At 45.1% G+C, this 68,340-nt stretch overlaps 7 protein-coding genes, 1 long non-coding RNA gene and 1 pseudogene across 14 annotated transcripts; 4 read left to right on the forward strand and 5 right to left on the reverse strand.

Moving 5' to 3' along the window:
• Positions 1–3,898: 3,898 nt before the first annotated feature.
• On the reverse strand, positions 3,899–5,057 carry LOC101770505 (LOB domain-containing protein 1). Its single transcript, XM_004960283.2, has 2 exons — positions 4,786–5,057; positions 3,899–4,690 (listed from the first exon to the last, which is right to left on the reverse strand). Exons 1-2 carry the CDS (start codon positions 5,029–5,031, stop codon positions 4,304–4,306), a joined length of 633 nt encoding a protein of 210 aa, XP_004960340.1. The 5' UTR covers positions 5,032–5,057; the 3' UTR covers positions 3,899–4,303.
• An 11,350-nt stretch (positions 5,058–16,407) lies between these two features.
• On the forward strand, positions 16,408–22,844 carry LOC101770114 (probable glucuronosyltransferase Os05g0123100). Its single transcript, XM_004960282.4, has 3 exons — positions 16,408–17,574; positions 20,564–20,849; positions 22,253–22,844. Exons 1-3 carry the CDS (start codon positions 16,868–16,870, stop codon positions 22,367–22,369), a joined length of 1,110 nt encoding a protein of 369 aa, XP_004960339.1. The 5' UTR covers positions 16,408–16,867; the 3' UTR covers positions 22,370–22,844.
• A 5,653-nt stretch (positions 22,845–28,497) lies between these two features.
• Positions 28,498–32,529, forward strand: LOC101771702 (protein IQ-DOMAIN 1). 2 transcript variants are annotated; one of them, XM_004960286.4, is made up of 6 exons: positions 28,498–28,692; positions 29,133–29,239; positions 29,631–29,909; positions 30,798–31,013; positions 31,307–31,426; positions 31,538–32,529. In XM_004960286.4, the coding sequence occupies exons 2-6, from the start codon at positions 29,165–29,167 to the stop codon at positions 32,261–32,263; spliced, it is 1,416 nt and encodes a 471-aa protein (XP_004960343.1). In that variant the 5' UTR covers positions 28,498–28,692; positions 29,133–29,164; the 3' UTR covers positions 32,264–32,529. The 2 variants fall into 2 exon arrangements, with proteins under 2 accessions (XP_004960343.1, XP_004960344.1); XM_004960287.4 differs by lacking the exon at positions 28,498–28,692 and adding an exon at positions 28,701–29,041 and having other exon boundaries at positions 31,538–32,263.
• Positions 32,530–32,700: 171 nt separating this feature from the next.
• On the reverse strand, positions 32,701–36,713 carry LOC101772791 (exonuclease V, chloroplastic). Of its 2 annotated transcripts, none has more exons than XM_004960289.3 (7): positions 35,720–36,032; positions 35,499–35,603; positions 35,180–35,301; positions 34,866–35,015; positions 33,605–33,758; positions 33,276–33,358; positions 32,701–33,133 (listed from the first exon to the last, which is right to left on the reverse strand). In XM_004960289.3, the coding sequence occupies exons 1-7, from the start codon at positions 35,936–35,938 to the stop codon at positions 32,926–32,928; spliced, it is 1,041 nt and encodes a 346-aa protein (XP_004960346.1). In that variant the 5' UTR covers positions 35,939–36,032; the 3' UTR covers positions 32,701–32,925. The 2 variants fall into 2 exon arrangements, 1 of the variants encoding a protein (XP_004960346.1); XR_002676864.1 differs by having other exon boundaries at positions 33,041–33,133; positions 33,213–33,358; positions 35,720–36,713.
• A 378-nt stretch (positions 36,714–37,091) lies between these two features.
• On the reverse strand, positions 37,092–39,640 carry LOC105913920. The gene is made up of 2 exons (XR_002676639.1): positions 37,686–39,640; positions 37,092–37,535 (listed from the first exon to the last, which is right to left on the reverse strand). It is a non-coding gene; the product is annotated as an uncharacterized LOC105913920 (long non-coding RNA).
• Positions 39,641–40,278: 638 nt separating this feature from the next.
• On the reverse strand, positions 40,279–43,087 carry LOC101772383 (exonuclease V, chloroplastic). The gene is made up of 7 exons (XM_004960288.3): positions 42,544–43,087; positions 42,318–42,422; positions 41,990–42,111; positions 41,647–41,796; positions 41,227–41,380; positions 40,913–40,989; positions 40,279–40,761 (listed from the first exon to the last, which is right to left on the reverse strand). Exons 1-7 carry the CDS (start codon positions 42,823–42,825, stop codon positions 40,554–40,556), a joined length of 1,098 nt encoding a protein of 365 aa, XP_004960345.1. The 5' UTR covers positions 42,826–43,087; the 3' UTR covers positions 40,279–40,553.
• A 2,705-nt stretch (positions 43,088–45,792) lies between these two features.
• LOC101773204 (E3 SUMO-protein ligase SIZ1) lies at positions 45,793–57,769 on the forward strand. 5 transcript variants are annotated; one of them, XM_004960295.2, is made up of 18 exons: positions 45,793–46,131; positions 46,744–46,824; positions 47,098–47,140; positions 47,417–47,495; positions 47,608–47,773; positions 47,905–48,038; positions 48,862–48,930; positions 49,648–49,735; positions 50,061–50,136; positions 50,304–50,377; positions 51,965–52,075; positions 52,432–52,593; positions 52,968–53,072; positions 54,013–54,093; positions 54,174–55,371; positions 55,468–55,522; positions 56,097–56,446; positions 57,459–57,769. In XM_004960295.2, the coding sequence occupies exons 1-17, from the start codon at positions 46,105–46,107 to the stop codon at positions 56,122–56,124; spliced, it is 2,577 nt and encodes an 858-aa protein (XP_004960352.1). In that variant the 5' UTR covers positions 45,793–46,104; the 3' UTR covers positions 56,125–56,446; positions 57,459–57,769. The 5 variants fall into 5 exon arrangements, with proteins under 5 accessions (XP_004960352.1, XP_004960349.1, XP_012700269.1 ...); XM_004960292.3 differs by having other exon boundaries at positions 45,794–46,131; positions 55,468–55,509; XM_012844815.3 differs by having other exon boundaries at positions 45,794–46,131; positions 47,611–47,773; positions 55,468–55,509.
• Positions 57,770–61,352: 3,583 nt separating this feature from the next.
• Positions 61,353–61,745, forward strand: LOC101771069 (TPD1 protein homolog 1B). The gene is made up of 2 exons (XM_004963368.1): positions 61,353–61,503; positions 61,588–61,745. Exons 1-2 carry the CDS (start codon positions 61,353–61,355, stop codon positions 61,743–61,745), a joined length of 309 nt encoding a protein of 102 aa, XP_004963425.1.
• A 3,165-nt stretch (positions 61,746–64,910) lies between these two features.
• On the reverse strand, positions 64,911–66,649 carry LOC101774954 (annotated as a pseudogene).
• Positions 66,650–68,340: the final 1,691 nt, after the last annotated feature.

The raw sequence follows: 68,340 nt of genomic DNA on the forward strand, positions 1-68,340 counted from the left end.
GCATGTCCCTAGTCCCTACCCCCGGTAAACCAACTATTGCCATGTAGAAAATCATGCCCCAGAATGCCAAAACAAAACCCATTCAGACCGCATGAGCTACATTTGATTCCAGGTAAAGATATGAGGAGAGGATCAAAGAAAGGGACTGACCCCATGTGAATGTGCAAGAAAACTAAAGTGGTGTGCACTTGACATGGGTCACAACACCAAGCAGGCTAGCTAGCAATTTTGACATGTTGGTCAGACAGAGACAGGTGTCTCAGTGTCTGGTTTCTCCGGTTCAAACGCGTCAGTTTGATCCCATGCAGAAAAACCCGGCACCCTCATGACCCGCGCTGCTGGCTCAAAACACGTATGAATACTCTGTTTTCATCCAATTTTGCTGCCGATGCTGCTGTTTGGCTTTGGCTGTGTGGTTGGCTGCTGCAGCTGCAGCTGCAGCACAGCCGTGGAAATCTGAACCGAACATAGCCGGGAGTCAAAGGCTCGGAGAAGAAAGCCCCACCGTGAAACGGACGCGGACGCCGGCTGACATTTTTCGCTGACGATGTTCATGTCCGGGTGTCCCCTGATGGAGAGCAGATCTCCTACAATTTTGGGGGAATATCTGAACTGAATGCCATGGTTGCGGCGCGCGCACGCGGTTCTTCTCATCATGCGGCTCATGTGGATCGGCCGGGAGTTTGGCACTGGATTTGGAGGCATTTGCATGCATGAATGTGTTCTCTCTCCAGCTGGTTAAGGTATCACAGTACTGTGTGTCAATCTGGTTAGGTTGTTTGTTCTTTGCTTTTTCCCTTACCACATGCCCACATACGAACCAGCTACAATGATTAGAATGACTGAATAGTGCAGCTTCTGAGTAGCTATAGGCAATCTGTTTTCAGTAAACGAGCTATGGCTACGTTTAAAATTACCCACTTCTATTATTATTAAAAAGCTAACAGCAACTGCTTTTGAAATACCTATGCTTACGATTTATGGAAGAGTAAACTAAGAAAAAAAGCTCAAATACCAGAAGCGCCACTATCTTGCATCACTGAATATTTATATATGTTTCACCTAAAAATTTATTTGAATTTTAAATTTTTCAGTGGGAAAATGTTTGTGTACGTCACTGGCTGTCTCAATTACGTGTTGAGTTTATTGCTCTAACCGGTTTACCACGAGAAGCTTGGAAATGTGCATGATAGGAAAAAAAAAACAAGAGAATGACTCTATGCTATGCTCTGATTTAATAGATGAATGTAAAAAAAGGAAACATGATCAATGTAATAATATCACCACCTCTGCATCCTAAAGCATAGGCATCTCACGAAGTTCTATTATCCATGTATTCAGTATTTGCCTACAAATGAATTTAGGTCCCGTAGTTTTGAACTTACCGGTTGTGCTTGGACACATCTAGCTAGGGTGAACCTAGGTTAGGTCAATGTACAACGCATCTCTGCTAGGTGCTAAGTTAGCTCATGCTGTCATGCATGTGGTTGATTACATAGGTCAGTGCTAGTATTAATCTATCATCCCAGTTGCCTTTTTTCCCCTGTTTTTCTAAGATACGGTCTAAACAACTGTTTTATGCCTGCACACTGCAGTTTCATCAGCAGCAGCACTCTATTGGGCACGCTCTGATCCCATTTCAACAGGCCGTATGACCATAGCTAAGCAAGTCAATCAACTAGGGAATTATTCTGATACCGTTGTGAATTATACATTGTTGCTGGGACCCGGAAATCTCCTGATTTTCAAAGATCCTGTCATTTCGATCTAGTAGGTACGTTCTGCTTCTGCCAATCCTGAACAGGTTTCAAGTATGTGAACTGGGTTCTTCGTTTCTACGTGAGCTTCACATTCCGACTGCATCTGCATGGCAACGTCCATTAAGCAGATGATTCATCCTTCTGTTCAGAGTACCAACTCTTTGAACACTAGCTTGGATGTATAACAAAGCAAAAAATATCATCTCATTCTTGTCAACGTCACTTTGATGTTTGATCTTATGCTGAAACCTGAGTGACCTGCACAGTACATGAGGATCGGAGCACTTCTTTGTTCGGCCGCAGCATGACCTCGCAGGTCAGAGCCTCGGCGAAGTTCCTATGAACGGGCAAATGCTTTGTTTGACGCTGAGCAGCTGCCAAATTAAAATGTTCAGATACCTGTATATGTCCCCTGGTAGACGACAAACCGATCCCCACAAACTTTTTGTAGATATGTGAACCGAAAATCACGAAACGGCGGCACGCATGGCCATGCAGATCTGCTTCTCCTCGGCTTCCATGCCGACACTCGCATGTCGACCATGGACGTAGCTTGGCAGGTGCAGATGGAGCCAAGCCAGGTTTCAAGTGTCAGCTTGGGCATGCAGAGAGAAGAGAAGATAGCTCCTCCTGCGCAGCAGGCTCAAGCACTGAAACTGACATTTCGTCGCATGAACGCATCCAATTTGCTGCTACATACGTCCAGCTGCAGTCATAACTCATAGGCCATGACAAGGACTCGATCAGATGGCCAGGCCAAGCAATCCTAGTCTCTCTCATCCCAGCCAATGCACAGGCCACTGGAGTACACATCTGCCAGCCTCAGCACATGAACTTGCTGCAATACAGTACAGCACAGTACATTTCCAATTGGACCAACTTTAGGTACAACTCTACAAGTTGACCAACTAGGATTTATCTTTATCTTGGCATATGTTTTTGTGTACACCACTGAGATGAGCATCATTTAACACTGGATCATCTGCATGCATGTGGAATCATCTGCATGTGGTCAGGATAAGGCCGTTAGTTAGGTTAACTTGTTTTGTAATTTACCCTTTTTCCCTCTTGACTATCCATTGTCATACTATTATGATTAGACGTAACTGAGAGAGGTTAAGAACTGTAAATTGGACTTGCCTGTAATAACCTAGTAGCTAATAAGCAGCTAGCGGACCTACTTTTCAGCAGGGACAAAAGACAAGTCTCTCTGTACTTTAGCTTTCCCTGTTGTGCTTGAAGAGTTATAAAAAATTCTGACAGTTAAACCTTTTTTTTAAAGTTGTTTATAGTCTAAAATCTTAATCAAGTAAGTTAGGTCAGTGTACAACGCATCTGTGCTGCTATCTACTAGGAGCTAGTATTAAGATACTACATTGCTACCAAGTTCATTCATGTTTACTACTAATGTGGTAAACTGTTCCTATAGCTACGTAGCTTTCTAACCATTCATGTAGCACCAAATAGGCTAATTATAGTAGTGGTACACTTTGTTTTGACCAATTAATGCATGATGTAAACTGCATTATTGTTCCTTCTGCTTGAGACCGATGCGCATGTTGAGTTGTTGAAAATACAGTATTGATGTATTATCCATCATGGACGGGACAAAACAGCAATAACTAATGCAAGGCCAAGTAGGTGTCTGAAAAAAAACACGCGTTTTCACTGAAAGTATAATTGATCTGTACATGTAGTTGTATATGTGGCATGCTAGCTCGTATACGTTTCAGCACATCCGTATGTGCAGTTGAGCGCAGCTAGCTGAGCAAGTCAATCAACTGGGGGGTTAATTTGATTACATTTTAAATTACTGGCCGCAATCTCTCACATTTTTCAAATGCTAATCGTTTAGTACGTCGGGCCAATGATGAGCAGGTTTAAAATATTTGTGTATAGTCTTCTTTAGGTAGTCCTTCAATTTGGATATAGGCATATAACAATTGTTTGGATTTTGGAATCATTCCGTAGTCTTGCGTAGATCATAGAGACAGAAATGTTAAACAAGCTCCAGCACCTGTCCTAATGATTGGCAAATCGAACTTTTGCAAGTTCAGCAGACGTCTGAACAAGTTTGTTTTCAAAATCAAGTGTGCTTGCTGTAGCTAGTAATAAACAAAACAAACATTTATGCACAATTGGCAACCAAACCTTAATCTGGTGTTGATTATTATGATCAGAGCTAATATACAAACAAGTAGGAATCATATATGGCATAGCTTTCCATAGACAGTAATTAATGTTAAAGAGTAGTAGTGTAGTGTCATGGTACACACGTTACAGAAAGAGTTTCAGATGAAAGGAAAGGAAAGCTCATTCAGGGGTTCTCAAATTGCTTCAAACCCCAACGGCCCAACCGCGTTAACCCTTTGGTTAACTTGGAATTATGAAATCGAGTAAAACATACACCCGTACGTACACATATTGACTGTTTATGTAACTGTATACGTCTGCATATACGGATCAGCTAGATTAACTATACGTGGACAGTGGACACCGATCCAACACCATGATCGAACTCGCGCACGGGCTTGACGACGACCTCATGTCCAGAGCGGCTCGTCGGCCCAGCTGACGGGGCTGGCCTGCAGCTGCAGGCCGCTGCCGCCGTCGACGACGTACAGCGCGTCGGCATGCGCCGCGGGGGTGGCGGCGGCCGCGAGCTGCGAGGAGGTGTAGTCGACGGCGCCGCAGTAGGCCGGGGACGCGGCGGCGACCTCGACGCAGAGCAGCGCGAGGAGGTGCGCGTGCTGCGCGCGGGCGCCGGCGAGCTCCGCGTGCGCGCGCGCCAGCTGCGCCTTGAGGTCGTTCACCTGCCTCTGCAGCTGGCAGATGGCGCCGGCGCAGCCGTACACGGGGTCCCGGATCCGCGCGCTCGCCTCGTACACCATGCTGCTCACCGCGTCGGCCCGGTGCTCCTCCGGCAGGTCCTGCTCGATCGACCATTCCGTCGGTCAGTCTCGTGCTAACTTGAACCGCGGGCAGCAATGGCGGCGATGGGGGAGATCGAGATGACTGAACTGACCTGCAGGAGCTTGATGATGTTGCTGGCGCCGAAGACGCGGTGGGCGGTAGCGAACTTGTGGGGCTCGGTGGGCGGGAAGTATGGCGCCAGGACGCAGCGGTCGACGCAGCGGCGGCGGAGGATCTTGCACGCCGCGCAGGGGCTCAGCACCACGGCCGCCGCCGGCGGCGACGTGGGGGCCGTCGAGGCCCCGCCGCCGTGCGGCAGAGCGGCGGTGGCAGTAGTGTCGCTCGAGGAGGAGTCCATTTGGTTTGTGTGAGCGACACAGAGAGGTAGAGGTAGGGAGATGCCTTTGAAGTTTGGCGGTAACCTGTGTATATATAGACAGAGTTGACAGTTGAGGTGCAGCTACGAGCTGAGCAGGAGACTGATGAGTGAGTGTGAGTGATGACTCATCGGCCTGCCAGCTAGGCACCAAGGAATCAAGGATTATTCGGCCCAGTCGGGCTACCGACTACTGCAGTCTTGCAGAGTCCAACCAGTCTTTAAAGGCTCTAGTCCATATATCGTTGAAACTTGGAGTTAATGCAGTGAAATATTCACTACTTACTAAGTCAGAAATAATTTAGGTTGGCATTTTGACGAGGGACATAACCACCCGTCAACACAAATGGATGCCGCGCCTGCCAGCACAAATGCATTTCAATTTATATTCATGGGAGGGTTAAAAGTTTCTAACTAGCCAAAAAATTTAATCGTACATATCCCAATATATTTTAAACATGTATTAGACTATATACATGCAATTGTGTAGAAGTTTCCAAATTTTTAGAAGTGACTTGCAATTTTCTAAGATTTAAACGATTATAACCATGTTTATTGAAATTAATTGATATTTGAACTAATTTTTTCACAAATAAGATTAAAAAATTGTAAAAAAATGACAATAAGAAAATATGTTCCATTTTAGCTCAAATAATGAAAGTACATGTGAAATTTCACAAGTTCGTTAATGTATTTATCACTTCTATGACAACTTTTGGTGGAAAAAAATTCTAATAATATGAAAATATGGTCTGAAAATTATATAAATTGGTAGGGAGTCATTTTGTGAGTCTACAGCCTTAATATAAAAATTTCAATATGTTTTACAAAAATTAGACTCTACGTTATTCACAAATGTATACTTCACTAACAATGTTTCATATAACTCAAGTCAACTTGCCAACTAACTTAGAAAAAGCAAATATCATATATATCCTAATATAATTTTTACATGTATAATACTATATATCTAATCTGCTGTAGAAGATTCAATAACTTTTAAACTAATTTAATTGTCTAAAAAATTAAAAGAAAAAAAGAAAAATATAGATAGATTTGTATTCGCGGGTGATGATGTCACCCGCTAGCACATATAAACCGCCCACCAGCACAAAGATCAACAGGGAGTTGCCCCTCCTTTATCTTCTCCTACTCTCTCTACCCCTCCCTTATCTCTTTTACTTTTACTGGTCCCATCTCACTTGTGCTCTCCCATCTGCGGAGGGAGCGGCGGGAGCGACGGGCGGGCGGTGGGTGCAGGAGCGGTGGGCGGTCGGCGCGCGGGCTGGAGTGACGGATGGTGCGTGGTTACTTTTTTTATTTTCCTAAAACTATCTTTGCTGGCGGGTGGCATAAGCACCCGCCAGCACAAAAACCATCTGTGTTGGCGGGTGACTTAAGAGGCCCGCTAGCGCAAATAGCCATTTCTGCTGGCTCAAGGTTGCTGGTGGGTGCGGTACCCGTCAGTACAAATCTCTTCTACCGCTGGTACAAAGTTTTTCTGATGTGGTGATCTAGACTTCCATGATAATTCTTTGGTCAGTGTTTAATCACAATGTTGTGACCCAAGTCACCTAATCATGCCTTGATATAGGATGAAGAGAACTTAACATTATATCAAGGTCAAAGCCAAATTGGATGCCTGTCGGTGTAAGCACACAAGAAGGCTTGGCTTAAGGTCTAAACAAGTGGTGGTGAGCCGCATTTTGATGCGGTACACGAGGTAATATAATGATTGGCGTGGAATGGCAAGACAATTGATTCATGATACCGTATTGTTGTGTGCTTAATTCTCTTATAATTCAACACTCCTCACGTGCAGAGTATATCAAGCCTTAAACGTGAAAAATAAAAAGTTTGGTATAATTATTTTATTTAACCGTGTCATTCGGAATCAGAGGTGCGCAATTAACTTATAATTCAACGCAATTCTTTCTAAATCCCCTCAAACCATAAATCAACATCAAACCAAAAAGAACCCAAATGGAGCACGTGGGTATTTGGACTTGGATTTACCCCTTGATTTGCTAGCTGATGGACAGTCTAACCCTTCGTTATTGCTTATTTGCTGACACTCAATGCAATTATCAGTACCAATCGCTTCGGTAGTTCGGTTCACTTCGGACACGACGCGAGTCATGCATGGACAAATGAGTGCATGACGTCAGGATGACGTGCGCACATGTCGCGTTGCATGCCGTGTTGCCGCCCGGCCGCTTCGGTTCGTGACATCTAGCTTCTCCATCCATGCGTGACCTTTAATTTCGATCGGCCCGTTGCTCAACGGTTCTTCTAGAACCCATGTAGTAGACCATCACGAAAGTAAAGTAATATCTAGTGTTATTATTTTTAAAATATGTTGTAGCGTTTAGAGCAAGTTAAAAAAGTTTGTAATAAATACCTTATATTTAAAAACGGGAGTATACCTACTTGTAAATTGTATTGCTCAAATAGTGTTTTTTCCGAAACATAGTGCAGACATAAACGTTCACATACACGCACGCACACTTAACTCTATTAATACATGCACGCAACACTACCTTTATGAGCGAGAGATTGAGTCATACTCATTTGCGTTAGCACTGCAAAAGTTTGCCAAATGCAAATGATAGCAGTGGCACGACGCGTGTACTTGCTTGTTGGCCCATACACTACCCGGCATTGCACTAGCTACACTGTTATGTGGCGGGGATGGTCGTTGCGGATGGAGCCCACCACGTAGGAGCGGGAAAAACGAGTCAAGGATTAACGAATTCCTCCTTGACATGCATGCACACTTACTGACAGCAACGTGCAGCATATCCAGTACTACAAAAATAGTTGTATATAGCAATATAAAACGAATAACAACCCTCATATAATAATACTAAATCTGTCTATGTTAAAAAAAATAAAAATTAAGTTAGGTGTCATAAACTATAGTTAACGAAACAAAACAAATGCAAATGATAAATCAAATTGATCATCACTAAGAAAAAGAGAGAACTTTCGAGAAAAAAAGAAAAAAACAGAGAGGTGATGAAATGGAAAAGAAAAATCAGTGGAGATATTTCAGGATGCATGCAATGCAAGGTATACGGTAGGTGCAGTGGAAGTGGAATTCCGTTGCCTGCGCCGGCAGTATAGCAAGGCAACAGCACCCACTACGTACGCCCTCCATATTCCACGCCACATAACTGCTGTATTTGTCCGATTATACAGAGAAAAGAAATCCGAGTATTTGTTTCGGCGACTCCCCATTTCTAAAGCTCGCATAATTGTATTCGCATTCCGTGTGGACTTCACGGCCGGCACCAGCTGCTACTTCAATAATATATAATGCGCTTTTAGACTACTCACTCATCACTGATTGATTGCCACCTGAAATTCTTAGAAAGAAAGAAGAGTGTATATGATCAACTCAGACCTGAATTAACCAAACAAAGCATTACTCTTTTTACTACCTTGGCAGTCAAAACCAAATCACCAAAAGGGGGTTGTAATGGCAATCGTGCCGACATGCCAAGCATATTGCGACGACCAGGCACAGTTTCCTCGATGGCACTTCCACACTGACCGGATATGGCTCCTGCATCCTAGCCTCCTACCAAGTAAATTACCTGTGAGCTAGGCGCTGCGACTGAACACATCTGCGAGATTTACTGAAAAAATTCAGAGAGATATCGGCAAGCAACATTCAGAAGCAATAGAATCGGGGATGGCTGGAGCGCACTTTGTGGCGCCCCGGTTGATCCCAACCTGGAAGGCTTAAGCTGCTCGCGACGACAGTTAGGTATGGTGATCAGGCCACAGCACAATGCAACACTGACAAGACTTGCATTGCCCGACACATGGCTTGAGCTAGTTTCAGCCATTTGTCAGGTGTGAACTGGGCTATACATCGTGCAGTTCAGCATGATGCAGTCATGCAGCTGCTGGAGATAGATCCAAGAGTAGGCATTGTGCTTGTGCCAGTGCATCCGTTGTACTACCAAGTTCACAATGCCACTATGCTCTGTATGTGATCTCTCTCTTCTCTCCTGCAACTGTTTCCTGCCATCAGCTGATGCATCCATGCCTTTTTCCTGGAGCAAGCAAGCGAATGCGTGGTGGCAGCGTACCCAACTCCACGATTCGGCGCAGACGCGGAAACTGATGATGGAATTGGAATTCTGCTGGACGGATAGCTTCTGAATTCTGCAGATAGCAGCAAGAAAAGGCGTCTGCGGATACTGTAGTGCTTGCGCCGTAGACGTATATGTCCACTCGCAGGGACAGAGGTGCATGTGCATGCCTTTGGCCCGTCAGTTTCCTGCACAGGAATAATTAGGTGATTGACGGCCTCTCTTGTGCATGATTTGCTCTCCTACTAGATTTGTTGATACCGTGCTGCTTGTTGCATTGCCGGTTTGCCTCTTAGTAATAATTCAAAGCACTACTTGATGGAACATTCATGGTGCTCTGCTCACTGCTCACATAAAGGCGGCTGATTCAGTGATTCTTCCTGAAACTGAGCCACCAATCTCCCGAGCACCGCCACATCCCCACCTAATGGTTCAGAGCGTTGGCTGAATCACACATGGGGAGAAGCAATCGCTCGCCTCCTACACTCCGTCCTCCTCCGCGCTTGTTCCGCCATGCGTGTCGAGCTTCTCCGCGACGACTAGAGGCCAGAGCAGGAGGAGGTGGCGCGCGAGAGGAGGAGCTCGACGCCGAACTGCGCCGCCTACAGCCCCCCATCGTATCCGCCTACGGCCCTCGCTCCTCCCTTGGCTGGATGCTTCGTTCGAATGTTCTATTGTAGATGAAGAACACAGAGAGAGAGCGCGCAGACAAGAACTGGGGGAGAGGGAGAGGATGCAGATAAGGGGATTGAGAGATCTGAGAAACAATAAAACAATGGATCGGATCCATGGGCCAGCCCAAAGGATATGGGCCGCATTTCGCAGGTGAGGCCATTCTTTTTTAAAAAAGCCCATTCCTAATGTTCAGAAATTTATTTTCGGCCACGGAAGAAAAAGGGTGAAGAATTGAGTAGACCTCTCCTCTACTGAAATAATTTTCTAGATTAAGAAGCAAAAGGGCCCAAATGTTCTTTCAAAATAAGTTCATGTATTTTAATCTCCAGCATACATGCGGGGTTTTCTCTCTCTATTTTTTGCGACTTTTCACGACACGTGTGTTATATGAATTTCCAGGTGAACCCAAATTGACCTAGCCTAAGACGACCGGAGGAGAAGGACATGCGTGCCAATAGTGACACGAATGGTGCACCTGAGTTCTCTCTCAACGAGAGACTATGAGAAACCCAAACTTTTCAGAGAGGCATTTCGTTCCTCCTTCCAGAAAATGCAAAACCACATGTACATGTGACTACATGGTTTATCCCAATCGTTGATTTCTCTTCATCTAATTGTTGATTCATTACCTACCCAACGTAGTTTTCACCTACCCACGATTCATCTCCCCACGATTCATCATGTGGTATATGTATGTGAAAAATACATGTTCCATTTCTTGGTGGAAACGAGCTGCATTCTTGCAATCAAAAGGCTGAACGAGAGAGAGGGGGAAAAGAACAATCTTTTTCGTACAGGTCAGATGCCAACTGCTTCCCAAAGTACAGAAACATGGGGCCATGACCAGTTAATGTTACGCTGACACTGCTGGTAACTGATTGCGCTAGCTCTCCACGTCAGCCATCTCTTCTCACGGGATGGATGAAATTATGCACGGTATTGGATGCGGGATTGGATGCAATTACGCAAAGATACGCAGAGGCAGGGCAGAGCCCATGATGTGAACCAATGCACGGGATTGGATGCAATTACGCAAAGATACGCAGAGGCAGGGCAGAGCCCATGATGTGAACCTGTGGGATAATCCCGATCTTTCGACGAGAGAATTGGATAACTCAATTTGAATATGGAGATGACGTTCATGGCTAGACTCCAACCATCCAAAGATGTTGCGCCTTAGCAACCGATATACCACCTCCAATGATCGTCGCAATCTTGTGGAGCACGATCAACCAAACTACTAGGGTAATTCCTGCAAGCAATCGAGAAAAAAGTAAGAACAGGTAGAATAAGCAACTCAATTGCAAATATGGAGATAAAAATCAATTTGAAATCACAAAGTTGGGGTTCTGAATCGAATAGAACGGATGGTCTAGTCAATACACGCGTCTACAAGGAAGTAGCAATAGCTAAACTTTCAACAAAACAAAACCCAGGATGGCCACCAGGGTGTTGGAGTCGTGCTCCAACCCTAGGACGTCACTAATGGACCCAACTTGATACACGGTCCATTGGGCAAAAAAAGGTGACACAACACCATAGACAGAAAAAGGCCTCTGTAGTAAAATGACGATTGCGTCTGCCTCAGAAAAGATATGTACATGAATCTGGATTCATATGAAAATAGACTTGATAAGGTTTCCATGAACTACTTGAACGCCCCAATCCGAGTCCATATGCGACCGTGGTGACCGTCACAAGTTGATGCTGTTCTGCTGTCCAAATCTAATTTCGAAACGTGTTGGATTTGATCTCTTTCTTTCCTTGGACCAAAAGTGACGTAGTAGCCTAGTGGGGAACGCTGTGAATTCTTGGACTTGGTTCCCAATTAATTTCTTTGGACCTCCATGGATTCTATGGGGGTGTTTGGATACCAAGGGCTAAACTTTAGCCCTGTCACGTCGGATGTTCGGATGCTAATTAGGAGGATTAAACATGAGCTAATTACAAAACTAATAGCAGAACCCCTAGGCTAAATCACGAGACGAATCTATTAAGCCTAGTTAATCCATCATTAGCGAATGGTTACTGTAGCACCACATTGTTAAATCATGGACTAATTAGGCTTAATAGATTCGTCTCACGATTTAGCCTAGGGGTTGTGCAATTAGTTTTGTAATTAAACTACGTTTAATACTCCTAATTAGTATCCAAACATACGATGTGACAGGGGCTAAAATTTAGCCCCTGTCTTCCAAACACCCCCTATGTGTGTTTCACTTTTTCTTATCCATATATGTATTTTTAAAAATAACAATAAATACACATCGTAGTGCAGCATTAATTCATCAAATATATAAAAAAAATCGTGACAATGTGATTGTATCGAGCAGTCAGGCCATCCCTGCGCAAGTGCAATGTTTCTACCTCTTTCCCGGCAGCCATTACTATAGCTTTCTTGGGTCGCTACCTCCAATTTACAGCCGGGGGCTTTGGCTGGATGCAGCTGGCTCTGGTCACCTGCATGTGCCATTTGCCCCTCCTGGTGAGGCCAGGCATAGTTTATCTCTGCAGGCCCTGTGTCGTGTCTGCAACTTTGGTTGAGCTCCGGTAGGTGTATGTTCTTCAGAGCCTCAGACCGTGTACCACACCTCCATGTTTGGGACAGTTTGGCATTCCCTTTGACAGCCCAACCTTGAGGTTATCATCTCTGTAACGCAAGATTTTTCTGAAGATTATCTTTTTCCTGCTCATGGGATTAGATGATGAACTGTTCCGGCCTCTAGATAATAAGGTCACACTTCTCACATGCATGCTAGTAGCTCCATGTTGACGATGGGTTGGGCATCTACAGATTATCTCATTGGCCCCCCAACAGCTCTAACCGACCATTTCACTACATAAGTAACCGGTAACCATATGCCAATGTGTCAGGACCAAATATTATGAAAGCTGCGTGGCGACCAAAAACGGCAGTAGGTTATTGTTCCTGCCAATCCTCTGCAACTGAAAACAAGATGAAGCCGTTTTTGGCAGGAACAATAACCTACTGCCGTTGAATATTGAATAGCCTACGGCGGCCAAGAGCTTGCAGCTGCTACTCTAGCTTGTGAACCACGCTCCGGGTACAAGGAGAAACATCAAAAGCTTTCGCTGGAGCTTTCTGAATTGGAGAGGCTGCCACATCGACATCACTAGTCTACATGTACGCAGCAGTCGTCGGGCCCCGGGCTCCATACACCACCAATTTGTGCAACATGCATGTCTCTAATGGCTTTGCTTGCAATTGACACGTGTGGCTGCTGCTAGGGTTTGGTCTTGGGTGCCCATCGTCTCTTTTAGAGCTTGGCTCTGCTTTTAACAAGCAACGTCTGGCTGTTGCTTAGCCCTAAAGATTATATTAGGGAGAGGGGCTAGGTAGTGGTTAAACAAACATTTGCCGGCGTTTCAAGTGATAGACCGCCTTTTAAGGTAACTGTGATCCATGTGTTGGTGTGCATCAGTGCATGTCTGAATTCTGATGATACTACTATACTCTGATGATACTACAACTGCACCTCACGTGCTCCATATGTCTGCTAGCTTTCTCTATAAACATGTTGCCAAATTTCTATTCCCTCAACTGTAAATACCATGGACCTGCCGGACCTAGTAGTTCGTAAATTCCAAAACGTTTTCAAATCCTTTTGGCCTTGTCCGAAATATGAACCTGCTAGTTGAGTTTGACCTAGCTTGTCCTGTCCTGGCAACTGTTAGTTCGCATGTAGTTTTCGGGCACGCCAGACGTCTCCTTCATTCTGTACTCCAAGGATACTCCTACCTTTTGTTATGAAAAGAAAAAGGACACTACTTTGAACCAGAGCGCATATTCTCTCTTTTAATGATGCATGACCGACCCGGGTCGAAGGCTCGAGTTTTACGCTATTATTTGGCTCGGTTAGTTGTTCTCTTGTGCTCGATATCTGTCAAGGTCGCGTGATGATGCGAAAGGCAAAGTAGCTGCTACGTCGATGCATGGTGGCCAAATTATGAAACGTCTGATCGACCGTAGCAGCTAGCAGCACATTATTTTAGTGTAGGAACGACGTAGATAAACAGATGTGTTTCAAGTTTGAGCAAATTTGTGTACTGCATTTTGGTTCGCATCCCCTTGGATCACCTTTCGTGGAAGAGACTAGTGCAGTACTGCATCCTGCCCTGCCGGTCGAGAGGCATGGCACCCGTGGCGTGCACCGCATGCATGCGTTCACTCACGCACGTGGCATGCGGATGCGGTGCAGGACTGCAGAGTGCAGGTGCAGCGCGCTAGCTGGAGGAGCAGAGCACCGCAGCAGACGCGGAGACTGGCCAGCAGGGCCCACCCAGCCATAAAAGGGTGATCGATCTCCCACCGACCAACCCCATGGATCTCAACCGAAGAAGTCGATAGATCGAGGGCGAGGCAGGCAGGCAGCTGACAAAGCCCAATAAACTCCCCTCCCAAATTCTGATTCATTTTAATTTTGCTATATACATGGAGACATAGTATATATCCAGGTATAACAAAATTTATAAATATAAAAAAACTAAAATAAATAGTAATTTAGGAGGAAAGGATTACACTTTACACTTGCATTGCTGCATGCGGTACACACGTAGGAGTTCACAGTACGTGCGGTGTCCTCAAAATCAGCCTACGACAAGACAAGGCGGGTCAGACGCATGCGTGCATGCAGGACCATAGAGCTAGCCGAACCTTCCGTCCCGGCGGGGCCGACGACCCAGCTGAACCGTCCGAGGGCGACGGGAGCCCAACCCGCCTGTCCGCTCCGGCGGTCGACCAAACGCGTATGTACTGCGTACCTGAACGTACGTGCACGAGGGTCCAGGACTACTTGCCGTCAATACATCGATGGACTACTTGCCGTCAATACATCGATGACGAAGAAGTTGGTTGGGCATCCAGAGTCCAGCCATCACATGCATGTATGCCTCCGTCATCCCCTGTCTCCTCTCTTGATGAACCAGGACATGAAGAACCGGATGGAATGAATATGAACGGAAGAAGTAGGTCGAGGGAATGCAAGAAGAAGAAGAAGAAGAAGGGGGGATCCACAGTCGACAGGGAGAGGTGCGCTGCGCTGTCTTAATCCACGCACGCACATTCCCGACCCCTTCCTCTACAAAATACTAGCAGCAACTCATCTCTTCATCAGTGACCTATAGCGAGTTGACCATTATTGCAGTCAAGTCTCTGCATGTTAGCTCTACCCCCGGTTGTTAGCAAAGTTACTAATTATGGCCAGAGTGATTAGTTTAGCTTCTAAAAATACCCGCCGAAACAATATTTTGTTCCTAAAATAAAAGCACAGAAAGGTTGCTGCTTTTGTGGCATCTTTCGGCGTTACAGAACAAATTTTCTCCATATAACATCTAGCAAGTTTTGGGAATGTAACATGACAATAACACGTCACAGTTACAGTTGACTAGTTTAAAGCATTTTTATCATATTTAGAAAGGTACTATAACTGCACAAAAAGTTTGCAAAAGACGTTTTCATTTAACCATACCATGGTTATTTTAATGTCTGGATTGTTAATGATTCTGTTGGGCATTTGCAAACAAGTAGATGCACCATCGCAGAAAGAAAAACTTGAGCTTCTAATGCCATTTTCTTCCAGAGCAAGTACATTTCAGCATGTTCTTTAATCCTCATAGTAGGTTCCATGTTCCAATCCCAACCAACTCGGAAATGGCCGCCTCAACATCCACCTCACACCGCCTACCTTCTTTAGCTTCAAGGGAGACTAGATGCGTATTATACAAGTGAGGGCAAAAGCTGCATCCCACCTAATATTCTTCCGGGCTCATTGTCTCTTGCAAATGCTACAAGATTTTACCCGATAAGCCAATCACCTGCGGCAAGAAAACGAATATCTTACCCATTCTGTGGTGGAGGTATTATTGTAAGTGAACTTAGGTACTTGAAATGTTGTTAAAAATCTATAAGCTGTGGACTCATTATGAGGTTTACACATTACCTTGGTCCTGCACCTGATGATTTGCTTGGCCTGTTGCTCTGGCTTTGCGGGTGTTTGCTTCTCCTCAACGGAATCCTCAAAACCAGCCAAAGAACCAGGCAGCGTCGGTGTCTTGTTTCGTTGTCGCCGGTCAATTCCAGCCAAGACGCGGGCACGTAACAGTTTTGGACACCAGATGACCACCATTTTTAACAAAATTACATGCTCGGAAAAAGGTAGGATCAGACGCCACCAAACGCAATCTACAGTCCCTGGCAGGCGACAGAAACAGAGGTTGGCAGAAATGTTCACCCCCTAGAAATGGACACAACCGAAACATTTTCGAAGGAGTTTTGCATCATTTTCTACAAAATTGGATAGAAATGATGATTCCTTAACTATCCAATGAGGCACCATGCCACCCAATTTTTAGCAAGGAATGAATACTACCATTTCATTCGAAGCAAAGCATGTCTCCTGCCCAAGCTATACAAAGATGGAGGAGTATGTTGGAGCAGCATCGCTTTCAGCTATATTTTCCAGCTATTCGGCTTTGCTGAATGCCGAGCACATTCACTGGCGACTGACGGGCGAGTGAAACCTGTAGCCGTTGAGAAAGGCAAGTCACCTCTCACCGCACTCCCGCCCTCACCAACCATCCTCCTCCTCTTCATTTTCACCTCGCCCATTCACCACCATATTCTTTCATTCCCCTCGCCCCACCTCCTTCCCTCCCTCCCCACTCTACTCCTGCCGCCGCTGCATCTTGATTCACCTTCCTCTCTCCTCCTCATTGCCCCCATCTCCCTCCAAACTACTACTTCGTCTCCATTCCCCATACGCCTTCCTGTGGTTCCTCCTCCGATCTTGGTTGGAGCTCGGCGATGATCCACCGATCTTGAGTTCGTCACATTAATGGCCTCTAGGTAGCCAGCCTTTCTCCAATCCTCATTAACTCTCCCACCTCTTCTCTCACGGCAACTTGAGCCGAGCTCCAGCTCCGCTCCGCATTGACCATCGCCCCTCGTCGGCTCGGTTCTTGCCGCGTCCAATCCTGATCTGGAAGCTTCGTGTGCCGTGATCTGAGAGGTTCGTGGGGGCATGGGGACCGGGGCGGTGGCGGTGGCGGCGCCGGACCGGGCCAAGCAGCGCCGGGGCGGCCACCTCTGGAAGAAGGCGCTGCTCCACTTCTCGCTCTGCTTCGTCATGGGCTTCTTCACGGGGTTCGCGCCCTCCTCCTCGTCGTCCTGGAAGGCCGCCACCCAGCACCTGCCGCACCGGGCCGGGGACCAACTCGCCGCCTCCCGCGTCGCCGTCGACGCGCGCGTCAACATGGTGCCGTCGCCGCCCGACGCGGCTGGCGAGGTGGGGCTCGCCGGCGCTGCCGCCGCCGGCGGCGGGGCGATGGTGGATGTGGGCGACGACGACGAGGAGGCCGGCCCGCGGCGGCTGCTGATTGTGGTCACCACCACGCGGTCAGGCGCCGGCGAGCGGCGGCGGCGCAGGGCCGAGCTGCTGCGCCTGGCGCACACCCTGCGGCTCGTGCGCCCGCCCGTCGTCTGGGTGGTCGTGGAGCCCGCCGCCGACGCGCCCGCCACGGCCGAGGTGCTGCGGGGCACGGGCGTCATGTACAGGCACATCGCGTTCAAGCCCGAGGAGAACTTCACCACGGCCGCCGCCGAGGCGCACGCGCAGCGGAACGCCGCGCTCGCCCACGTCGAGAAGCACCGCCTCGCAGGCGTCCTCCACTTCGCCGACGCCGCCGGCGTCTACGACACCGGCTTCTTCGACCAGATCCGCCAGATCGAGTGAGTACACGCCATTGCCTCTCTCACCTTGCATCTTGCCCTCTACATCATTCGTTATCTTGCTTTCATTTTGCTCGATTGGTTCGTCTTCATACTGGAATCCGTACAGTAAGATGCAAATTAGGATGCCTTAATTTTCAAGCGAGCTTCTTAATTGCTGGCCAATTGTTGGTTTCCAAGCTCAAAGATTCGAGCTTTGCTTGTTCCCCTTCTTCAATTCGAGCTCTAATTGATCTCCGTTTTTAGCATGCCTAGCTATTTGCTGTTCTTCCAGGGTGTTGCTTGAATCTGAATCGCAATGCCTGAAATTGCAATTCTAGCTCATAAATTCAGATTTTTTTAATGCCCACCGACTAGGACTAGGGTTCCTCCTCTTCTTAATTTAGCACCACTAATTTACTCTTCTAATAAATCTTTTAGTAGCCGTATAGTTTGGTGAGCAAATAATTGAAGGCATAAGCTGTCATTAGTGGGGGAATAAGGGTGGGACATTGCCTCTTGCTCATGTGCTCTTGTCATGGGCAGTGCAGATGCTAAGAACACTTTAACTATTCTCTCTCCATTTCTCTGATGCAAGGAGTCAATTATTGGATCTAGCTTGTCACTTTTTTTAGTCCCTTTCGCCCCCAACAAACAATGCTTCTTTTTGCAGATTTAAATCTTTTGCTTTTGCCCACCTCAACGAACAAATGTGTTCATGCCAACCACTCCAATTAGTTTAATTAAGACTTTAAGCGCGTCTCCTGAGCAAAGCAAACTTATAAAATACAACAGCAATAATTATTTTATGTGGTAGTGGTAGTACTAGCTGTTAGTCACTGACAAATGGGCCTGTAACAGTGTCGGTGGCACCTAACAAAATCGATAGTAAATGAAGATATAGCATACTTGAATTGACTCCCGAAATGTTGGTACTCCTAAATGGGGAAGCAAGTATGCTGGGAAAAATAGCTACAAAAGATAGCAGGTAGAAAAAAATAGTAGAGACTGTTATGCCATGGTCATTGTAACTGATTGAGTTCCAATAGAGAAGGTGCCATCCACACCAGTAGTTGCTTCCTCCGACCTCATGAATGGCCATCTGATATACATCACAAAAGTTGCCCACACGTTGGTGCAGTTTTTCTACACTGCTGCATACCTGTGATTTTAGATCTGCGGCAGCCCATAAGAAACATTTTCTTTTTGCAGACCGCTATGAAACTTCATTTCTGTGTAGATTACCAGTTGTCCTTGGAGATTTTTTTCTCTTGAGGAATTGGTGTTTGAAATCTTGGAAAGAAGATAATTCACAATTTTCATTTTCCCAACACTTGATGCTGAATATTGGCTTCTTTGACCGGACTAATTGCATGATCATGCATTTCAAGCATAGCTGTACTCCAATATTCCCACCAGAGTATGGAACTACTAGCATTTGAAGTTTGTCTGCCTTTTGGCCCCTGAATTCTAGGTCAAAAATTTACCATCCTTCTTCCGTTTGTTGCATTCACTCTGACCTTGGTCCTAACATTGGACCTCCCCTTCAACCTTTGCTTATCCATTGAAGCCGAACAATGTTATGCTATTAGAACATAAGATGCTTATGGATATAAAGCAATCCACATTTCAACCAAAAAAAAAAACAAAGCAATCTTACTCAGCATCAGCCAAAACCTTTTGCCTCTCAACTTGAAGACACATATCCTGAAACATTTGACTTGCCTTTCGCATTCACTTTCCTGATGGTAGCATTCTGAACATTGATGAGCGCTTGCGTTCATAAAGAGAGGGAATCACACCTTGGTTCAGTACATGGTACTATGATCGCTACTACTCATGCCATGTGAGAGCACAGTGGTAATGTTCCCTGGAAGAACAATCTTTTTTCGCTGAGGGGAACATGATGGGATAAAAGCAGCCCTCTTTTTCTCAAGCAAGGTTTACCTGCTGCATCTCGACAACAACCCACTGTATTTTTATTTTGCTCTCTCTTTTTTTTTTCGTTTTAAGTTTTTACAGTCCTCGTGATGCGTGCACATCTGCACTTGTGGACCCTGATGCTTTTTGTGGGCTCTCCAGCATAAATACAACAGAGTTAAGAGCATCCATTATGCCTTGTCGCACATATGGTAGCATGCCTGCCCCAGAACTTTACCAGTTACTAGAAACAAAGGAGTGCAGGTGCACAGTATGGTGAGTCAGTGACACTAGATGCAGTTTACTAAGCAGGAGGGGTTTGACCACGGTTAACCATTTCTTACTTGTGTCAAGTTGAGATTCAGCACTTGATTCTTTTAAAGCCTAGAAGGCTAAAATATGTTTACAGTTTACCCCAGGTGTTTAAATAAGTTCGCATTTTCAAGTTGAGATTTACTATTCCTACTTGTGTTTGGCTGCATTTTGGAAACACGTGTGCTCACTAAAGTTTGTATTGCTTGTCAACCGTTGCATCATCCCATAGTTTTATTTGATATTGATTAGTCAAGGCTCTTCAAACTTTGGAGTTGGTAATAGATCAATTTAAGCATTTGCATGTGCAGGCAAGTGGACGGGAGGGTGTAGTGTAGTGTATGCCCTCGTATGGGAGGGCCATTGCATGGAATAACTCAGCCTAGTTTCAAGTGATTGGGATGAATGGTCAAAAGTATAGTTTAACTTTTATGATGATATCAACAAGGCAGAATGGAAGACCTGTCAATGGAGCTATCTCCTATAATATCTTGTCTTGAAATGAGAAAAACAGAAGCCTCCGTTTTTTTCCCTTCAAATTAGGCTTGATTGGCTGATGTCTACTTAGTGTTGATGTAGTCTAATTCTAGTCAGGGTTTGGTGTCACAATGCTTTTTAATTCCCTAATTCTACTGACCAATCGAGGTGAGGTAGAAAGATCACAGGCATAGCTAACTCTTCATTACACGTTTGGTGGTGAATGTTGCATAGTTCTTGTTGAATTGCATTTTAGATGTGGTCGCCTTTAGATATTCTTTCTAACATTACAAATGCACAGGGCGTTTGGCACATGGCCTGTGGCAACAATGTCGGCAGGCGAGAAGAAAGTGGTAGTGGAAGGTCCACTATGCAGTGCCTCAATGGTCGTGGGCTGGTTCTCAAGGGACTTCAACGATGGGACTACCCGTGCAGTGACATATAACACAGAAGCTGACTCGAATCCTGCTGGTGCTGCTGGTACACGAGCCCACACAATTGATGTCTCAGGGTTCGCATTCAACAGTTCTATTTTGTGGGATCCTGAGCGGTGGGGACGGCCAACATCATTACCAGATACTTCACAGGTCAGTCCACCCTCGCCTTCTGAATGTTGGTAACTGAGCAAGTGTAATTCTATTAAGTTTTGTTTTCTCATGACACAAAGTACTTAGCGACTCGGTGAAGGGACTGAATCTGAGATAACAGCAGTTTTGTGCTGTCCATTTCTTGATCATATCATATAAAAGAAAATGCAAAGCTCCTAAAATATAGGATCCATTAGAACTCTCAGAATTGTGGAGTGCATGTCTAGCTTAAATAAGAAATGTTAAGCCATTGACATTAGCAGTTTGAAATATTATATGAAGGAATCATACAAATTGTTTCGTACTCTATGGATTGCTTTCATTTTGTTCTCTGGAAAATGAAGTCACCAGTTTGTAATGAAATAGTGTCTGTGTTTTAAGTGTGGGCTGACATTGTGGTGATTGCCATGCGCTGTGAGGTCTTGTGAACTCTTAATGAAAAACATGCTAAGCACGTTCTTCAATTAAAAAAATGCAAGTAGTTGGAAACAGATTGGATGCTGACTTTGTCGATGGTGTAAGCCAATCACTGTAAGTCAAGCATGGCCACTCCTTGGTCCTTCTGAACAAGATTGTGATTGTCAACTAGATAAATCATCTGAATTCAATTCACTGTATTTTTTTCATCCAGGTATCACAGTACTAAATTAATCATTTCTAACCGAACGGAGTAGTTTGCACCAAGTCTCCAACGCATTTTACAGACTCTTGTCCTTTCTTTGTAGACCTTACCTGATCTTGTTGGACTGTCCCTGTTACACAAATTATCAACTTAGATTCATGAACAGATGTCACTACCTTAGACTAGAGTTACACAATTGTCAAATTCTCTTTCAGGGGGATATGGCACCCCCGTCACTTTCGTGCATTTCTTTTAAATTTTCTGGTTCTAACTTTGTTTATAGCACCTACCAACCTACTTTTCCAATCCTTTTTTTTTTGAGTGACCTACTTTTCCAATCCTTGAGCTACGGCCACTAATGATACTGAAAGCTGCATGTGGCACTAAGCCATGATACTGATCGTTGATCGAAGCGAGGCAATCACGCATTTTGATGCCTCATCAAACACTTCAGTCCACACTATCCAACCGGGCCAACCAACAAGGTGGTTGCATCAGGAAGGTCCTAATTTGTAACCAACCCAATGGGACAAGCAATTCCTTACAAAGCGATACGTGCAAGGAACATGTACAGACATACTAGCCAGGCTTCACTCTGAACTATGAGCTGATACTGATTGCATTCAATTTCTTTTCTACTTGTCATGTGCAAGCAATAGGCTATCAACAGTTAGTTGATGGAGACTCAGGCCATGTTAGTTACTTAGAATTCCTACACCTATCAGGTCAGCTGATCTTCTACTGTTAACTAACATTAAGTTCTTGGTGATGTGGTTTGCAGGATTCGATCAAGTTTGTGCAAGAAGTGGTACTGGAAGACCGAGCTAAGCTGAAGGGGATTCCCTCTGATTGCTCCCAGATCATGGTGTGGCAGTATAGCGTGCCCAGCTCACAATAGAAGGTAGTAAGAGGATGGCATTTTCAGAAAGGGGAAATTGGCGGAATCGGAGTCGATGTAAATGTGGCGATAACAAAAGGAAAGGAAGAAGGTCCATTACTAAGTTTTCTTGTTTCTTTTGGGGTTCCCTTTTTTCTCTCTCTATCTCATTTTTGGGTCTTCAAGTTTGGAGTTGGGGGCCAATGATGAATTGTCCGTGGGAGATCTGCCCCCGACCGGAAAAAAGAAAAAAAAAGCGATAGTATTTATTCAGATTTATTTGTGATTCTTTTAACTCGGTGCTGTTGTGCTTGGGGATTCCTCTGGTGGAATTGCAATAAAACCATGTGTAGGAGGAAGGAATGTACTTGGGGAAGAAAAAATGGCAATGGCATGAGGAGGAAGAGTGCGTTGTGTTAGTTGTGGCATGAATTCCAGCAATTACCATGTCAAGAAAAAGAATCATATATATGCACAAAAAAGCCCTACTATTTCATCTTTCCTTTTGGGACACGGTTGCTTGAGAAGTTACCATGTCAAGAAAAAAAAGAGAGTTTTGCTACATATCTATTGACAGGTTTAGAGGGGAAAATCTATCGAATTTCATACTGTAGGATTCGTGCATCCTTCTCCTCCAGCAAGCATTCCTTCTCCGGCAGTGGCAACTCCAACAAGCTCGTCTTCAGGGGATAGGGTTTGGGGGCTTTGGGGTTTGGAGGTTCTTGTAACTTCCCGACTGTAGAGGGACGTCTGGGAGCTGCTGGCATGGCAGTGGAGGCGGGTGGTGGGCAGGGCGGTTGGGGCGCCACCCACCGTGGTGGTGGGGGATGGCGGTTGGGCGGAGCCGGTGGCGGGGGCATTCGATTCGGCCGGGTTAGCGAGGGAGAGGTTGTGGTGGCGGCGGCGGCGCCGGAGCCGGTCGGAGGCAGATGTGGGGGAGCACGGCTTGGACGGTGGGCGGTGTCTAGTTAGACGTGGGGAGCACGGCCTGGACGGTAGGCGGTGTCTAGTCGGAAGGGAATATGGAATCCAAAGGGATAAGGTAGGTTGGGGGAGATTTGGATCACTAGATGTCTATCGGAAGGTTGAAAAAGCGATAGATTTCTGACCTAATTTCTAGCTAGGTCTTAAAAAGATCGCATGTACAAAGTGACAAAACAGGTTTGTGTAGCAAAACCTGTACCATGAGAATTGAGTTTATCAGATGAAACAAAACTTGCCCATCTTATTGGACAAAGCTGCAAAATCTGGGCAGCAAACGAACCAATGCGACCATTGGATAGAAGAGAGTCTCTGCTCCAAATCTGGGTGCCTGCATCCAGTTCTCTGCATCGATCGTAGCGACGATGGAAGGAAGTTGAAGCTAGTGTTTGCTCTTTATTTCCCGTTAATACTGCAAGACAGGCTCGAGTGACAGATAACACACACAAACACACACACTGCAGTAGACTGCAGTGATGAGAATTCGGAATTTCCGTGTCCCCTTGCATTTAGCAGGCTTGGGCCGGCTGCACGTGTGTGGCCGTCGGTCGAGTCGGACCGGGGCCTGCCTAGTAACACAACAAGGAAATTAGTCCGGACCATGTGCATATCGAAGCGGCACGTAGATAGTGGGCCCACACGCAGACTTGTTGTCTGGGGTTGGTTGGCCGGGCCGCCGCCAGTCAAGGTTTCTCTTTGGGCCCGTTAACGTTACAGCCGCAGGTACCGGAAATCCTATCCATCTTCGAAGACATTAAACATTTAAGGGTTTGAGATTCGTGTAAGGGGATGAGGTTCGTTAGATGCATCAAACCCAAAGTATAACTCCCACCCCTCCCTCCCCTACCTCGCTGCCGCCCCATGGGGCCTGTGCTGCCGCCGCGGCTAGCCCTGTCGCCGTGGCCGCCTCCGCTGGCGCCGTTGACGGCGCCTGCGCCTGCCACCCCGACCCACGTGCGGGCTTACCGACTGCTGAAGTCGGAGAAGAAGGCGCGGTCAGTGGTGAAAAAACAAGAATTTTAAAAAAAATGTTAAAATAATTAAAAAATATTGGATCAACTTTTCTTTAAAAATGTTGGTGCAACATTTTCCAAAATATTGGATTCAACTTTTTCTAAAGAAATGTTGGCTCAACTTTTTTTCAAAAAATGTTGGCTCAACTTTTTTTCAAATAAATGTTGGTTTAACTTTTTCAAAAAAATGTTAGTTCAACTTTTTTTTCCGAAGAAACGTTGGTTCAACTTTTTAAAAAAATATTGGTTCAACTTTTTTTTTAAAATGGAAGAATTGGGGAAGAACGTGAGGAAAAAGAAGATAAGATTGAGATGGATCTTGGTAGGCTGGAAGTTTCAACTTCTATCTATCTTCCATAAGGTAGATAGGAGCCCCAACACGGCTTCCTCTCTTGTCTCTCTTCTTAAGCTGTGCCTGTGCCTCTGTGTGTGTGAGAGAGAACCTGGAAGAGAGGAGTGAAGACGGCCACGGCTAACGGATCTACACGAGGAGAGTCTCCTGCATGGCTGCATCTGCCCGTTGCTTGCATAAATCATAAATGTGATGTCAGCGTGGGCATTGCAGGCGGCTCGACGAGAGAGGGATGAACGAACCAAAGCTAGTAGAATTGACGCCACCCCGTGGACGCCTCGTGATCGACCGACGACGTCCATCGGCGCGCGTACATGTCCATTTACGCTGCTGCAGCTCCGATCGTGAACTCAATACCGCGGGCGGCAGCCACGCTCGCATGCCCATTATGATTTATGCAAGCTAGTATTATGCATCGATCAATAGATGCATCCCTACTTCGTGCGTCTGTTTGGTTGAAACGGCCGGCGGAGGGACCATCATGCATCATCCATCCATCTGGGAGCATTATATTCTCACAGTAGGATTGGATATAGGAGAGATGCGGTGTGCCTTTCGTCTGCAGGAAAAAAGCAGAGAAAGAGAAAAGGGGCAGATACTAAGGGGGTGTTTGGATACGAGGTGTTAAACTTTAACAGTGTCACATCGAATGTTCGGATGCTAATTAGGAGAACTAAATATGAGCTAATTATAAAACCAATTGCAGAACCCTATGCTAATTCGCGAGACGAATCTATTAAGCCTAATTAATCCATCATTAGCAAATGGTTACTGTAGCACCACATTATCAAATCATGTACTAATTAGGCTTAATAGATTCGTCTCGCGAATTACACTCCATCTGTGCAATTAGTTTTATAATTAGCCTATGTTTAATACTCCTAATTAGCATTTAAACATCCGATGTGACGGGTGTTAAACTTTAACACTAGTAAGCCAAACAGGCCCTAAAACTAAAGGGGAGCTTAATCTGAGCTTTTTTTTTTAAGGAAAGGAAGGGAGGTTACTGAGCTAGTCGGTCAGTCACCTAATTGTGCATCCTTTTAGCAAAGGAGAAAACGCCCTCCTACCTACACACATCGTCATGCATCTTGCATCACAAACCACACTATCTGAGGATCAGTCGGTCAAGGTTACAATCAACCTTCTTCTTCTTTCTTTCCTTTTGGCTTAATTTTCTTCTTTTGCAAATGGTGCATTATTCTTAGATCAATCAGCCTGGTACCAATTATATTCATACGAATTGAAATTATGTGTGTTTTCCCATAAGGAATAGTTTCTTCGTGTAGTCGTCACCTGACGGATGGGGCTAGAGCCCCTCCTACCGTTGCTAGAGCCATGCATGGAGCCCCTCCTAAGCCACCCCGCACCCCCCCCCCACCCACACACACACACACAAATTTACATCCATTGAAGGTTGAAAGGAGAGGCTAGAGGTAAAAGATGAAGGGGAGAGCTCCTCTAACATTTTTTTCTAGATGCGGCACTGTGTACGTGGATCCCAAAACCTAACTTCGGATCCAGCTACAAGTAACAACATGTCTGTATTTCCACCTGTGAAAGTCCATTGATTATGTTTGCGCATGCCTCCTAAAAAGGATGCAACTATGCAAGTGGATATACTCATGTTTTTTAAGATAGTTGATTAATTACGATGACCTTTTTATTATGTGGAATGTCATTCTAACTTATTTTATTGCTTTCAGGTTCGATCATTCAATGATATAAATGATTAAAACTTACACCATACCCCTAATTGTTGCAACTGAAATATCGCCGGTGGATGTGTAAATAAAAAAAAATATATGCGTAGTTACTGGTAGTAGCTTTAGCACGGAATCACGAGTTGTGGGACCTTGTTGCAAGTGGCACACAATAATGTTAGGAAGAAATGTACTCCTTCCGTTCCAAATTGCAGGTTGTTTTAGTTTTTTAGTTCATAGATATTATTATACATCTGGACATAGTGTATACCTAAAAAGTTAAAACCACCTACAATTTGGAACGGAGGGAGTATATACATAGTACAAACTATACACTCGAATCCATCCATAGTACTACAATCTGAGAGACTCATCAGAGCAGGTGATTAAAGTAGAAGCGCGCGTTAGGCTGTCGCTTTGCAACTCGTGACATTTTTTAATTATCTGATGGGAGACACTATGAATGAGACTCGAGATTGTTATATTGGTTGCTCGTCCATGATATGCTTCGGCCATTAGTGTTTCTTTGACCTCTAATATCGTGTCAGATTATATATTCAAAAGGGCATTGCTAACCACATGACAAGACAAACTCACAAACATCAGGTATGTCCACATGCACGCACTTCTACCCTAATTTCAGCCATCTTAGCCGTTGGTAGTGGTACCTGTTTATTAAATTTTAACCAAGTATCATACCGAGAAATGACACAATTTCAACATCCTGAACTAAATCTTACAAAACTAATATGTCCAAATTATCACAAGAAGTGCCATTTTGTGGCACCTATTTCACAAAACTACCCACTATGTTAGGTCCCTCTATCACAAATCTACCACCGAGGCATTGTAGTGCGAGGCCATTTTGCAAATTGAGATTAAAAAAATGAAATAGATATAGAGTGAAGCTGACTTTTTTTTCTTCACCGGCTTTAATTTCACCGGTAAAAGTTTTTTTGAGTGTCACGTGATGAAAATAAAGTGGGCCCACTTGTTAGTGTCACATCGTGCAACACAGAGTGGGTCCACTGTTGTCTTGCACCATGTGACGTTGAGGAGTGGGCTGAGAGGCAAGTAAGAGTCAAAACATAATAGGTTTGCAATAAGAGAACTCAAAGTTACGATAGTTCTCTAAAACGAGGACTAGAAGTGGTAGGTTGTGCTAGGATAAAATGTGGTGGTTTTGTGAATTTTACCCTACACCTTGTACTTTGGATTTGATCAATTAAAAGCCAGAATGATTTTTTTTAAAATAAAGAGTGGACTATGTGGAATGACAACTGTGAAGCTTTGCAGGGGGAAAAGAGAAGAAATGAGATTTAGTTGGTGTAGTACATGAATCTGTGTTTTAATTAATAAAGCTCTGCCAGCGCAACACGCTTACCTATGGGCCGGAGCCAGGCATGAACCTGACAGAGAAATACAAACAGGTTTCTGATGAGTTGGCATATGATTGAGCATCAACCACCAAATAATTTTTTGCCACCTAGGCACACAGTACATACTTATATCATAGCCTTTCTCTTGTTCATTGATCATTAGCATTTTGTTCTCTTTTATCTCCCAGTCCCAGATACAGATAGCGCTGTATCACTGGTGTACTGCAGAACAGTAGTTGCTGTGTCCTGCAATGTGGTACTAATTTATTTGCATGTATGGTACAACAAGTACGTTGAGATCATGAAATTTATATCCTATATCTAGCAGACTCTGCAATTGCATGTACCCTACTTGCATTGTTTATGTGGTGCAGGATTCAGCTTTCACTTTGTTACATACACCTCTAATAACCTCCGGTTAGTTTTGACTTTACCTTTGTTAGTTGATGTGCATTTTTGTCTCATTTACCACGCTCATGCCTTTGGCTTTGGGTGAAGGAAAGTTTCAAACTACTACTGACTGCTCCATCGTGCTACTCCCTCCGGCCATCCAGGCGTGCAGGCCCTGATGAATGCCAGATCCTGCAACAGCTTGCTGCGTCACTCCATGCTTCAGACTGATTCTGTTAGTTATGTCAGCAGTTAGCTTCACTTCTTAATGTCACAAACATCTGATTCTCTCAACTTCTTTAGTTCAGGAAAAATAAAGTTTTGGTTTTTAAGAATACTCGCAAGAACACAAAGCGAGAGACTGAAGGATATGATCAGTGGAGATTCCAATACCATCCCCTCCCTCATCATCTGCTGTCTCCAAGCTGTCCCAACTCCCCTTCCCCTCTAAAAACTTCCCCACCACATCACTGTGAGAGCGAGGACGAGGAGAGAGGAGGAGCGCATCGTGGCAACAGGCAGCAAGGTACACACGCTTCCCTCCAGTTCTCTCCCTCCCTCTCATCACTCTCGCCACTGCTCCCAGCTGTTGCAACCTCCGAACATCCAAAGCAAGCTCCTGCACCCCTGTCAGTCGTAGCTCCAGCCAAAAATCGTTGGCTCCGGCCGCCTGCTCCTCCGCCCTGCACACCTCCCACGACCTTCCACGCGACATGATTGCATTGCAGCCCCCTGCGGAGCTCAGCTGTCCTCCCACGCCGCTGACGCCTTCTTGTTGCCTCCCCGCTGCTGCGCTCAACCGAAAGGGCCTTCCTCTCTTTGCTTCCGCGGAAAGATTTGGCGATTTCTTCCTCTGCTAAAGTTTGCATCTCTCTGTGCGTGATTTGCCACCGTCGCCCCCGTATTCACCGTCCGGCGTTGGGTCTGGTAGATACAGATTTGGTGACTTTGTTTGTTCCTCTTCAGAGTGATTGTTTCGAGGAGCGTGGAGTGGAGCCATGGGGAAGAAGGGCAAGTGGTTCGGCGCGGTCAAGAAGGTGTTCAGTCCTGAATCCAAGGAGAAGAAGGAGGAGGTAATACTTCTCCCTCAGGATCCTCTCGCTTTTTGTAGGTTTCATTTTGGATTTCTCTTGCGGTTTGTCCTCGGATCTGAGCAAATTCGGGGGTTTCCCTCACGGAATTGCGAATAATTCAGTAGCTTGAGGTCAAAGTTTTCATGCTAAGAATGGCATCTTGTATCGGGCTTTCGTGTTCTTGGAAAAAAAAAAGATTGAATTTTTGGTTTGGCATTCAGGAATTCCAGTAGCATTCTTGTCAAGATGGCACTTTCCCCCCTTTACAACTGGCTTGTAGATCTGTGATCAAAGCATCGCCTTTTTTTTTTTTCCTTCTTGCATTTGTTTTCTCACTTTAGTTCGAACTGAATTCTGATCACAAACCAAACTTTGTCCTTGACATGAACAGAGACAGAGGAGGAAATCCGCAGCTAGTAACCCAACTCCACTAGATCTGACCCCATCTACCTCCTTGGAAGTCAATGTTTCGGTGCCACCCCCTCCGGCTCCTCCAGTTCTTCACCAGACTGAGGAGATTAGGGTCCCTGAAGCTGAGCAGGAGCAGCGCAAGGACGTCACCGTAGAGGAGGCTCCTGCTGCCCCTGCACAGGCGTTGGTGCAGCCACCTGGTGTGCCAAGTGAAGAGCTTGCTGCAATCAAGATTCAGACCGCCTTCCGAGGTTACCTGGTAATGTGAAATCAGTTCTGAATTCTCCCGTCTGGTGCCATTTGGAGAAATGCATGCCTGGTTTTCCCCACCCTCTGAGAACATTTGTGACAGTTAGAAATTGGTTTATATTGATGGCTGCATTAAGGAAGTGTTTGTTTCTAGTAGCTGGCTGATTAGGTATTTGCGATTTTGAGGTTAGGACTTAGGAGCACAGCTATTTGTTTCTTTTTTATGATTTTGTTTCCACATCGACATGACTGAACATGCAAGCAAATGTCTGTTGGTGGCTGCTACCCTGCAGATTTTATCTTATCATTTTCTAACTTTTAGGTGTCGGCAGCTTGCCAACCTTGCAAGTGGTAGTTGGCCAGTTGCTGTTACTGTAATTTGGAGGAGACCTCTAGCTGAATATTTTAGCTATTTACATGTCAATTTTCGCCTAACAACTTTGTGTGGTAAATGAGATTTTTATGGGTAAAGAAGTAGATTTTATTGCTTCAGTTGATCACCGAAAAACTGTTATTTTCTAGTTTAATTCATTTCCTTTCGACTAGTTGTTAATTTGTTATACTTTTTAGGTTTGTTCTATTGTCAGTGAATGTACATTTGTCGAAAGGGCCTACACATCATTCTTGCTCTTGTTAGAAAAATAATTCTTGAACAACTGGCAGTTGGTGGCAACCACCTTTCATCACTCATTTTGATGTTCTTTTCAATTATTTTTTTTGATACTGATGGCCTGTCTGTCTTGCCATCGATCCATCCTTGAGATAGCAATTAGTGACCGTAACCTTTGTTCCATGGGAAATATGACTTCATGGACATTTGACTTCTTTGAGAGTATAACAGAATCTTACTTTTGCGATCAATATTGTACTAAGAGCATCTTATCCTGTGATATTGTAGGCAAGGAGGGCATTGAGAGCGTTGCGGGGACTTGTTCGATTGAAGTCCCTGGTTGAGGGTGATTCAGTTAAGCGTCAATCTGCAAGCACTCTGCGCTGTATGCAGACTCTATCACGGGTGCAGTCACAAATACGTTCTAGGAGAGCAAAGATGTCTGAGGAGAACCAGGCCCTCCAGCGCCAGCTCCTACTCAAACAGGAATTGGAGAACTTCAGGGTATGCAAACCATCTCAAAGCTTCACAGTAAAAATATTCATTGTGCTTGTGTTGTTCAACTAACATCAGTAGTATCGTAGACCGCCATATGTATCCAGGGGAGCCTTGCCCCCCAAGTCTTGTACTCAATATATACCAGCTGATGCCTCAATGCAATACAATCAACCAATCTATTGTACACAATCTATTCTTCCTACAAGTATTGTTTTCTCCTTTGCTCTAAGCCTCGAGATAATTTCAAAATATTATTAAGGGCATTAAACATATTCTGTTTGTGGATAATGCTATTTCAGATGGGTGAGAACTGGGATGACAGCACTCAATCCAAGGAGCAAATCGAGGCGAGCCTAATAAGCAGGCAAGAGGCAGCAATAAGAAGAGAAAGAGCGCTTGCATATGCATTTTCACATCAGGTATGAATTCTTTGTTCTCAAAACAGATGCCAATCTATATGTACTTCAACTCAGTTTATGATGGAAAGCTTAAAATGTCTCAAAATGTGTGTGTGTGTGTGTCTTTTACAGTGGAAGAGCACTTCAAGATCTGTCAACGCAATGTTTGTAGACCCAAACAACTTGCAGTGGGGCTGGAGCTGGTTGGAGCGCTGGATGGCAGCAAAACCTTGGGAGGGCCGCAATGGGGCTGATAAGGAGAGCAACATTGACCGTGGATCTGTTAAGAGCATGAGCTTGAACCTTGGAGAGGGTGAGATCACAAAAGCTTTCAACCGCCGGGACTTAAAGCCAGAAAAGCCGTCACCACCAACTCCAAAACTGACCCGTCCAGCCTCCAGGCAATCCCCTTCAACGCCCTCCGCTAAAGTGGCACCATTACCTGCAAGGAGGAAATCTGCCACGCCAAAGAATGGACTTTCACAGGTGGACGACGATGCAAGAAGTGTGTTCAGTGTGCAGTCTGAGCGACCAAGGAGACACAGCATTGCCACCTCGACTGTGCGGGATGATGAGAGCCTCGCAAGCTCTCCGTCACTTCCAAGCTACATGGTTCCCACAGAATCTGCAAGGGCGAAGTCACGCCTCCAAGGATCAGCATTGACTAATGGCGCAGAGACACCGGAGAAAGGAGGCTCTGCTGGACCGGTCAAGAAGAGGTTGTCCTTTCAAGGTGGAACAGCAGCTGCCTCACCAATGCGGCGACATTCTGGTCCTCCCAAGGTGGAGAGTGCAGTGAAGGACATTGTTGCCCCACCACAGCCAGAGGCCTTGGTGATCAATGGTGGAAGCAAGTGAGTCATATGACAAGTGCCAGGAGGGGGGGAGTGGATTATGAAGATATATTTTATCCATGAAGAAAGGTTACGTGATATCAGTTCTACGAATGATTTGAATTGTTTTCCAGTTACGACCACATTGTTTGCTCTATAAGATTCACAGTACCTGCCAGTTGATTCCATTTGTTGTTTCTGTAAAACAAATATCGATTCATCACTAGAATCCATGATGTTTGTATGTAAACAGGTCTTCTATTTATGTGAGCCATATATTTCTTCTGAAAATCTCTCAGAAATGTGCTACCCTTGCAGTCTCGTTACTTGTATCTCGTAAGAGAAGCATCCTGTTCCTATCTGTCTATAATCCATTATCTCCATTCCAGACAAGAGGTGAACGTGTAAAATCACAATGCACTAACAATCCATTAACCCAAATTCATATCCCACAAAAGAATATTCCAGAAAGTGATTTCTTCATTATGATATGTACAAGAAGTCGACAAGCATGTGAGTTACAGAGCTGCACACGTATGGAGTAAAATAACAACAGGTTACATTTCTTCATCCAAGAAGAAAAGAGAACAAATCAAAAAATGGATGTAAGGAACTACAATTGGTTCCTCATTGCAGTGTCAAATATTTCACCAAGTTCCAACCAAATCAGAGCATTTTTCGTTAGTGTCAACACTTTGGTGTCCAATCAATCATTGGGCAATCTGGCGCAAATTTGCAGATACCACATTTCCACCTCTCCTCTTCAGTCACAAATTTAGGTTCCCGTGATCCTTGCCAGAAGCTGAGGACTTCCTGGATTTGATCCTTGAACCACCTAGCATCATAAGTGAACTTGTATTCTTCAAGTAGGGAATCATCTGCCTGTAGTTCATATCTGCACCAGTAAAGCATAAGGAAATCACGCTCTATATCTCCCATGCCACATTTGCAAAAAGTCCAAAGGAGTGATTCACCATTCAGTAGTCTGTACAGCAGGTTGTTGATGTTTAGGCGGCAAACCTGTAACTCATATTTACCTCAAGAGCAGCTGTTCTTGAGACTGCAACCACTGTAGAGTATGGCAGGTAATCTTGAAATATTTCAATACATCTTCAAAGGTCTACAAACAAAAACCATGTCACAAGTCACAACTCACAAGGATTATAAAATACATTGTACACGGAGCATGAACATCCAAAAAGACAGTCAGTAAACAAGTCTAGCATAGACTTTCTGGATTCATGCAGTTTCGTAGCACATGGAATTGAATGATTTCCCAAGAACAAACTAGTCGATCAAAATCACAGTAAATTGCCTGAGAACTATTAGGGGGAAAAATACAAAGTTTAAAGGTGAGACACAGCACCTTTGCATTGAATCCCAAGGAATTAATGTACCACTTGACATGATTCGATAACAAGTAGTTGGGGTCCAGGTCAAAGTAGCTAAAGAAATTCTCTGTTGGAAATTTCTCGGCAATCAAATTGTCCCATAGATACTTATAACACATCAGCTGGAGCCTGTCATAAAGATATTGAGCAGATAACTTCAGAAATGCCATCATTCTACCATCTTACTGTGAAGCAAAACATTAAAACTTGATGACAACTACAAATACTACTCATCATATGAATTTTGTTTTGATCGGGTCATGTTTATATGTTGTAAAACAGGCGCGAATGTGTGTTATATCTAGGAGATGTGTGTGGTTTCTGTACGACTCTTTTCTTATATTAATGCAATGATATGCAGCTCTCCTGCATGCTTGAGGGGGGAAGAAGAAATTTGTTTGCTAAACAGTAACAGACACCAATTATGTATTAATATATTAATAAGATGCATTCTAAATGGCACAATGGGAATAGATGTGGTACAATCTTTTGTAACAAGCACACTTGCCAAGTAACATCAACTTGAAGCAATTTAAGCAGCATTCTGCATTTGTATACTGAATGATTGACCTAAGGGGGTGTTTGGATACCCACCACTAAATTTTAGCACATGTCACATCGGATATTTGGATACTAATTAGGAGTATTAAATATAGTCTAATTATAAAACTAATTGTACAGATGGAGTCTAATTCGTGAGATGAATCTATTAAGGTTAATTAATCCATCGTTAGCAAATGGTTACTGTAGCACCACATTGTCAAATCATGAACTAATTAGGCTTAATAGATTCGTCTCGCGAATTAGACTCCATCTGTGCAATTAGTTTTGTAATTAGCTCATGTTTAGTCCTCCTAATTAGCATCCGAACATCCGATGTGACCCTACTAAAGTTTAGCACCTCGTATCCAAACACCCCATAAGAGTTGTTCCTTAAAACAAGACTAACAAAACACCATGATCTGCAACAAATAGGATCCTTGGATGGGTAATCAAGCGATCGCACGGTCTGCAACAAAAATCTTCAGTACAATCAGCACTCAGCATCAAATAATCTTCTTTTTGGGTAATTATACTACGATTGGACAATGGGCAACAGGCCAAAAAAGCATCAATACAACTTCATGCAATTTCAGATCAAAGCAGAAGTTGGTTTAAGGGAACATACTTGCCAATGGCAAGTCATTTGCCATTCTCTACATTAAGTGGTTAGCAAAGCAGCAGTAAGGGCCGGACCTTCCATTTCTTTTTTGTGCTTCTGAGGGACTTTTTTGCCTGCGGCGTGTCTTTGTATCCACCAGGATGGGTTGAAATGAAATGCCATTCTTGGGCAGTTGGATTTCATCAATAATCCCTATCACCCATGAACCTTCAACAACTCCAAACCTGCAGTGACATGATTCACAATCAGATCTACTAAATAGAATGTTTCCTAAATAGAAAGCTTCAAATCCACTCAGGAAACCAACAATATAGCAGAGTATTTCCATCAGTACACGGTATTGGTTTGCCGTTGCACAGAGAAGAGACAAGCTTAGACTAGTGCTTACACTGGAATTTCCCGTGTGATGTCCTCAAACAATAACTGGTTTGTTCCCACGATGAAGTTCATGAATCTTACCGCCCATAACTCTTCCGCAGATCTAATGGCGACATCCACTCTTCGAACAACCTGCTCCAAAATGAAACAAGTCGAAATGAGATTCGTTAAGAGAAATTCTCCTTGGCCAAGTCGTGGTGAAAAGGCATAGATTACTGCGTTGCTGCCTCGTCCGGGGCATCATCATTAGTAATGGGACGCATTCCAAGACAGAACCCATGTAAATGAAGCAGCATTCTGCTCGGGAGAACCAGAAATGCAGGTCTCACCTCATCCTCGAGCTGCGCATGGCGGTCCGAACCTGCCTTCATGGCATCGGTCCTCTCCGGCTTGCCGTGCTCGAGCACGAACTCCATCTGTTTCTCGCACCATTCCTGCCGCGAGAAGGACGATCAATCGATCACCATCAGAACCACGGGATGCGAGGATCTGCCCCCTGCCCAGGAGACAAGGAAATGCGGAAGGCGCGAGCTTTGGGCGACTACGTTACCGTGGCGGTGATGTCGGTGACGGCGAGCGCGCGGCGCTCCCGGAAACGGGCGAGATGCGAGCTCCGCGGCAGAGGGGAGTCCTCAATGCCGTTGCCGCCGGGACTGGTGGCCCAGTAGGCCGCGCAGGAGAGCGGGGCGGCGGCGCGGCGGGCGGCTGAGGAGAGGAGGGGGCGGGCTCCCGCTGCAGCGGCAACGAGTGCGCCGCTGATGAGCGCCATCCCCTCGTTGCCAGGCGGGAGCGGAGGGTGGAGCTGCCCATACGACGACGACAGAGTGCTTATTTGTAAATACCCAGGGGCCTTTATACAAAATATAGGATCGCGATTAACCTATCGCGATCCAAATTAGGGGCGTTATTGAAAAACATTTGGTCCGGTATTTTTCCGAAAACCTATTCTCCAGGACGGCGAGACGGCGGCCGACAAGGCCGCGCTGCCACCAGCGGCTGTTGCGATGCAACCGGCGGATCCATCCGTCGACAGAGCGCATCAGATACGAGCCTCTGGCGGTGGCTCTCTCGGGCCTCGGCCACGCCCGCGCCGCTGGTTCCGGCTCCACACCACCTCCATCTGTTTCTCGCATCATTCCTGCCGCGAGAAGGCGCGAGCTTCGGGCGACGACGTTACCGTGGCGGTGATGTCGGTAACGGCGAGCGCGCGACGCTCGGGGAACCGGGCGAGAAACGACCTCCGCGACAGAGGGGAGTCTTCAATGCCGCCGCCGCCGGCGGGACCGGCGGCCGAGTAGGCCGCGCAGGAGAGCGGCGAGCGGCTGAGGAGAGGAAGGGGCGGGCTCCCGCTGCAGCGGCAACGAGCGTGGCGCCGATGAGCGCCATCTCCTCGTTGCCAGGCGGGACCGGCGCCGGCGAGTTCAGCCGTCAGCCGGCTGCTTCGCGGTTCAAGCAACGGCACGACAACGCTCTATCCAGCAACCACTGACGAGTGGGGCCGTGAAATTTCGCTGCCAATGCCCAGCGCTTATAAGATTCAGAGTACCAGCTCGTTGAGTCCATGTATTGTTTCTGTAAAACAAATATCGATTCTTCACTACAATCCATGATGTTTGTATGTAAACAAGTCTTTATGTGAGCCATATACTTCTTCTGAAAATCCCTCCGAAATGTGCCACCCTTCCAATCTTTTTACTTACTGTATCTCGCAAGAGAAGCATCCTATTCCTTCCTGTTTATAAACCATTTGTTTCCATTCCAAGGTGAATATTATGATATTCCCTCCATCCTAATTTTAAGCCAAAAACGAATATAATTTGGGACGGAGGGAGTATGTACTAACAATCCATTTACCCAAATTCAAATACCACAAAAGAACATTCCAGAAAGTGATTTCTTCATTATGAATGTGCACACCAAGTCAACAAGAACAGAATTCTATTGCCAATCAATAACATTTGAGTTACAAAGCTGCTCATGGAGTAAAATAACAATAGTTACATTTTTTTCATCCATGAAGAAAAAACGAACAAACAAAAGACTAAATGTAAGGCATTTCAAATATTGAAATTAATCACTACTTTTGGTTCTTCAGCTCAGTGTCAAATATTTCACCAAGCTCCAACCAAAACCAAATTAGAGCCTTTTTCTGTTAGTGACAACACCTTGAAACGGAAGCAATCATTGGGCATTTTGATGCAAATTTGCAGAAACTGCATTTCCACCTCTTCTCTTCAGTTACAAATTTAGGTTCCTGTGATCCTTAACAGAAGCTGAGGACTTCCTGGATTTGATCCTTGAACCATCTATCATCATAAATGAACTGGTATTCTTCAAGCAGGGAATGGTCTGCCTGTAGTTCATATCTGCACCAATAAACAAAGCATAAGGAAATCACGCTCCATATCTCCATGTAGCATTTGCAACAGGTCCAAAGAGTAGTGAATTCGCCATTCAGCAGTATGTACTGCAGGTTACTGTTGTTTCAGCTGTATAAGCCTGTAACTCATATTTACCTCAATAACAGCAATTTTTAAGACCGCGTTAGAGTATGGCAGGTAACCTTGCAATATTTCAATACATCTTCAAGGTCTGCAGGCAGAAACCATGTCACAACTCACAAGGACTATAAAAAAACGTTGTAGACAGTAGCATGAATATCCATACAGTCAGTCAGAAAATAAGTCTAGCATACACTTCCTTTATTTGTGCAGTTTCCTAGCACATGGAATTGAATGATTTCCCATGAATACACTGGCCGGTGAAATCACAGTAAATTGCCTGAGAACTATTAGAAAATAATACAAAGTTTAAAGGTGAGACATAGCACATTTGCATCGAATCCCAATGTGCTGATGACTGATGTACTGCTTGACATCATCCGAAAACAAGTAGTTGGGGTCCAGGCCAAAAATAGCTGCAGAAATTCTCTGCTGGAAATCTCTCAGCAATCAAATTGTCCCATAGATATTTGTAACACATCAGCTGAAGCCTGTTATACAGAGGTTGAACAGATAATCACCATATCATACAGACTTCAGATATGATATCATTCTACTATTTTTTAGCGTATACTACCACCTTACTGCGAGCATCACCATGGACACTCTCCTTTGATCTTCGATTTATCTGACCTCCGATGGATATTATTGGTAGGTTCACGCAGGAAAGCAACAAAACCTGCAGGTGGCCGTTTCAAAAATAAAACCTGCAGCAGGTGGACGGAAGCTTTCAGCATTCAGAGCAAGTCAGATAACCCAAATTCCTCCAGAATCACCAACTCGCATCACAGACGACTCTAGAAGCAGGCAGTGGTGAACTGGTGCTCTGCTCTGATAATTCAGTTTTGGTTAGTATCTGGTACATAGTGGAAACAGGTTAGATGGAGTTGGTGAGACTTGAGAGTGTTGGTCTTGTGAGATGGTGAACTATGAAATGTAAAGCTGGTGTGTTTCAGTCTTTGCAAGTGCAAATGTTCAGTTCGTTGTTGCAAATGCTGATTATCAGAGCAGAGCACCAGTTCACCACTGCCTTGGTAGGTCAAGAGCACCAGTTGCAAATCCTCTGTAGAGCCCAAGCCACCCCTCACAAAGAAGCAAACATGTTTCAAATATATCAGCAGTTTTGTATCCTGTTTTGAAAGATCTGGCATAAAAAAAATATCTTCATTTTCAAAGGGATTTTACAAGTCCATAGCCTTCTGAGCTTCTGGCCCCCATGCTAGTCATTCCTCTGCAAGTCTGAAGCTGACGAGATAGAGATCGGCAGTGTGCGTCTTGCATTTGATAATAAACTTCATGCTCGCCGTACACATGACTTTGTTTTCCCATCAGATCCTCCCACAGAAGAACTGCTGCTAATTTCTAGGCATTTTCTGGGAAATGAATGCATCCAAGTAGCAAATACCTTATGATAGAACTTGAAAATGTTACGTTACTGCAAACAATTGATATCCTCAAACAAAACAGTGTTGAAGCAAAAGAAATGAATGCATCATGGTCCGTGTAAATGTCCACAAGTAAACCAAATCAAACGTTCGCTGGACGCCCCCGCCATCAGCGTCCACCGCCGCCGGACGTCGCCAGCACGAAGCCACCGGATCGGGGGCACAATCTCGGCGCGGCACGGCGCACAGATCAAAGCAGCACGGCGGAGGATCGGCGAGGCGTACGCGTGCCTGGTTGCAGCGAATACGCGCGCTTTAGATCCTTGGCGCGAGGGAGGGGATGGATGGGAGCGAAGAGCTGGTGCTTGGGCTTGAGGAGGTCAAGGGGATAGATGCTCGAGCCTTGCGGTTGCAGTGCCGGACGGCGCTGCGGCCGGCGGCGGCGCTGCATCGCGGAGAGGAGAGGAGGGTGGAGCTGCCCACACGAAGACGACGGAGTACTTATTTGTAAATATCCAGGGGTCTTTATGCAAACATATCGGATCGCGATTAATAATCGCGATCCAAACTAGGAGTGTAAATGTAAAGTACTCACCCAGTATTTTCCGAAAACCCCCCTAATGTGGATATGCGATCCAAATTAGGGGTGTTATTGAAAACTATTTGGTCCGACAGTTTTCAGAAAACCCCCTATTCTCCAGGCCGGCGAGACGGCGGCCGACGAGGCTGCGGTGCCACCGGCGGCCGTCGCGATGCAACTGGCGGATCCATCCGCCGACAGAGCGCACCAAATACGCGGCTCCGGCGGCGGCTCCCTCGGGCCTCGGGCACGCCCGCGCCGCTGGCTCCGGCAACACGCCACCGTCTGTCAACTGGAGCGTGCTGCCTGACTGCTCGCCCTCTCCTGGTCCTGGACGCCACCATGGAAGACACAGCCGGCGGAAAGAGAAGAAGACCTTGTTGTATTTGTTGTGTTTCTCTAAAATAAATATCGATCCGTCACTAGAATCCATGATATTTGTACGCAAAAAGGTGTTCTATTTATGTGCGCCATATATTTGTTGTTGTGAAAAACCCTCTGGAATGTGCTACCCATTCCATTCTCTTTATTTGCTGTATCTCGCGCAAGAGTGACCATAAACCACTGTCTCCATTCCAAAAAAATGGTGAACATAATGATATGTACTAACAGTCCATTAACCCAAATTCAAATCCCACAAAAGAACATTCCAGAAAGTGGTTTCTTCATTATGAATATGTACACCAGGTCAACAAGAACAGAATTCTATTGCCAATCGATAACATTTGGGTTACAAAGCTGCACGTGGAGTAAAATAACAATAGTTACATTGCTTCATCCATGAAGGGGAAAAAGAATAAACAAAAGAATGAATGTAAGGCATTTCAAATGTTAAAATTCATTACTACTTTTGGTTCGTCAGCTCAGTGTCAAATATTTCACCAAGCTACAACCAAGTCAGAGCCTTTTCTGACAGGGTCAACATCTTGATATGGAAGCAATCATTGGGCATTTTGACGCGAATTTGCAGAAACTGCATTTCCACCTCTCCTCTTCAGTCACAAATTTAGGCTCCCGTGAACCTTGCCAGAAGCCAAGGACTTGCTGGATTTGATCCTTGAACCACCTAGCATCATAAGTGAACTGGTATTCTTCAAGCAGGGAATGGTCTGCCTGTAGTTCATATCTGCACCAGTAAATAGAGCATAAGAAAATCAGACTACATGTCTGCCATGTAACATTCGCAAAAGGTCCAAAGAATAGTGAATTCGCCATTCAGCAGTATGTACTGCAGGCTATTTTTGTTTAAGCTGTATAAGCCTGTAACTCATATTTACCTCAAGAACAGCAATTCTTGAGACCGCGGTAGAGTATGGCAGGTAACCTTGTAATAGTTCAATACATCTTCAAAGGTCTGCAAGCAGAAACCATGTCACAACTCGCAAGGATTATAAAAAACTTTGTAGACAATAGCATGAATATCCAGACAGTCCGGCAGAAAACAAGTCTAGCATACACTTCCTTGATTTGTGCAGTTTCCAAGCACATGGAATTGAATGATTTCCCATAAATAAACTGGTCAGTCAAATCACAGTAATTTGCCTGAGAACTATAAGAAGAAAAAAATACAAAGTTTAAAGGTTCATAGCACCTTTGCATCGAATCCCAATGTGCTGATGTACTGCTTGACATCATCCGATAACAAGTAGTTGGGGTCCAGGCCAAAATAGCTGAAGAAATTATCTGCTGGAAATCTCTCAGCAATCAAATTGTCCCATAGATATTTGTAACACATCAGCTGAAGCCTGTCATAAAGATATTGAGCAGATAATCATCATCCTGGCTTGTTCGTTTAATCCCCTCTCTTAAGAAAAAAGGAAGGAGGACATCTTCTTCCCACGTTTGAGTTTTCTTTTCCTTTTTTTTACCATTGTGTAGCTTAAAAAGATCTTACATACAGTCAGCAAGTAATGACGCTATGATTTGACAACGGGATACAGGCCAAAAAAGCATCAATACAACTTTGTGCAATTCCATTAAACGAATAGGGAAGCAACAGTAAGGGGCAAACCTTCCATTTCTTTTTTGTGCTTCTGAGGGAACTGTGGGCCTGACACGTGTCTTTGTATCTACCAAGATAGGTTGAAATGAAATGCCATCCATGGGCATTTGGATTTCATCAATAATCCCTACCATCCACGAACCTTCAACAACCCCAATCCTGCAGTGACATGATTTACAATCAGATCTACTAAGTAGAATGTTTCCTAAGATAGAAAGTTTCATATCTACACTGGAAACTGATAGTATAGCAGAGCATGTCCATCAGTACACAGTATGGTTATCCCGAAAAAGAGAAGTGCACTATATCAGTTTGCAGTTGCACAGAGAATAGATAAATTTATAGTGCTTACACTGGAAGCTCCCGTGTGATGCCCTCGAACATTAACTGGTTTGTTCCCATGATGAAGTTCATGAATTTTACTGCCCAAAATTCTTCCGCGGATTTAATGGTCACGTCCACTCTTTCAACAACCTGCTCCAAAAGGAAACAAGTCGTGAGATTCGTTCAGAGAAATTCTCCAAGGCAAAGTCATGGTGAAAAAGCATAGATTACTGCGTTGCTGCCTCGCAGGGGCATTATCATTAGTAATGGGATACATTTCAACTTTTCAAGATAGAACCGGTGTAACGAAGCAGCATTCCGCTTGGGAGAACCAGAAATGTAGGTCTCACTCTCACCTCTTGCTCGAGCTGCGCGTGGCGGTCCGAACCTGCTTTCATGGCCTCGGTCCTCTCCGGCTTGCCGTGTTCGAGCACGAACTCCATCTGTTTCTCACACCATTCCTGCCGCAGGGAAGGACGCTCACCATCAGAACCACTGGATGCGAGCACATCTGATCTGCCCTGCTTAGGAGAGTGGAGACAAGGAAATGCGAAAGGCACGAGCTTTGGGCGACAACGTTACCGTAGCGGTGATGTCAGTAACGGCGAGCGCGCGGCGCTCCCGGAACCGGGCGAGAAGCGACCGCCGGGGCAGAGGGGAGTCCTCAATGTCGCCGCCGGCGGCCGAGTAGGCCGCGCAGGAGAGCGGGGCGGCGGCGCGACGGGCGGCTGAGGAAAGGAGGGGGCGGGCTCCCGCTGCAGCGGCGGCAGCGAGCGCGGCGTCTATGAGCGCCATCTCCTCGTCGCTGACGACCTCCACGGGGAGCTCCTGGCGCGGCGCGGCGGAGGCGGGGGAGGAGTGCATCGGAGCCGGAGGAGGATGGGGGCCTGCCAGGCGGGACCAGCTGGCTCGGCCGGTTGGTTCGCGGCCCCGCAAGGCAGCGCTCCGCTATGACTGACGAGTGGGGCTCCGTCGCAAACCCCACGAAAGAGAAATCCTATCGTTGCGCCGCCCTTGCCTCCCTTCTTCCCGGCGGCCGGCTGCGTTGTCCTCCGGCAATCCACTACGTTCCCCTGTACAAACGGTATCCAGCAATCGAACTCTTCTATTCTTCCCAGTTCCCTGGTTCGAGATTTGCAGCTTTGCATATCCGGGCCGCATCCGTCGCGATCAATGTTTAGGCGGATATTGAGATATTTTCTTTTTTAAAATACTTTTTTTATAAAAAAGATTTTGACTTCAGAGATTCTCGTCAAATGATATCATACCATATTATTTGTAGCTGCCGCTTAAGATATCCAAAAGAACATGCAGCTTACAAAACTAAACGAAATATAAAAGGAATTAAAAAAAATTACCTAACAGCACAAGTAGTCATCCACAAATCTTTTGTGGCATGTATGTTACTCTATCTAATAAGTCATTTTCTAGGTTCATAACATTTGTTATGCATCTAGACATATTAAATATTAAATATGTAGGTGCATAGCAAAATTTATGAATTTAGAAAAATCAAAACGACCTATAATTTAGGACGGAGGAAGTATAATACTTTTTCTTATTTAATCGAAAACTCTGATTGAATAAAAGCTTGTAAATGTACGGGTGGTTGAAGGTACAATATAAACGTTTGTATACAAATCCCTTCCTTATTTCAAGTGAGAACATAACATGGTTTATACTGAATGTTTGACAAGAGTTAAATCCTAATATGGTTTGGAGTCCAAACTTACTTTACTTACCTATTATATATAGGAGAACATATACGCATGCACTGAAACATTTGCATATTAAGATTTAGGATATTCCCTTGTACTTAGGTGGATAATTATCCTTCACCACCTTCCTCGTTTCTCTAGCACATGAGGGCCACTTTCTTCTAGCAATTTCCATTCCACCGTGTTCTTATCATGAATGTCGACGCTCTAGTTAGGGTTCGAGGTTAGGATCAAATTGTGAGGTTCGAAATGGAGATCATCCAGACAGGGGAAGGCGCGCTCATCAACTAGGATATTATTGGTCCATTAGTGGAAGATTGTTGGGCAAGAGTGCTAGGCAGTAAGGTCAGGCAAACGCCTTGATTAGCGTAGGTGTGGCTAGAAAGAGGTGACAACGAATGGTGTTGATTGAAGAAGCGAGGCAATGACTTTATCACTGGTTGTAGATGATGGAAATGGTGGTGGTGGAGGGATGTGCGCTTGAGGCTATGGAAGGTGGAGCGTAAGAAAGAAGTATGTATACAGGTACAACTACATTATACACTTATTTTTATTCAAAACTCATCAAATACCATGTTCTAATTATTCACGTTTCATATAATCACACACACGGTGTGCATCGCACGCATCTTAGTGGTACTGCACGTATGCCATCTTTATATATATCAATATAGATCATGTTAAATCGAGTCTTCTACGTATGTGAATATTTTTTTTTTGAAATGAAAGAGTACAATTTGCGAGCGAGGTTTTTCTTGACTGTCAGCCTAGCCCATCCAAGGCGTGCCTTGCCCACGGTGACGCTCCAGGTGAAGACATGTGAGTAAGCAGCAAACCACAACGCGAGCGCGGCGGTACCCTGTAAGTAGGGTTGAAAATTCGTTCCGTCCCATTTTCTACATTTTACTAGTTCGTTTTTGTATTTTCAGACAAATTTGGATTCGTTACTGAAATACGGGATGACAAAATGAAATCAGGACAACACGGTTTAACTGCTATCCCGTTAATTTTCGTTTTTCCTACTTTTGGTCGGGATATCCCGTTTTTCCCTATTCGGTATATCCTATTTTTCTACATTGAAACTGTCAAATAGCAGGGAATCATGCCAACGCTGACCTCTGTGCTTGCTCGGCCGCCACCAGCGCCACCGCTCGGCTTCTCGCTCGCGCGCGCCGGCCTGCGTCGTTGACTTGTTGCCCTCCTATGTGCCTCCTAGACAGCTTCTTGCATTGTGGCCAGCCTGCCGCGCCTTCTTGCTCGCACCATGGGAGAAGAACTAGCAGCTAGCTACGATCTGCGGACGGTTGGAGGCTGCAGCTAGATGAGGGGGTGGTGGCCGGATGGAGCTGGACGAAGGCGTGGAGGCTGGCGAGAGCTCAGGGGTGCGGATCGAGGAATCGACAGGCGGCGGCGGTGGCCACTCGCGTGAGCATAACGCAGAGCTTGGCCTTGGACAACTCGGGTAGGACCGGAGGAATCGTGGGGATGACTAGATACAAGGAGATTAATATAGAAGTTTGTTAGGCCGGTGATTATGGACCTTTGTAGGTGGGTTGCTGACCATCATATTTTTTTTTGGTGGACACTCTATGTGATGTCAGCTAATTGAACGGGAATCTAGTCTAATAAATCTGAACGAGAATTGATTAATTATCACAAATGCTTATTTATTTAAGACTTGTGCGATTTTTCTACTACGGAAGTACTGAACTATTTCTACTGGTTATGTATTTATTGTATTCGCGTATAGAATTGGTAGGGTGAGCTGCGTACATCATGTACTTGATTCTACGGAGTTAGTGTTCCCATTTTACTCTTTCATATTTCGATCGTTTTCGACGTCTTCCCGTTCGAACACCGTAAGTTCGTGTTCGTTTCCGACCTTTCCGATTTCGTATTGAAACGTAAAAGTGAAAACGATATTAGGGTTATCCCGATCGACCTGCAAGCAAGGAGTGAAGCCGTAAAGCGCGGACGGGGCACGACGACCAACCCCCGCCGGCTGGGTCGGTCGCGGACTCGTACGGCCGCAAAAAAACCGGATTTGATAGCGGCCGATACGTCCGCCGCGGCGGCTGAATAGGAGAGAGAAACTCCCCTCCCCCGTCGACGAACCCGCCCCACAAGCACGCGCGACGCGAGAAGACGAGGTGAGAGAGACAGAGAGCGGAGAGGGGAAAAAAAAACCCAACACCCCCAGCCATCGTCGATACAAACGGAGGCGAAGAGATAGAGGCGTCGCCGCCGCCGCCGCCGTCGCCGCGCCGCAGCCGCCGTCCCGCCCGCCCCCCAATTCGGCGCTCCGATCGCCGGATCTCCTCGCCGGCGCCCGCTGCCGGCAGCCCCGGGGGGTCCCCGATCGGCCCCTCCCCATGCCCGTGCCCCTCCGCGGGTTTCCTCGCGCGGGAGCAGGCGGGTGGCGGCCATGGCGGACCTCGCTTCGACCTGCAAGGTAGGCGCGCGCGCGCCAATTCTCCCCCGATCTCCGCCGATTCCGCGCGAATTCCCCAGGGGGGCTTGGTTGGTTTTACGGGATTTTCCGCGGCCGACTCCGCCCCCGACCCCGCCACCGTAGCTAATTCTGTGACGATTTTAGAGGGATGGATGGATGGATTGTGGGAGTTCCGAGTTCCAGCGGTTTTGGTACCAGTGGCACTGGCACCTCGTGGTTTCTAGAAAAGAATGTGGAATTGCTTAGCCTGCCGTTTAGCTTGTTAGTCCACCGCCCACAGTAGTTCAGTCCTGGGTCTTGGAGCTATATGTGTTCTTAGGGGTGGTTCCGTACCGATTTAGCCTGCGAGTTAATTGCTCATGGATTGTGATTGGTAGGCTAGATTGGATCCCTCTGTTGCATGCTGCGATACTTACGTAAGCTACTCCAAGCTTGCTTACGCACTGAAATCTCTGTTCTTTTTAACTCACATGCGGTTCTAGAGTTGATAGTTCGCCTGTAGTTTTTGGCCACATCGATCCGACCCGAGAAGTCTGGTAGTCTGCTTCATGCACACATCATGCTATTGGATTACTCTTGAAGCTCAGTTGATCCTTTCCTTGTCCGTTGCAGGATAAACTTGCGTACTTTAGAATAAAGGAGCTCAAAGATATCTTAAATCAGCTGGGCTTACCGAAGCAGGGAAAGAAGCAGGTCAGCAAATGTTTTCCTTTTTTGTTTCCACTTTTCCTACACTTCGTTTCACTTCTCCGGGCATGTACAATTTCTACTGAATGGAGGCATGGTATGCGAGCCTCCAGGGCGGACTCGCAGTCTAGTAATAAATCATTGTTGGGCTTGTCTGCTGCGTACAACTCGCTTTGGTGGTAACAATGGTTTTGCGGAAAGAACTTCAATCAGTATTGCTATTTCAACTCAACTTTGTTTTTATTGTATCTAATCCATTTTCCTAATCGTTGATTACAGGACCTAGTCGACAGGGTGTTGGCGCTGTTATCAGATGAGCAAGGTATGCCTGTCTTTTCTGCATATGCCTCTCTATATCTTTGCCTTAAACTACTGCATTTTTCAATGTTCAATATTGGATAGCCTTTCTTTTCAGTTGTGCTCAAGCCATTAGGTTTCACATCTGTGCCATTATAATTCAGTACGGATCATTTCTAAATCTATCGTCGATCAAGACTTCTTTATTAGAGCATCAGACAGTTTGCATTTTCTTCATCTGAACTGTTAAGTTTGTTCTTTCGATGAAATCTGGTTCTTAAGCTCTATTTGCTTGTTGCAGGTCAGCGCCATCTTGGATGGGGAAGGAAAAATGCTCTTACAAGGGAGGCGGTGGCAAAAGTTGTTGATGACACATACAGGTTAGATTCCATATGTTTGCCAAATTTTCAGGAGAAAATACTTACAGAGAGTAGGTTATGTCAGATGAAGTTATTGACTTAGTTTCTTTTGATGCCTTGATGCTTCCTTTAGCAGGAAAATGCAAGTTCAATGTGCTCCTGACCTAGCGTCTAGGAGCCACAGTGGATCAGATTTCAGTCATTTCAGGCCCAAAGAGGAAGCCAATGACTATTATCATGTGGAGTCTAAGGTCCGCTGCCTTTGCAGTAGTACCATGCTAAATGACAATATGATCAAGGTAGCATATCCTTTTTTTTTCTTTTCATTTGAGAGGCACACGTTACGTGATACTATTTCTTTAACTACAACCAGTTTCTTTTGGTGTCATGTCCTTTGTTAATCTTTTATCTTGCATCTTGTTTTCTGCAGTGTGAAGATGCCAAATGCCAAGTGTGGCAGCATATGACCTGTGTACTCATTCCAGATAGGCCCACAGAGGGTGTTAGCCCTGAAGTTCCGCCTCATTTTTATTGTGAATTGTGCCGACTGAGCCGGGCAGACCCGTATGTCCTGTTATGACTTGTTTGGTTTACTTTGTTTCCCTTTTATTTTTCAAGAGCAGCTGTTGTGGTGCCCAGCGATAGCTAAATGTAGTGAATCAACTTTGCTATGGTTTTCTTTCTTGTATGGTTTACTGTTTCTTTAGAATATGATCTTTTTCACCCACCATGGGCTTCTTAGAATCCCCTTTTGTTCTACTAATTTCTCCACCTGTGATATAATAATCGATTTTATGGCCTCTTGTTCAACAACCCAGGTTACTACCACTAGGCTAGTGCTTGCTTGGTTGCCTGATGATGCTCTTAGTTTGATATGTTTTTTATGTTGGTACCCAGATGAATGCTATTGAATTTGCCATTTTATTTAACAGGAGTATGCTATGCACCTATCCTTTTTTAAATGTATATTTACGTATTATGTGATATGTGAAAACACTCATTCCTTAGGTTAAGTAACACTGTTATTTGTATTTGCCTGAGTTTATAGTGTGCCTATTAAGCGTCTACTTATCTTTGCTTGGGTTGAACACGTTAATGGTTTATTTCCTTTTGCAACAAATATGACATGAAAATGAAATAGTCTGTTTTATTGAAGACTAAACATCTAGGCGTGTCTAGTTTTTTGTGCAATTGAAGTTGCTATGCCTTTTGGTCAGTGCCTCAAATGTATTATGACCAAAAGCCACTGGTGAAACTTTGTAAATCTATTTAGGTTCTCTGATCTTGGCAATTTACTTGAACAGCTTTACTTAAAAGTTCTAATTGTTTACTTCTGGGAATTGCAATTCTTGTTTGCATTATTTAATTTGACCCTTTGAATTTGCAGGTTTTGGCTGACTATAGGAAATCCATTACTCCCTGTGAAATTCATGTCTTCTGGTGTTGGAAATGATGGGTGGGTATATACTGGAACTTGTTTTGCTTGCCATATTTTCTCTTACAGCTGTCTTACGTAATGTGCAATGTGCCTATTCTTTTTTTTGGAGGTTGTCAATACCCGTACTTTTATGTTTGTCATAGTTAATATTAATTTTAACTTTGAGAAGGAAAGTTGATGCTGTATTGTTTTCAGTAGTTAATTTTTAGCCATATGTATATCTATTATCCTCTTGCTGCTGTGCTAGGCATAAATATATGCTTGTTATACAGTCAACATTTGCTAATATCTCCAACAGTCCTATAGGGGTTACTTCAGTTCAGAATCTTTTGTTAGTCATTAAATTCCATCGCAGATTTGATAATCCTCCCTGTCTTGATAATTGTTGATACAGCATAAAACCGTCCATTAATATTAATGTGTTAAAATGGTTAGCACTAATGCTCATTTGTATATAACTACAATCTATTGAATTGGTGTTAGAATGTTCTACATCTTTGAAAGTACAATATTTATCATCTTTGCTTCTTAATTGTTAAGATTCATTATTAGTGTGTCTTGGCATCCAAATGCATGGGACTAAGGCCGTCTGTAGTTGTGTTTTGGCACATCTATTAGATAATAGTGTTTCATTGAGTAGACTTAACTATTCTGCTATTTAATTTGTATTCTGGATTGATGTTGTTGGGTTACTTATGCATAAATGTGTTCTTGTGAAACCTTTTATATCTCTAGAACAAGTGTATCCCAAAGTGTGGAGAAGACCTTCCAACTTTCTCGATCAGATAGAGAAACAATTCAGAGACCAGAATTTGAGCTCCAGGTTTGCGCTCTCTTCTGCAAACTGAATTTCACTTGCCTAGATCCTGATAAAATATTGCACACTTAATTATGTTCTTTCTGCAACATAACATGGAATTTCTTTGATTTCTCATGTACCCCAATGATTTATATTTCACATCATTGTGAACTGTGTGTACCATATAGACTCGAGCATTGCACATTGAGAACATTTGCTTCTGTAAAAAAATCATGATTCCATGGACTAAAGTTTATCATGTCGTAGCAGGAAGACACTTGAACACTCTCACTGGCTCTGTTGTACTGCCTTGTTAACTAGAGATTATGTTTGTGGGTCTGGTGGACAGGTTTGGTGCATTCTTATAAATGACAAAGTCCAATTCAGGATGCAATGGCCTCAATATGCAGAATTGCAAGTGAATGGTAATGTTCAAAGTTTTCTTGTATAACTTGGATTTATTGAAATGCATTCAAACTGAAAACTTGGCCTATATGCTGTACAGCTGTAGTTGAGACACATACGATTAATTTACATCGATATCTGATGAAATTAAGGGATTTTCAGTTTGATCTTTGTTCCATTTGTTCAGGTATTCCTGTACGAGTAGTGACCAGACCTGGTTCGCAGTTACTAGGGATAAATGGACGGGATGACGGGCCACTGGTGAGTTAATTCTTACTTTGTCCCACTGGTAGGATCTAGATGCTGGTTGGATGGCGATGTTGTACTAGCCTTTGTTTCCTTGGAGGATGTTTTTAACCAACATTTCCGTCATCTTTTGATCATCAGGTCCTGTTCTGTTTGGTTCACTTACACCTTTAAAATGGATTCCCTTTAGAACAGAATATAAGCTTGTTTTTCATCTATTTGAAGTATGAGCTATGCTACGCTTCTGGTTTCTGCTGTTTTGAGGTCTCCTGTGTCTTGTAGCATTCTTTATAACTGTATGATACACTTATTAAGTTCTGAGCATACTGGCATTCTCAGACATTTAGCTACATGTATTTTGGCACTATACAGATTTCACTTAGTTTTCTTGTGCTTTCCTGAAGCCTGGAGTTATAAGTGTCGAAAAATTGCCTTTTTTTAATAAAATAGTGCAAGTTCATGATTCATAATGTATATCTACTCATGGAATACAGGAATAGTTACTTTATGGGAATCAGAAAATTCAAAGATAGGGACTGCTATATAAACTGCTTGCTAAGATACTGTATCACAAGTTCTTTCTAATCAGTAAAGCCTTGGAACCCTGTGTAGAATCGAGACTTGGTTGCATTTACAAAAGCAGCATGCTATATCAATTGTTAAGCAACTCTTCATTGGCTGAGTTGGCTTACTCATCACTACTTGGGTCAGATGCACACATTTTGGCCAAACCATCTACAGATATCAATGGAGAAGTTACAATATAGTACTGCTTCTTTGTTTCCTGTTGCCCCCACACTAGTTGCCAGCTCCAGTCCTGCTTTGCACACATGTTGCCAGCTCCGATCCTGCTTTTTTCTACACAATGTTTGTCATTAACTAGTGAAGCACATGGTTTACTTGTGCATGAGGCTGGGCATATCATGTCACTCAGAAGTGATCTGCTGCATGTGAGTGTGTGACAATGAGATTTATGGCCCAAAGAAGCTGTTTTTTTTGGCATAAATTGTTGTGCCTTGAATTGGCTGGGCTCACAAGTTTATATTCGATCATGGTACCCTGCATCATAGGTTTAGTAGGATTGTAAACCTAATGAATTGGATATGCAAACCATTGCCATACAGAATTGGATGCGCAATCAACAGCATCATGTTCCACGCAATAGTTAAACACCATTTTGATGGCACTATAAGCCATACAGAATCGGATATGCAATCAACAGCATCATGTTCCACACAATAATCTAACACCATTTTGATGGCATTATGATAAGAGATCATTTTTCACCATAGACGTAATAGTACATAGCCCTGGTGTTGATGTGAGGCATGTCAATGATGCAGTAGCCAATTTCTGGTTTTATCATGAAAGTTCCTAGTGCCAATGTAAAACATGCAATAAGGCAATATTTAAGTTAGCACTCTTCTATCTGTATCTGACATTCAGAGATATGAAGCAATTGGGTGTACGTTTCTAGTGGATGAAGCAAAGTTTCACTTTCGTAGTTTAGTTTGATCACAACATTGTATTACTTAGAATTTTGTTTCCCAAGTTCTCTGTTCATAGGTTCAACTTGTCATTCTTGTGTTTGCCCATTTGCAGGTAACCACATGCAGTCTAAGAGAAGGAATCAATAAAATCAGCTTATCAAGAGTTGATACTCGAACATTTTGCTTTGGAGTCCGAATTGTTAGGAGGAGGACTATTGCTCAGGTTGTGTTCATCTGATTTGCTACTTATCATGCAGTTGAAATGATTTATGGTATTATGTGATTTCCTGTTTTATAAGTAGTGCCTATATATTGACAACTTTTAGCTTGTTTCATGTTTAATATTATGTTTCAAACTTGAGTAGTGTAAATTATGTTAATTATGTGTTATGGACGAGCTAACCAAATGGGTGGAAGTTTTATGTATGAGTATCACAGTATCAACAACAGTTTGTTAATAATTCTTGTAAAAGCTCGCGCTGTTTTTTAATTTTGCTGTTTTTTAATGCTATGGCTAGATCATACCTATTACATTATTTACCATACCTACCCTCCTCTGACACTATTATTGATGTCCAGGTATTAAGCTTGATCCCAAAGGAAGGTGAAGGGGAGTCTTTTATGGATGCTCTTGCTCGTGTCCGGCGCTGTCTTGGAGGTGGAGGTGCTACAGATAATGCTGATAGTGACAGCGATCTGGAAGTGGTTACTGAATCTGTTACGGTCAACCTTCGTTGTCCTGTGAGTTTTCTTCTGCAGATATCCTTTTTTGTTGTTGTAGTTTATTTTTTAAAAAAAGGTGCTATCAGTACCATTTACCTTTTCCAGTTTTCTCTTCATAGGTAATTAGGTAATAGCAACCAGCCATGTTCTACCAGGGTTGTTGTTTTTGTGCTCAGCTAGCCTAGTAGTATTAGGAAAGAGTTGCAACTATTATGTACTAGTACATAGAAGCAAACATAAGCATTGTCATACGTGCTCTCCTTGCCAGCATATGTTTTCTGGTGGGCTATAGCTGGCATGTTGAGCTAAGCTTATGTGATGCTTTTTATTAGTGTGATTTGCAGTATTGGAATTTTATCTAACTTTTTTCCCAAATACATTTTATTTTTCAGAATAGTGGATCCAGAATGAGGATTGCTGGAAGGTTCAAGCCTTGCGTTCACATGGGTTGTTTTGATCTTGAAACTTTTGTGGAACTGAATCAACGCTCTCGCAAGGTCAGAATTTGTGCCTGCAGAAGCACATCCAAATTTATATGTGCTGGCCTGTTTGAACATCTGTCCTAGCGGTGTTTTGGCCGAGGCCAGGCCTAATTTCTGCTTGCGCAATAAGAACATGGACCGGTCCGTAAACTTAAGTCAGAAATACCCCTAGATGCTATTAAATTGTATTGTTTTCTAGTAGGAGATGTTGGCCCAAACACTACCGAAGATACACGCAAACACACTTGTTTCACGCAGAAACATATACTACTTGCCGCAGCAACTTATCTGGAACTGATCCACTTGATCAGCTCCTTCCAAAGTGCCTATAGGTGCCTCAGGTTAGCCTACAAGCTTCTGGCTACAACAACAACTACACTCCAACCTGGGCAGTCCTCAAAGGCTACCTGCCAGCCAGCCAAACACTCTCTTCTTGAGTGTGGAGAGAACCACCAGACCACTCTCTTTGGTGCTGCTAGAACTCACAAGGGAGTCTATCCCTTCTCCTCTCTATTTATAGCGCTACTACACAGCCATAGTGGCTTACATGCCAAGGCTAAGGCTTGACTTGACTAGACTTGGTTCCTAAGGCAAAGACTAGACTTGGACCCTTAGTAATTTACATTTAGCTACTCAGCACTACTAGTCAAGATTACTGCTAACAAGAGATACAGTGTATTAAGAAAAAATGCTTTATTAATAATTTCATGGGCTTGATCAGGCCATGCTTGAGATGCATGCAAGGCTAGCCAAACTACGCTATTCCTGAACAGGTCTAATGTTCATGAATGGAGTAGGAAGGGGTTCTTTGGCTCTTGTGTAAGATGAGGGGACCATCCTTATTGCCTTTTATATCATGCCACTTCTGATGATTGAAATGATCATGTTTTTCTTTCACATGGTTTCATATTTTGTATCCTACCTCCCTGGTTGATCCTTTCTTACTTCTGTGCAGTGGCAGTGTCCAATATGTTTGAAGAATTACTCTATCGAGAACTTGATGATTGATCCTTATTTCAATCGGATTACTTCTTTGGTTGGTCTTTGCCACACATTTTCACATGCCTTTTGCTAGAATGTCATGTTTGTTCATTCCTTTTTTCATTTTGGATGTAGTTGCGCAATTGCAGTGAAGATGTTAATGAACTTGATGTTAAACCTGATGGGTCATGGCGTGTGAAGGGGGATGCTGCCACCAGAGAGCTATCTCAATGGCATATGCCTGATGGTACGCTTTGTGACTCACAGGAAGATACAAACCCTGGTGTGGAAAGTCTTAATGAATTCAAGAGAGAGGGTACTTCTGATGGACATAGAAGTCTTAAACTTGGAATCAAGAGAAATCCAAATGGAATATGGCAATTTAGCAGTAAGGCAGATGACAAGAAACCTTCTGTGGTTGGTAATCATATCCAGAACAACACTGGGTTTCCAGCACCAAACGCTATGATCAGTAGCCCCACTGGGAGTTACAAAGATGGAGAAGACGCAAGTGTGAACCAAGAAGGGGGTGGTATTCAATTTGATATATCACTGAACCAAGAGTTTGACAGTTTTCCTCGTAACTTTGGTCAGGCATACAATACAGAGGATAGACAGCAGCAGCAGCAGCAACAGAATGCTGCAGATGTCATTGTTCTTAGTGATTCTGATGAAGAAAATGATGCTATTGTTCGCCCGCCAGCTGTCTATGAAAATACTGCTACAAATGGCAACAATTTTCCTTTTGCCACTAATGGTGCTAAATCTGGATATCCTGAAAGATACCAGGAGGATGCTGGCGTCGGTACAAGTGGCCTTGGTTTATTAAGCAGTAATGCTGGTGATTTTGAGATAAATAACTGGCAAATGCATTCTTATCCACAACCAGAGCAAGGGTTCCAGTTTTTTGGGACTGATACTGATGTTGCCAATCCTTTTGTTGCTTCACATAATTCCTTTAATATTGCACCAGAAGACTATTCTCTTGATTGTAATGTTGGCATAGAGGAGCCGTCAGCAGCTCACGATATTTCAATTATCCGGAACAGTAATGAAATGCATGGAAGCTTGGTTGGTAACCCATTGGCTTTAGCAGGCGATGATCCATCTTTGCAAATTTTGTTTCCAAGTCAACCTTCCACTGTTCCCCTTCAGGAAGAATTGAGCGAGCGTGCTAATGCTCCAAATGGGGTCCACCCTGATGATTGGAGGATCTCTCTTACACTTGCGGCAGGTGGAGGTGGCAATGAAGAGTCTACAAGTGTTGATGGTCTACAATCACAGCCAAAAGTTACATCTAAAGAGGCAGGGGTCGAGCCTTTAATTGATGCTGGTCTGTCTCCCTTTTTTGAATTTGATTCTTTCCTTTTTTGTTATTGTTTTGTTCCTAAAGATAACGGTTTACTACACTTCCTCTTCTTTTTGGTAGCCCGACAACCATTTTCAGGATCATCATGGTCAACTTTTCAAGGCAGGCATCTTAGGTCATTTTTTTTTCCATAGAAGATGTGCAAAGTCTGATATTTTAAAACAAATCCGCGAAATTTATTGAATTCCCTAGTCACTTACTGGGAAAGAATTTTATCAACTTCAAGAATCAGCCTTTGATTACTTTTGGGTATTAGCTGCCATGTTGACGCCCCCCTTGCACTCAACATGATGTCTATATGCAAACTTATAACCTTGAACTGAATTTAATCTATACTGAATTTTCTGAAGATTTTCCATTTGTTACCAATTTATAATTGTTTAGCATGTGGACTGGTAATATCTGTAGGCTGTGGAGCATTACAATTTGCTGTGCTTGCACTTAAAACAGGTTCAATGATTCAATAATTACTAGAATATAAATAACTATGGAGCTTTAATGCGAGTCCATATTCTTTAAGCTGAATTTGTGGTATAAATTGAACGTTGATATTTTGAGTTTTTTACCTTCTAATTATTGCTGCTGCGTTCTCACCTTTGCCATTATACATGACATGTAGCCTTCAATTGTACATGTAACAGATTTGCTGGTTAATGTTATTGTTGTAACATTTTTGTTCTCGATTGCAGCTTCTGTTCTCCCAAGCACGAACAATGACAGATGCAATGGAGCGAATCTAAATCCAAGAAGGATTGAAAATATATTTTCTCATCCTCGCCAACCGCGGTCTGTTAGGCCTCGCCTGTGTTTATCATTAGATACTGATTCAGAGTAGCTTGGACAATGCATTGGAATTGCTGGGTTTGCTATTAATTTGGCAAAGTTGGCTTCCAGAATCTTGATTTTTTACTTTGGAGGGCTATCAGGTTATTCTGGTTGATACAAAGAGACACCAGTGTGGATGCTTTGTTGCCTCAACCTGGTGAGATCCAAGTGTTCTATACGATCCAAGTGGGATCTGCATAGAGTTCATCTGATGGTAAGGATAGGCGATCAGCTCTCTTTGGGTGATGGTTATAAGTTACTATATTTTATGAATTATGTTGCATTTTGTGAATCGACTGGTTGAGTGGTAACTAGACATGTTTAACACAGCATTGGTGATGGCCTACAAATTAAAAATAAAGTAGAGCTGGATAAATAAAAGTAAACAATAGCCGGTGGTACGATCTCATCACCAATTGAATCATCATGACCTAGGCTAACAATCTGGCCTCGAGACTCGAGTTTATTTTCATCTCTAGAACCCCCCCCCCCCCCCCCCCCCCCACCGCGGTTAATCCATTCTTTCATACTTTGTTTATTGCTGCTTCCATTCAGTTTTATAAGGCGTAGTGTCACGACTGGATTTATATTATGTGAGTTGTGTCACGACTGGATTTATATTATGTGAGTTGTGTCACGACTGGATTTATATTTAAAATCAATGCTAATGATATGATTTTGTAACTATTAATAAAACTTTAACGGTATAATTTACGGTCAAATATCAGTCTTGCACGGTTTTAAACTATGCCTGGTAGAATGGAGTATTATTTTATTTTAAATTCCCACAAAGATATCCTGGTTGCCCTTCCTTTAATTTTTCAATTTGTAGTGCAAATTTTATTTGTAAGTACAGAAATTGATTGCGACATCATCTTGCGTTATTCCAATGTAATTACCGTTTAGGACTGGAGGAGTCACGAATAGATGGCATTGCCTGATTGGAGGGTTTTGTATAGAAAACAAACCATGTAGCTCATGATTACAATATAGGTGTAAGCTGTGCCTGTCCATCTGCCTTAGAGGCAAAACTGTTAGCACCTGACTTGACATTTATCTAAATAGTAGGCTTTAACTGTTTATGTGAAATATGTTGATTCAAAATAGTTGTCTGATTGATTGTTTAGCATGAACTGAACCAAATGAGGATGCCTGTAGTTTCTTTTGCTATTTTGATGTTCAGGTGATGAAACCATGTGGTAACCGGTATATTTTCTGTATGCCAGGTTGGTACAGGATATTTTCTAACTGGGAGTGAAGGCTTAATGTGGCTAGCGGAGCAAGTTGTACATTTTTCCTGACATTTACTGGGTATAAGGAATAGGGGGGGCCATCGGTTGGCGCAAGACAAATACATGTGAATGTTTGTGTGTACCATCATTGTATTTAGGGTTTGGGTGCTAATTTAGATTGTTTATTACCCTGATGTTTGATGGAAAATAAATTATTCCTTGAAGTGGCGGTCAATAAACAGAGCCCTTCAGTTTTGACTTGGAGCTGCTGACCGTTAATATGTTTTGTGAAGAGGTTTTGTTCAGCTTAAGCTTCCGCGGAAGGGCAAATCAAACCAAAGTCATGGTTAGCAGAGGAATCAGCTTGCTGTGGAACGAGCATGTTGATGATTTTTTGTTTTTGATCTCCCAAATGGTAAGATTTGGCTTTACATCATGCTCAGATAGAGGAAATGTTTTTGGGTGCTCGTTTCTCAACATCACTGAACTGCGCGGGGTGGTGCCACAATATGGCTGTCTTTTCATTGGTCCGATACTCGGTTTACTCGGGGTGCACTGCAGTTGCGCAGCTTATGAAATTACTAAGCTTGTTTTTCCAAACATAGGCGTTCTGGAGCATCTGCTGCTACCCATACATGTAGTTTTGTGAGCAAGGTCTGTCAGTTTTGTAAAGCCTAATTGTTGGAGCTGGCAGATAAATCATGGTCCGACCTGGGAACGGTGCGCCTAAGGCGTGCTTGAATAGTTGAATGTGTGGCAGAATTGACGAACATACGTGCATCTCTTTGATATCAGCTTGAGTCGATTGGTCGACGGGCAGGGAGGCCTCACCGGATAGAATGTCCTTGATGGCTGTTGCCTAACCGTCCCATCCAGGCAAAGGCCAGAGCCATCCAACTTGCACCTAGTGAGGCGTGGAAGGCAGCCTCGCGTTGCAACAGGGTGATTTTAGACGGTGCAAAATTAAGTGTGGCAGAACTGAGAATGTTTTGCTCTGTCCGGTGCTTTGTAGCCATCATCCTCAGTTGCCACTGCGTCTGTCTAGCAAACACTTCCTGTCGGTTCCACGGCCCCGCCGATCCGTTCGACTGAAAACGAGGAAATCACTCGGTGCAAGACTTCACCATGGTTACAGGGCAGGGGCCGGCTGGGGAAAAACGAAACCTACCCTTCATCAAGTGAGCAGATGCTACTCCCTCTTTTTTGATTTATAAAGGTATAAATGCATATCAAGATTCAATTCTTACAATTTTTATCAATAATTTAGTCAATTTTTTTTTGTAAAATGTAAAGTTGAAATGGTTGGGTTTGTATAATACTCCCTCCGTCTAAAAAAAAAGCAATTCTAGCTATCTATCCGGAAGTGTATGTCCATATACATATCTATAATTGCATTCGTTTTGGGACAGAGGAAGTATATGATAAATGCATGATCAAAATATACTTTAGGAAATCATCCTTGAACCAATCCATGAGCAGAAGATTAACATTTCCTTACCAAACTAATGGCAAACTAATTTTGTGCACGAGTAAAAATTGAAGGTTTTTCTGGGGTTTGGGGGGGGGGGGGTTGGAGGGGTGTAGAACTCCGCCACTTATGGTGGATTTCCCTCAAGAAATATAGTAGCAGCGCCGAACCCAACTCCCACCTCTCCAATAACACCTCTTCTTGTGCATGGAACAAAACTTGTGGAGTCTGCTTAGATCAGCTATCTAAGCTAGCAGGTGTTTTGTGCAAAAATGTCAAATGGTCTTCCTTTTGGCCCCAATGCACAACTAATATCTTAGTTATCACAACATTGCTAGGTTAAAAAAACTTTCACTTCTATTTTTTCCTTACATTTCTAACGAACATGACTTTATTAAGTCATAATTTGTGATTTTGGTGATTAAATGACAACATAGTCGTTGGGACTAATGGTTTGTCAAGCATGTACCTTATAAGTTTTCTTGATCCCAAGTATGCAAACCAAACCATGGCAAGGTCCAAGTTATGGTATTCACGTGACCAAGCCATTGTATCTAGGATTATTCTATGATATTCAAGCATCCAAATGACGGTATCTTCAGTGTGCAAATGGTGGTATTCAACTCAGAAAATTTAGTACTATCGGATGTTCCAATGGACCATCGGAGCAAGCGTCGGAGCAAATTGGTACAACTGGAAAATCAGCTTGAGTTGCAGCAAGAACCGGATGATCCAACGGGTGGTTTTTTAGTAGCGTCGGAGCAATTCTTGGAGAAGGTAGAAAAAGACTTATAGCACCGGATGATCCGACGGTCAGGAGTTGGAGGCGTTGGATGAAGCATATTACTTTGCGAAGTTCCAGAGAGGTTTCGGGCGAAACTCCTTCAACACTGGATGTTCCGACGGTGCATCGGGTGAAGCATCGGATGACTTTTGGATGTTTCAGTGAAGAACTTAGGTGCCGGGAGGCCAACGGCTAGTTGCACCAGCTATTCCGATGCATGTCAAAACAGACCATCGGGACATCCGATGGTATACTTTAACTAGCCGTTGGAGCAACGGCTCTTTGATGCCTTGGGCTATTTATACCCTCTCCACTAGCCCATTTGAAGTTGCTAGAGTGTGCAGGAGTTCATTGGAGATCAAGACCCATCAAGAACACATCCAAGCCACCAAAAGTGCTTAAGTGATTTGTCAAAGGCTTAGCATAAGCTTAGAAGAGTGATTAGTGCTAGGATAGGTCTAGAGAAAAGTGAGTGCAAGGTGTGCCTACCTTGTGATCGGTTCAAAGAGTGAACCACAGCTGTACAAGGTGTGCCGACACCTTGGAGCCTTGGTGGCTTGCCGGCAAGTCTTTGACCCTCCGGCTTGGTGTGGAGCGACGTCGACGACCGTGTGCGGGGGGACGTGGAGACCCCCTTCCTTCATGGAGAAGCTCCTTAGTGAAGACGGCATTAAGGTGACCGGGAAACTTGACGTGAGCCTTAGTGGCCAAGCCTTTGTGGCAAGTCAAGGGGTGTCCCGGAAGAGACTTGGTGACCGGAATCAATACTCTTGTGTGAGTGCTTCAACAACTTTGACTAATGGTGGCTTAGTGCCTACCGATACCACGGGATAAATCATCGTGTCAAGAGTTTGTTTTCCTTCATCTCCTTCTCTTACGTTTCCGCATTACATTCTTGCAACTTGTGTGCCTGTACATTCTTAGTGTAGTATTTTGCTAGGATTGGCTCTAGGTTGCAAAACTTGTTTTGGGACTAGGGTTTTACACTAGATCAACCATAGTTGCACATCTTAATAGCATGATCTATTTTAAGTTTGATGCAAAAGTAGTGAAAGCTATAGGTTAAAATTTAAGTTGCCTAATTTAACCCCTCCCCCTCTTGAGCTACGAGCACCGATTCATTTCCAAGTGCTTCTCTCTAGACGCGATGCTGGACACACACGAGCACCTGGAAAATGTTGAGGAAATTTGGATGCAAATATATGCTGCGAGTGAGAAGCAACATTTTTGCTTCCCCGCATGGCTTTCACACTACATTGCGCAAGAAGCTATAGTGCAAACAGTCGTACTCCTGTCTCCTGCATTGCACCCAACTGTAACCCATATCATTCTTGTTTACTCTAAAGAAGAAGAAAAAAAATGAAATTGGAATGAAAAGGATAGGCGGCGTCTCCCAGCTCCCCGTGCAAGGTGCAACACTGCTATTGGTCTTTCCCCGTGCATAGGACTCGAGGCTTTAAATCGTGATGCCTCGAGGTTGATGCCGTGAAGCACACCACCGCCTATACATAACCCCTCCTAGTTCTTATTCGTCTAGTAGTGTAGTTTGGGTGGAGCTTCATTTGTGTTTAGCATACAAAATCCTTGCATTTGCTTGCGTAGTTCGCATAGGCTGTTCATTTTCGCCAAATCGAACATGGTTTGCTTTCAGAAACATGCCGCTGCCATAGTGATTGTGCTCAGCTTCCTCCTCCTAGGTTGTGAAGCCAATGATCCTCCATCTTCCTCCACGGTCAAGCACAAGAAGATGGAGGCCACCGTGCACGTCCGCAAGCTACTCAACCTCAGTAAGCAACACCACACCACTGCATATGCATCTGGACATTTGGTTACCATGTCTGATGCATCGCCGAGTGTGTGTGCTTGTGCAGCTGCCGTGGAGGCGGTGACGGCGGAGAACCGCTGGAAGGCGGCGGCGCCGAGCGAGTGCTCGGAGGACGCCGTGGTGGTGTCCCAGTCGGAGGCGGGCGAGCGGCCGGGCGGCATGCCGTGCTACAGCGTGACCATCACCAACACCTGCGTGTCCTGACTCCTGCGCCGTGCGCAACGTCCGCGTCTCCTGCGGCGAGTTCGGGTCCGGGAAGCTCGTCGACCCCAGCGACTTCCGGCGCGTGGCCGCCGGCAACTGCATCGTGAGGGGCGGCGGCGGCGCCATGCAGCCCAGCGAGACCATCTCCTTCGAGTACTCCACCCAGTTCCAGTATGACCTCGGCGTCGCTTCGGTCTCCTGCAGCTGCGGCTAGCCAGTGCCGTCGCCGTGCCTGTGCATGCATGGTGCCTGCTGGTGAATAAATCAGTGTGCCTAGGGATTATGGATCGTAAAACCTGGATCATGTCTTGTCTTTTCTGTTCAGTCAATTAAGCTCATTGGAAGTTCGTGTGTGGGTTTAAGCAATCGGAAAGTTTCATCATGTTCTCGTTCATCGAATTTCTGTCACATGCATGGCACCCCCGCAAAATGAGGAATCGAGTGCATGTTTTGTTCTCATTTTTTTATGTATTCTAGTAGAAAAAAAATGACAAGGTGCATTTCACTGTTTATGAAAGCATGGCGTGAAAAGTACGTGCAGATCGAAAAGAAAGATGAAGGCGCGGGAGTGCTATACGATTAAGCGAGTACTATTGTACAATTGAAAGAAAAAGCTTGTGACATTGGTAATGACTACTGACCAAATGCAGAAGGAAAGAACCACAACTGTGAAGCTAAGCAAACCGGTTACTACCTCCATTCTTATTTATTTGACGACCAAACATTTTAGGATATTCTTACCACTCCATCCGTTCCAAATTGTAGGTCGTTTTGACTTTTCTAGGTTCGTAGATATTATTATGCACATAGACATACACTATATCTAGATGTATGATAATATCTATGAAGCTAAAAAAGGTAAAATGATCTACAATTTGAAATGGAGGGAGTAGTGTTTTCTGTCCGGAACGTCATCTATTGGCGAAAGGAGGTAGTATGTTGAATGAGTTGAGTTTAGGCCATCATTCCATTGTTAATTTACTTATATACTCCGTACAATGTAGGAGTAATTTGACATATGCATCCGTGCAGTATGCATTCTTGTTAGACCGATTCTGATCGATCAAGCTTCATGAGGTGTGTTATATTAGTCATCTACTAGTACTTGGGGAGTAGCAGCTAGCTAGAAGGAGGAGCATGCTATCGGCTGGTCGCTGGTGTTTAATCAACGCCGGCTTAGATTTGCGCCCGGCATCGACTAATCCCTCGAGGATTTGGTAAAAAGTCCCGTCATTTAGCTTCTTCACGATGGGTCTTCGTTTCACAAATACTACACACAGAATTTTTTTAACGAATGGCACACGACGTGTACGTTCACTAGTAGAGAATTCGGTATTAGTCCCGGTTGGTAGGATGCAAATCTTCCAAAAATCCATTCGAGATAAACTAACCGGGACAAAAGGGGGGTCTTTTGTCCCGGGTCACTCAACCGGGACTAAAGACCCCCTTTTTATCCCGGTTGGTATTACCAACTGGGATAAAATAAGTTACCATGCTAGGCGCTGCAAAAAAAAATCTCAGAAGAACCCCCACACGCGCATGTCACAAGTCAATCTTCTTTCTTCCTCACGTGCACTCATCTATCTATCCCCCGTACCTATCGCCAAGTTCATGCCCCTACCAAAAGTTAGGACCTCAACGTTGAGTTTACACGATACAGGCACTTCCCAAACAAACGAGCTGCATCTTGTATGGTAGGAGGGTGCAAAAAAAAATCGAAAAGACAACATACTCCATCAGAATGAGACATGACGGTGAATAAACAGATGTCGGACAGAATGAGACATTAAACGATTTATGGACGCGCTGCAAACACGCACGACCTTTGCCATCAGATCGTTCAAATAAAGCCACCGTCGCGCTACATTGCAGACCAAACCATATGCCCATAGCGTCTTCCCACGATGACACGGTAGGGTGTTTTTTTTCTTCTGGCGGAACATATATCATGCAGAAGAAATGGACTGCGTAGTGCAGGATAGAAAACAAACTCCCAAGTCTCCCCCAAATGCTCCTAGATTCCCCGGATCCGAGAGCACGTGTGTGGTTCCAGGCTTCACACACGGGCGGCAGGCACCATGCCACCATGCTTTTGGGGGCGTTTGGATGTCAGGGTCTAAACTTTAGCCCTGTCACATCACACGTTCAGATGCTAATTAGGAGGACTAAATATGAGCTAATTAAAAAACCAATAGCAGAACCCATAGGCTAAATCGCGAGACGAATCTATTAAGCCTAATTAATCCATCATTAGCGAATGGTTACTGTAGCACCACATTGTCAAATCATGGACTAATTAGGCTTAATAGATTCGTCTCGCGATTTAGCCTAGGGGTTGTGCAATTAGTTTTGTAATTAGACTATGTTTAATACTCCTAATTAGTGTCCAAACATCCGATGTGACAGGGGCTAAAATTTAGCCCCTCCCTGCCAAACACCCCCAAATTTGTCTGTGCAGGTTGCTCGGAGGTCGGAGCTACGCGGCCATGGCAGGTAGCTGCTGTAGTACTGTAGCATAGCAGCGCCAGCACGGCCAAGCACCTGGGTGATGGACGGGTGGGCGAGCGAGACGGACGCCGACGCCGAGAGGATGACGATGATGATGGCCTGGGAAAAGGAAAGGCAGGCGGATACTTTTGCCGCTTCGAGGCGTACGGCCGCACGTAGCGTCCTCTCCCTCCTCTCTCCTGCAAAAGCCTTTGTCTGGCTCGCTGTCGCCGATGATTCCCTCTCCCTGCTGAGACTAGAGGACTGGGAGCTCTCCCTCCCGCCACAAATTGTCAAACGAGAGCAGATCTCGAGATGACACGGCGTGCTCGTGTTATTAGTCCACTAATAGTGCTCGCTCGCAGGTCAACCCCCAGCTCGTTGCTTCAGCTCATGTGCGCGGTGGATGCGGATGCAATGCAGAACGCCGTACCCTGCCAACCTCTTTACTTAACAGTTTACACCCGGCACTGGCCACTGGCCAGATCACATCTCGCATTGCAAATTTGCGATTGAAAGGAAGCGAGGTGAGCTCTGTGCTCTTCAGCCTTCATGGAGGAACCGTAGCTTTCGTGAAAGCGATTGATCGCTCTCGTGCCCCCCACCCAACCATCTCCTCACCCGAAAACAAAGTCACCTGATTTACATATAATATTCCTTGAAATGACACCGGATTAATGAGCTGCTAATAGTACTCCAGGACAAGAGAAGAGCGATGGAATTTGCATGAAAATCAAGTGAAGATATTTGTACAGCAGGAGCATCTTTTGCATAGAGGGGAGGTAGCATCAAGGAAGACACAGCTTACCGATATTCTACTACCAAATTAACAGCAACAGACAAAACGAAAACGATTATACTGATGGGCCGGGGGGTCCCACCGCACCCCCGATCTCCTCCTCAGTGACCGGTCAAAGCCACCGGCGCCCCGGCGCCCGGCGGCGGCGCGTGCCGCCTCCGCCCGCTGCTCCCGCCGTGGGCCCAGAAGCACCCGGCGCTCGTCGCGTCAGCGACGGGTCCCCCGCCCGCCATCTTCGCGGCCGCGGTCCTCGCCGGCTCCGACTTGCACCGCTGCAGCACCAGCGGCCGCGCCGACGAGCACCGGATGCTCTCGTCCTCCTCCTCGAACTCGTCGTCGTCTTCTTCCTCGTCGTCCTCTGCTTGTCCCCCGATCAGCTGCGGGGCCGGGTCCTGCTCCTGCGCGGCCACCGCTACTTCTTGCCTCTCCGCGCCGTCCTCGTCGGCCAACAACACCTTCTCCGCGGACGGCTTGCGGGGGGCTGGAGACGCTTTCTCCGGCTTGCGGGGAGACGGGGACGGAGACGGGGAACCGGCGATCTCCAGCGCCACCGCCGCGAGAGCGTCCCTGGTCGGCGAGGGCGACGGCACCGGCGCCGGCGCCGCGGCGGGGAACCGGGACGTGAGCGGCGACGTGCGGTTCTGCGGCGCTGACCGGCAGCGCATCAGGAGGAGCGCGTTCTTGGGCGGCGTCGTGGTCGCCGACGACACGAGCTGCGCCTCTCGCTCCTCCTTGTCATCGTCCTCCTCCTGCTTGTCGCCATCGCCACTGATCCCCATCTTCTCCCCCTCCTCCCTCCCGATCGATCCGAAGACGCCCACTCCCACCACCATCTCCTCATCGTCGTCGACATCATGCCCCTCCCCCTGGCTCCCGCTCCTCGGATCCGCGGGCCTTGGGCGCGGCGGCGACGGCCACGTCCCTGCTGCTGAACACCCAGGGCGACCGTCGTGCCCTCTCCACCTCCGGCGACGGCGCTTTCTGCCTCCGCTTCCTGGAGTCGAACTCGAACAGCCCGCCGCACAAAAACGCCTTCTTGAGGCACCGGCAGTACCCCTTGGCGCCGCCCTTCTCCGGCGCGGCCGCCGCCTTCTTCCCTTTCTTCCCCTTGCGCATCCGCACCTGGCCAATGCACGTCACCTTGGGCGACGACGGCTCCCCGTCCGCCGCGCGGCTCCGGCCGCGGGACACGAACATGGGCGACGTGGCCGGCGCGCGGCGGGACCGCCCGCCCCGGCGGCTCTTGCTGAGCAGCAGCCGCGCCAGCCCCGGCGGCGCCGGCGCCGGCAGCTGCGGCTTCTCCGCGCGGCCCGGGCTCGCGGCCGGCGGCTTCATGGCCCTCCCCACTCCCGCGCTCAGCTAGACGGCGGCGGCGGCTGGCTGACTTGGAAGCGGTGGGACGCAGCGAGAGCTTATACTGGGCGGCAGCGGATTAATGAGCTGAGCTCCTTGCGTTGGGAGCGTCAAGCGTGTGACAGTGTGGGTGTGCGTGTGCGTCTTAGGATTCGCTTGCCTGCCAGCCTCGTGGACCTTAGACCGGGTCCACTGGACCATGGCACTAGCTACTGCTGGTTTTTAGTTGCTCATGTGATGGGTGAGTTTACATGTGTGCTTTTCGTCATTTTAAAATTATGTAAATTTAAAATAATTACATTATAAATGAATATAAAAATCTCAGTTTCAGCGAAGATTTGGAGACAGTCATAATAGAAAAAGGAGAAATAACATATATATACATATACATATATTGTGTATATGTATATATATGCATGTATGTATGTATTAAATTTAAAAATATCTATACATGCTCCTAGCCGGAATCATCAAGCGGGGGCTCATGTGATGGACGAGATATGGATGGATCTGGGGCATGCATTTATGGCGGTTTCCTGGGCTTGTCCTGGGAGGGCCCGTGGGGCTGTCCATGGGCCGGGTCCACAGCGATGGGTGGGGAGGGGAGTGAACATGAGTTGTACTGGCAGGGAGAGAAATGGATGTGATGTGAGTGATCTGCTTGCTGCTTGCTGCTCATGCTCTTCTCTCTCTCTTTGCTTGCCGCCCTGCCCAAGAGCCCATCCATCCCTTTTCTCCAACCTCTGCCCTCTCATGCCTGACAGCAAAAGCTCATTTCATTTCACGTCCATACGTCCCTTCATTCATTCATTCACCTCTCTCTGGCCTGTGGCCTCTCATGTCACGCTGCTCAGCTTTTCTTTTCCTTCTTTTTTATTTTTGCCTTTTGTTCTGAAGTGCACTAGCCGCTCAACAGTTCGATGGAAATGTTAGGGGACCAATGAAGTAGGCTACCACCAGCATCCCTGCCAGATCGATCAGTTTGTGAAAACATGAGATGGTTGATTGGCTGCTTGGTCAACCAACCTATTGCACACTAGTGGTATAGCAGCTCGAGCACCCAATGTTGTACTTATGGCACAAGCACAACTAACTGACTGAATACAATTTGACATAGAAAAATAGGAGCTAAAGTAAAAAAAATGGACACTTGCTGGTCATAGCATAGCATATAGCATTGGAGAAAGGAACTAGAGTGGTGCCAGTGTTACCTAGAACTGGAAGTCTAGAGAAACTTATGCACGGATACATACATCCGTGGGTTCCCGTAGCAGCAAAGATGGCCGTCCTCTCTTGTTGTCGTCCACCTCGATTGGACCGGGGCGTGCAGAGGTGCAATCGTGCAAGGAAACGAAAGAGCAACTAGTATAGTAAAATAAAGAGGCGTTGCACGAGTGGGTGCATCAGCCATGGCAGCTTTCCTTCATCTCTCTCTCTCTCTCTCTCTGACTCCCTCTCTCTCTCTCTCTCTCCTCGTAGTTTGGTTTGGTGGGTGCTAACCTTTTTTGTTATGCAAATCAAAACCGCTGATTGTTTAATTACTCGGGTGTCAGGGCGAGAGCACTGGGGCAAGCTGCAAGCCGTGTGCGTTTGTGAGCTGGTGCCATGTGGACCTCCTTGTTTAGGGATCTGGACATCTGGTGTGTGTTTGGATCCTGATCTGATCAGCCCTTTTCTTTTTGTTCCTTCCTGTACCCATAAACAATGCAAATGGTATCTTCCCCACTCCCCAGGCACATCCTAGCCCTGTGCTTCCTCACCAAGGCAAGCAACTTCAACTTGTAGAGGATCCTTTGTTTGTTTGAATTGAGATGTAGTTCATGTTTTAGGTGATCCCTTTACCTATTTGAATTCGTTTCTCGTAACACAATAAAGACTAAAATTTGGGAGCAGAAGGGAATGACAAAATTTTTTAGGCCCTGTTTGGGAGAGGGGTGCTAAAATTTAGCCTTGGGC

Source organism: Setaria italica, chromosome III (assembly GCF_000263155.2).
Source record: "Setaria italica strain Yugu1 chromosome III, Setaria_italica_v2.0, whole genome shotgun sequence".
In the NCBI taxonomy this organism is placed as follows: Eukaryota; Viridiplantae; Streptophyta; class Magnoliopsida; order Poales; family Poaceae; genus Setaria; species Setaria italica.

What these genes read in the sequence shown, in the direction of transcription:
- LOC101771069 (XM_004963368.1), top strand. Translation starts at nt 61,353, where the DNA reads ATGGTTTGCTTTCAGAAACATGCCGCTGCCATAGTGATTGTGCTCAGC. An exon ending in CCGCAAGCTACTCAACCTCA is followed by an intron (nt 61,504 to 61,587) that starts GTAAGCAACACC and finishes GTGCTTGTGCAG; the next exon opens with CTGCCGTGGAGGCGGTGACG.
- LOC101772383 (XM_004960288.3), bottom strand. Translation starts at nt 42,825, where the DNA reads ATGCACTCCTCCCCCGCCTCCGCCGCGCCGCGCCAGGAGCTCCCCGTG. An exon ending in GCACAAAAAAGAAATGGAAG is followed by an intron (nt 41,381 to 41,646) that starts GTTTGCCCCTTA and finishes TCTTTATGACAG; the next exon opens with GCTTCAGCTGATGTGTTACA. An exon ending in CAAGAATTGCTGTTCTTGAG is followed by an intron (nt 40,762 to 40,912) that starts GTAAATATGAGT and finishes TTACTGGTGCAG; the next exon opens with ATATGAACTACAGGCAGACC.
- LOC101770114 (XM_004960282.4), top strand. Translation starts at nt 16,868, where the DNA reads ATGGGGACCGGGGCGGTGGCGGTGGCGGCGCCGGACCGGGCCAAGCAG. An exon ending in GACCAGATCCGCCAGATCGA is followed by an intron (nt 17,575 to 20,563) that starts GTGAGTACACGC and finishes ACAAATGCACAG; the next exon opens with GGCGTTTGGCACATGGCCTG. An exon ending in CATTACCAGATACTTCACAG is followed by an intron (nt 20,850 to 22,252) that starts GTCAGTCCACCC and finishes TGTGGTTTGCAG; the next exon opens with GATTCGATCAAGTTTGTGCA.
- LOC101770505 (XM_004960283.2), bottom strand. Translation starts at nt 5,031, where the DNA reads ATGGACTCCTCCTCGAGCGACACTACTGCCACCGCCGCTCTGCCGCAC. An exon ending in ACATCATCAAGCTCCTGCAG is followed by an intron (nt 4,691 to 4,785) that starts GTCAGTTCAGTC and finishes TCGATCGAGCAG; the next exon opens with GACCTGCCGGAGGAGCACCG.
- LOC101771702 (XM_004960286.4), top strand. Translation starts at nt 29,165, where the DNA reads ATGGGGAAGAAGGGCAAGTGGTTCGGCGCGGTCAAGAAGGTGTTCAGT. An exon ending in AGGAATTGGAGAACTTCAGG is followed by an intron (nt 31,014 to 31,306) that starts GTATGCAAACCA and finishes ATGCTATTTCAG; the next exon opens with ATGGGTGAGAACTGGGATGA. An exon ending in CATATGCATTTTCACATCAG is followed by an intron (nt 31,427 to 31,537) that starts GTATGAATTCTT and finishes TGTCTTTTACAG; the next exon opens with TGGAAGAGCACTTCAAGATC.
- LOC101773204 (XM_004960292.3), top strand. Translation starts at nt 46,105, where the DNA reads ATGGCGGACCTCGCTTCGACCTGCAAG. An exon ending in GCTGTTATCAGATGAGCAAG is followed by an intron (nt 47,141 to 47,416) that starts GTATGCCTGTCT and finishes TGCTTGTTGCAG; the next exon opens with GTCAGCGCCATCTTGGATGG. An exon ending in GACGGGATGACGGGCCACTG is followed by an intron (nt 50,378 to 51,964) that starts GTGAGTTAATTC and finishes GCCCATTTGCAG; the next exon opens with GTAACCACATGCAGTCTAAG.
- LOC101772791 (XM_004960289.3), bottom strand. Translation starts at nt 35,938, where the DNA reads ATGGCGCTCATCAGCGGCGCACTCGTTGCCGCTGCAGCGGGAGCCCGC. An exon ending in ATGCGCAGCTCGAGGATGAG is followed by an intron (nt 35,302 to 35,498) that starts GTGAGACCTGCA and finishes ATTTTGGAGCAG; the next exon opens with GTTGTTCGAAGAGTGGATGT. An exon ending in GCACAAAAAAGAAATGGAAG is followed by an intron (nt 33,759 to 34,865) that starts GTCCGGCCCTTA and finishes TCTTTATGACAG; the next exon opens with GCTCCAGCTGATGTGTTATA.